Source organism: Lotus japonicus, chromosome 1 (genome assembly GCF_012489685.1).
Source record: "Lotus japonicus ecotype B-129 chromosome 1, LjGifu_v1.2".
Lineage (NCBI taxonomy): Eukaryota > Viridiplantae > Streptophyta > Magnoliopsida > Fabales > Fabaceae > Lotus > Lotus japonicus.
Genome location: NC_080041.1, coordinates 93,534,128 through 93,591,375, shown reverse-complemented (window position 1 = coordinate 93,591,375; position 57,248 = coordinate 93,534,128). Strand labels below are relative to the sequence as shown.

The window sequence follows — 57,248 nt, the reverse complement described above, 5'->3', positions numbered from 1 at the left end:
TATTGCCCTCTCTATTTATGATTGTCAAGTGTCAATTTCCTTAAAAGTTTGAAATGTTAGTAACTTAGTTCAATGCACATGTATTTCTTTTATTACATCTCCATAAATACCTTCATTCAGAAGTCTTTCAAGTTTGATTTCACATACCCTGAGTTGAAGTTCAGTTCTTGTTTATAAGAAAATGTAACAAGGCTTGAACTCTAGGATAAAAATTAAAAAATAACATACCAAGTACTGATTATAAAAAATTGAGGTTGTTAGGTGAAGTCACTTATGATTGTGTAGGAATTGTTTTAAACTTGTTTGAGATATAAGATGAAAGCAATTTGTTGTGTTGGTCTTTAAACAGTTTGAAATTGTAAAGATACTAAGATAGATGTGAAATGATTTCTGTTTCTGTTGTCCCTATTCTATTGTGAATTGATTACTTTTTGATCCATATATTTAAACTGCTGTTATATCTCAAGCGTAACAATCATTAATGCTTTTTTCTTCAACACTGCTTTGGTGTTATACTACACTGCAGGCTTGCAGCTGTGAGGAAGATGGTTTATTTGGGTTTGATACACATAGTGATGGTGATGGACAAAAGTATGCACTTCTCTCTATTTTTTATTTATTTATTTAGGAGCTATTTTCTTCATCTAAGTTATGTGCTAAGCATCTAGTTCCACTCATGTAGGCATCTGGTCACTCATATAGGTATCAACATCAAGCAGACATGAATGCTGCGCCGAAAGTGAATGCCATTCTTAGTTCTGCAGGCCTTCCTTTGCGCCCGGTAATGATTGTCTATGAACTTCAATTGTTTTGTTTGTAAAATAAATAACATGAGATATCTGTGGAGATAGGAAAGTTGTAATCAGGATAATTAGTTTCTGTGATGATTCAGTGTTTTTCTTCAGCAGAAATAAACTTTAGAATTATATGATATATTTTCTGGATGACCTATTGACCTTAACCTGCATAACATTGGAACGGTATATTGAAATGTTGGGTTCAGTTATCTTATTCTTTTTGTTACTTAATTGTCAAATATATTTGTCTTGAAGCTTTTACTAAATTTTGATATTATAATGACTGATTTACATGGCATGTAGATTACAGAGGAATGATTTTCACCAACATGTGTTGGTCATAGTGGAGAAAAGACTTGAAAATAACTTGTCAAGGTATGTTATATCCAAGACTCCTAGTCCCCAGGATTGTAAGTGAAATAAAACTTTGGCTTGAAGTATGGTTAATGTACGATCATTGTCGAAGTGAGACTTAAGCATATGTGCAAAGTGAAATCACCAGAGATCGCAAGAGGCCCCTATACAGGCCATTGAACCTTTCATAATAAGCCAAAGGGAGTTGATTTTGGTACTGCAATATGCTAAAAACTAGCTAAGTTATGCAGTTAGTTATAAGCTTGCACATGATATAAGCACACTTCAGCTTTCAGGGGCTTTTGTATTTGATATTTTTCAAGTTGATTAAGGTCTTTGTACCTCTAAGTGAACATTGTCCTTGACTGAGATGATTTTACTGGTTGAGTTCATATATTTCTTAAGTGTATATATTTAACTGCCAGGAGATGCCACTATATATTCTTTTGCTAGGTGATATTATCCTCTTTGAGCCTTTGTTAAAGTTTCTCAACTGTTTTGCTTCTGTCAGGGATTTGTACAATGAGTGGACTATTGAGTTGAAGGGAATGGCTGATCGTATTATCAGTATGCGCCAACAACTTTTTGATGCTTTACGTTCCAGAGGTCTGCCTCTACTGAATTTCCTTTGCAATTTATTCTGCTTGTATTTGTCTGTATGGTCCTGTTTCACTATTGTTTCACCAATATACCAGACTTTTTTGTTTACTCATTCTTTACTTCTGAAAAAATGAAGACTAGTTAGGATGTTTAGAAAACCTCTTTAAATGGTTAATAAGTAAATTCAACAATTAAATGAGGTTAAAAATGTCCCTAGAATAAACTCTAGTAGCCAAGGGAGGTTTAAAACGGTAAATAATCTCTTGCAATTAAGGGAGGTTGAAAACTCCCGTTAAAAAAAGCTTGCGGATAAGGGAGGTTTAAAACCCCCGCTAAAAACCGCCGCTAAATCTTGTGCAGGTACCAGGGTTTGCTAAAAAACGCCGCTAATAATTTGTGGGGAGTGTAACTTCGGGATTTTTCAAAACCCCCGCTAAGTAACTCGCGGGGGTTGAAAACCCCCGCTAAGTGCAGAAAAAACCCCCACTAAATAACGTTTTTTTTGTAGTGGAAATTGACGGGTCTAGATCAATGTGAGGTTCATGTGATAATGGTTTTAGACCATATATTTTCTTTTGGTGGAGGCAAGATTTTCCATTACTGAGAGGAATGGCAAATGGCGTGTGCTGCGGAAGAGGGTGAGGGGAGCGTCATGTCTTACATATACTTTGAAACCTGCGAATTTCGAATGTAGTGTTTTCTAGGGTGATTATATGTTTGGCTATCAATGTCCACAATATTGTGGGAAGATCTAACCATTCTACTCTCGATCTCTTTTCCATTACATCCGATATCGCTTAACGTCTCAACTTCCTCATCAGAACTCTTGTATTTCATGTCTTTCTTTCAATGAAATACGCTTGCTTCTCATAAGGGAATGAAATTGAGAGGAAATTGTTGTGCCGTGGCAAGCCACTGTCCTGAAGTAAAATTTCCGACAGACTCAGTGCAAATCCTAACTGTCAGTTTTGCTTCCAAGGGTTTACACAACTACGATCTAACCTGTGCACTCAAGGCATACCGTATGAAGCCTTCATAAAATATTGCCCAAAAGGAATAGAGTTGTTGATAGAGAAATAATATGAGAGGAGTAGTATTATGGATGCCACACGAATGGAGAAGCTCATACTGTTTCATTACCATTACCAGAAACTTCTTTATATTCAGCAAAAGGGAATGAACAGGAATAAATGCCATTAACCGTTATAGTCAAAGCCATAAAGAGATATCAATATTATTGATTCTTTCACATTTTTTTTGGCTTAATACTCAATTGATTATATTAAGCAATAATTCCATTGAAAAATGCAACATAAACAAACAACATTAATTCATGTTTTTATCAGAATTTACATTGAAACTAAGTTACTGTTTTTGGATGTTTTAATTGGCACATTCTGAAACTTCTGTAGCTCCCCATTGAATCACAAGGAGACACACATAAAGAGAATAATTGCATTACATGGTGAATGGATTGGCGCTCATCATAACTATGATGTGCTGAAAATTCCAGATGGACATTGTTGGGTTGAGGGAGACAATGCAGCTTCTAGCTTGGATTCAAAATCATTTGGACCTGTAAGTTGCAATTACCATTATGAGTTCTTTCATGATACTGTTGTGTGATATGCAAAATGAAGCAAGAAATAAGTATCATATGGGCTAACAATTGAAATGAGTGTTTGGTTGCCACTCAAAAATTGCACTGTGAAACACCTCAAGATTTCTATTACACATGAGCAAATGAAAGGAGACATGTGTACATAGAAAGGAGCCTTACAAACTTTGTAACTAACCAGTGTCGTCATTTCCAGGGCCAAAGTGTACCCTTTCATTTCACATTGTAATTTACAAACTCCAAATTTGAGAACTGGATTTCCCACTCCAAGAATTAGATTTGCCACCCCACTTAAAGTGGGGAATTACTAAAATGTCCCTCCGTGTTATTTTATGGGAGATAAATATTCAAAAGGTTTCGGAACATAAACTGCGAATTGCTTTGGAACATAAACTGCCGAATGTCTTTGGAACAAACTGCCGAAACTATATAATTAAACCAGTGGCAGTGGCATTTTGCAGGCAGATGACAGACCCATTCATTTTGGTTTCGGAAATTTATCTTACGAACATAACATATTTCGGAATATTATGTTTCGAAAGGTACTCCTGACATTTTTTTTAAAATGCTGGGTGGCAAATCTAATACGTGGGGTGGGAAATCCAAATCTCTCCAAATTTCTGAGAACTGTTCTGGGCATGAATCACACCCTTTTCAAATCTCTCTTGGTAAAACCCATTTTCTCATTCACCTTCACATTATTATTATTATTATTATTATTATTATTATTATTATTATTATTATTATTATTATTATTATTATTATTATTATTATATATTATATATTCTCCATTTTCACTAAATTTTTTCCTTTTTTGTTCTTTTTGCATGCTTTCATTTTCATTTTCTTATTTTCACAGATTGATTATCTAGTTTAAATGTTATCTGGGTTGTCTGTTTTCTCAATGACCTTTCTGGGTTGGTGTTTTTCATTTCTTTTTATCATTGTAGGGCAGTTTACTGAAGGGAAATTGGGTAACTGTTTTCTGAGTGGTCTCAAATTGATGAAAACAGAGACATGGGAAGACTTTTCTTGATCAATCTTGAAGGAAACTTCTATAGATGCAAGCACTGCGAAACGCATTTTGCTCTTGTTGATGATACACGTGAATTTGATTTCTCAATTGCTGAAAATAGTCAAAATACAATGACAATAATTTTGGTGTTTTTGCTATGGTATATAAGGCTCCTTAGTGGTTGATCACGATGAAAGTGATGTAGTGATTCGTCCCGAAGGTGGAAGGTTACAAAAGATAGGATCAACTCAAGTTTAAAAAAGAAACATGATCCTAGGATTAGATACATATGAGTACTAATTATAGATTATATCATGTTGGGTTTTTGGAGTAGTAGGCATTTATAGAGTGGAAATATGTCTCTGTGAAACATTATCAATACTAATTCCTAGAATGGCACCTCTAAATTGTGCTATTTTAATAATCAAGACCTTCTGTCACTTGTGGGGTAGGCTACATTGATCAAACATCCCATAAGATCCTATCATAAATTATGTCTTAAACAGAACATGTAGATCTAAATTCTTTTTAATAGTTTGATTTATTGTTTTTCTTGAATTCTTCTCTATGTGATCTATCTTCCTTACATGTGCTTTGGATATGCTCCATGACTGATGAATACATGTACCAGAGATGCCATAAAATCCTGTCATAAATTGTGTCTGAAACAGAACATTTAATTACATTTTTTCTATCTTATCTTATAGGGCAGTTATGTAGTAGTTATTTAATTGTATAATAGGGAAGTTGTGATTTGGGTAGTTATTCAGCGGTTATTAGCAGTATGTGGTGTAGTTATAAGGGGGGAAATGGGGACAGTTTCTGTTTGTATTCTGTTTTATTGAGTGCAAGGCTGAGAATTATCGTCTCAGAGGATTGAGGAGAGCCTTGGCTCTAAGGGTGATACATAAAATTCTCTACCATATTTGTGTAATACAGTAAATTTTGGTTGCAAACCCAATCAACCCGCGCTGTTCGTTTATGAGCTGAGAGACATGATGGAAATCTTTGATATCGATTTGTAATTAGAACCTTGGCATATATTAAATGGTGCACCCTAGGAATATGCATGATATGGAAACAACTATATGAATCAGAAACAAAGTGGACAAATTGGAGGATGAAGTGTTTGAAAGACTATTTCAAATAGACTATGTATCTTAGACGACATCTTAAATGTTGACCTTTTGGTCTATTCTCCTAATCTGACATTTCATCCATATTTGAATGGTTCTGTTCCCAGTTAACTTGATAAAATCTTAGACTGTATATGGCATTTTGCAAACTACATGCATAAGTAAAAATGGGACCTTTTGATGATCTAACCTTGCTGTTCTCTTAGTCTTTCCATTGCAGGCATGGGAAGGCTTATCTTTTTGATAAAGTGTAAGTGTCATTTGACTTTCTCAGTACCAAATTAACATAAGCATTACTGACTGCCAATGTATGACCAGCTTTAAAGCTGTTGTGTCAAATATTTAGCTTTGAACATCAGAATATAAAAATTGTGCCAAATATTTAACCATGTTACATGTTATGCATGATGATGCCCAGTTGTATCTCCCTGCTTTACCGCATATAAAATTAGTTTTTCTATAAAAATATAGAAGGTTAACATTATCTTTTGAGAAAATCTTGATACTTTTATGCTTAATAGTTCTTGAATGCACCACAGCTGGTGCAATTGTTATTGGGATGGAAACGCAAGATCGCTATAAGACTTGAATGTGTATGAAGTGTCACTGAAATAACATCTTGTTAGTCCATGTTATGACAGTGTGAATATCACCGTTGGCGAGAAAGAAGAACGGATGATGATCACAGGATTGCACACTGTGGTTGACATATTCTGTGTTGCATGCGGTTCCATTGTTGGATGGAAATATGTAAGGACCAGTTTTAAAACTCATGGGTTTTGAGTTACTTGATAACTTATCTAGGTGCTGTTGGCATTGGGGAACCTCTTGTTTTTAATATAGCTTATTTTAATTCATTTTAGGAGGCTGCTTATGAGACGACTGAGAAGTACAAAGAAGGAAAGTTTATCCTTGAAAGGTAAGTTGGTAACCAGTTAAATAATTATCTATTTTAGGCATGCTTTGTAGTTTTTGTTTCATTCTTGTCACTCTTGAGTTTTTAATAAGTCCACATTTTGATGCACTTGCTTTAGGTTTAAGGTGTTGGGACCTGATGGCAGCCTCTACTTGACAGCTCAAGAAGCTCATGTTGCTGAAAGTGATGCTGATGATGTTTGATGTTCTCATTTCAGGATCATCTATTTCTTAATTGTACATTCTTTACACTTCCTGTAGTGAAAATCTGCTTCTATTAGCTATTAGAATTGGTATATAACTATATATGCAATACCCCTCATCAAAGAACTTCTAGAAACAAGTCCTGATTTCAATTCGGATTCAACATTTGTTATTGCATCTGTCTCATCTTCATGTCTGTTAAACTAAGCGATAGATCTATGTTCCCAAGCTCCTTATATCATGTAATTCACTTTGGTTGGGTAAGAGAAGGTTAAGTAGTTAACAATGGGACAATGAAGAGCTAGAAAAACAAGTCAGCATTTTGGACTTGGAACTAGCGTACTGGTTATATATATATGATTTGACCACCCAAGTTCGTTCACCTGTGCAGGTACTGAGTAGATTGGATGAGAAATGTTGGAATCCATTAGAACTGAGAAGCAGTTGCATGTTTGTTTGGTTGGAATAGTTGAGAATATGAATCCATATCTATTATTAGAGTTCATTACAATCTATTTGAATTTCTTTTGTTATGAGGTTTAATCATAGGAATTGTGGGTGTTAGTCGTATATGTTAGTTTTATTTGTGTATTTTCATATTGATATAGGTAGATTTTTAATCAATTGCAAGTTATGTAATTCATGTACTTAAGGCATCGAAGTATGAAAATATTCCATACATGATTTTTATAAATTTAATTAAGATCTAAATAAATCAATACATTATTTTTTTTCCATAATAAGTTTCAAAAGATGACTGTCAAAAAAAAAAGTTTCAAAAGATACTCACTTATTTTTTGGTTACAAGATACTCACTTTTTTTGTTCTTATCAGTTTAAGATACTCACTTTTTTTATAACAACCAATTATATAATAATTCAAAAAAATTGTACGTACTGACAATTTATTTATATATCAAATTTGAATATTCATATTTTAGTTTCCCTTATTAATATTTCTAATTCGAACAGTTTTAAAATTAAATATTGATAACCTTTTAATTAAATTACATATCAATCTGTAACAAAAAAAAATTACATATCAATCAAATCAAATTGATTTGTTAAATATCTTAATTTAGTTTTCATATTATATAACAAGGGGAGATTGATTTGTCCATTAACGATGGTTTTTATATAAGAATATGCTCATATTTCACATTTTGGTATTGTTTTTCAACCCTGGGCGAAAATTCATTGAATGTGAGATATGAAATACAAGAGTTCCGATGATGAAGTTGAGACGTTAAGCGATTAATGATCGTGTTGTAATGGAAAAAGGACGGAGAGTAGAATGGTTAAATCTTCCTCCAGAGTTGTGGACAATGATAGCCAAACATCTAATCACCCTAGACAACACTACATTTGAAATTCGCAGATTTCGAAGTATATGTAATACATGGCGCTCCGCTCACCCTCTCCCGGAACACACGCCATTTGCCATTCCTCTCAGAAGATCTTGCCTTCTCCAAAAGAAAATATATGGTCTAAAACCATTATCACATGTACCTCACATTGATCAAGACCCGTCTATTTCTTCTTCAAAAGGGTGGATTATAATGTCGGAATCCGTGTCACTTCCTCTCTTAAATCCTTTCACCTGCTCTCCTATCTCTAACACCCCTCAGATTTTCTTAAGTGACACTTCGCCAAGGGTGTTGGATATCATGAACTTCAAGGCTGTGGAGTTGATTGAAGTATTTAATCTCTCTAGTAATTATAACGTTCAAAAAGCGGTATTGTTCCCTAGTTTTCATGTGGAGGGTCGCATGGTGTTTGCTTTATTTCATGATAGAAAGTTGTGTGTTCGCAAGACTGGAGATGAGAAGTGGACCAGGATGAAACTGGGTTGTTATTCCTGCCATGATATAATCATTCACAAGGGACAACTTTATGTTATAAATGACTTGGGAACAATTTCTTGGATGAATCCTTCATCCTTGAAGTTGGTATAGTTTACACAGCCATTGTGGGGGTGGCCTAATGGCAAGGAGAAGAAAATGGTGGAGTGTGGTGGAAGTCTCTATGTGGTTGATATGCCTATTAAAGCGTTCTCTTTGAACGAGGAAGTTGATATTAAAGTTTACAAGGTCAATGAAGAATCAGGTAGATGGGAAGTTGTGAAAAATTTGGGTGATGTTGTGATTGTTTTGGGTAATAAGTCGAATTTTTCTCTGTCAGCTCAAGATTACCATGGTGCTGAAGGGAATTGCATCTACTTTTCTTACACTAATTCTCGTGGAGTCAGGATATTCTGTTTCAGCTTAAAGGATTACATCTTAAAAACTCCTAATCCTTTCTGGTCTTGTCCCAGTTTGTTCAACCATTGAAGACTTGATATATTAGGTTTCTTTAAAAGTTTGAATATGCGTAATTCCTTGTTGATTGATCGCATCGCCCCATCTGAAGCATTGGAAGTAATTATGGAACTAAATTGCTAGTGTTGGGGATTGTATATTTGTCAAGGACAGTTGAAAATGATTCTCTCTTACTATACCTGTTCTAAACATTGTTCATCTAGTTGTCAGCACTGTTCGTTAACTTATAATTACAAGGCAAAATTGCTCATGCTAAGAGAAAGAAATTAAATATGTAAGCCAGCTTGATTCAGGCAAATAGGTACTTTTTTCTTTTCAATTTCCTCCTCTGACTTGGGGCTCTTTTGATAAGTTTATTTATCATTATTTTAGCATCACTTCACTTGTTCTTAACACATTTTTTAATCTATATTCACACTATCAATAATTTTTTAACACTAGTTCGGGTCTCATTTGATGTTTTTTTTATCATTGTTTAGCATCAGTTGATCCTTACTCTTATTTTTCTCTTGTTCCACTTTGAGATTAAATTTTAACCCTTAATTTGGACAATATGTGTTTCAAGGTTGTGACTGGACCAATTTTCTTCTGCTGAGCATTGGCAATGTCTTTTGGAATGTCTAACATATAGGTTCAACACCTTTAAGAACTTGTTTCAGATTCAGAAAAAGTAAGGCGTGTGCTATTATTTAATTGCTGGGAATTTGTACATCATCATATTAACAAACTGAAATTTAAAGCATGTCATAATTCCCTCAACTAAGTAAGCCACATGCAACTTAACAAGCTTATTTTTATGTATTAGTTACTAATGTTGGAATAATCACAACAGCAATTCTCTGAAGCAGATTTAGCAGCATACTTAGTTTTTGTGGAAGCCTTGAATCAAATTTAATTTATTGGTCAAGTTAAATTGTGTTCTTTTGGTTCCTCTTCAAGAGGTCACTCTATTGTTTGGAATTATCTCAGATTTTATGATGATATGGGCACTGCTTTTGAAACCCTTAATTTACTGCTTATGTTTGTGTTGTTTCTATTTTTCTAAGGGTAGTAGTATACACAGCTTAGAGAAATAGTAGAGTTTGATAGTATGTTCTAATGCAGAATTGGTTTCATGTTCAAATGCAAAAATTGTTTCGTGTTCAAATGGAGAACCAATGTTTATATGATGCAGTTGTTTTCTATATTCAAGCTAGCATCAAAACAGAATGTAAAAATAGTAGTAGTCTACCGATTCAAAGCTAATTCTACAATTAAAGTCATCTTGCACAGAAAGTTTCCACTGAGAACAATTGAAGACTCTTTCTTTGTTAATTAGCTTGCTAGATCTTCAATCCACATATCTAATACTTGACAACCGTCTATGGTAACCTAGCAACCTTTCTACTCCTCGTCAGTGCTGTTGTTTTTTGTTGGAATGATAACAATGGTTTCATGTTCAAATGCAAAAATGGTTTCATGTTCAAATGGAGAACAATGTTATATGATGCAGTTGTTTTCTTGATTCAAGCTAGCATCAAAATAAATTATCTTTCGTACTCTTGTCCCTACCCACTGAATAATTTAAGCTTTTCTCAATTCTTTCCTCTGTTTTTTTATTGCAGAAAAGTATTTCACAACTAACAGCTACTATGAGACTAATTTTTTCAAGGTTTCAAAATCACATTAAGTGAGTAGGTTTTTCCTGACAAATAATTCTTCACACACACCGTCTAGATCATACCTTCTAATAGAATAGATGTTTAAGAAGCTCAATTATTTATCAATTGTGCTAAGATGTTATTGGTTGTCTCTTTAAAGACATTATAATCTATTATTCATCATAATGTTATTTTCGCAACCTCAACAAAAAAAGATGATATTTTTACTAAGGGAGCATATGGGTCAGGTAGATTTAATGAACTCATTCGATCCAACTCAATTAGTAAAAAATGCGGGTTGAATTAGACAAACAGGTCAATTGAATAAATTTTAGTACAATCTGATCATCTTTGAATCAGATATCGATTTCAACTCATCCGAAATTCAAACACATATTTTTAATCAATTCGAATCCCGATTAACCTAAAAATACACCCGGCCCAACCCCTCTCATGTGCGGTCCTAATTTTTGCCATCCAAAACACAGGGAGAAACTTTAGTTCAAAATTTTCGAGCTGATGAAAGTAAAATATTTAAAGAAAATCCATTGAATGTGTCAGCAACACAAATAATAGTAATAAATACAACCGCATAAATTGAATTCAAATCGTCTTCTTGTCTTCCGTTTTCAAACATCAAAATACCAACCAGACAAAGTCTCACATCAACTGCTATTGTAACTGCAGCTTCCAACCTTGTCAATCATCAAACATATCGAACAAAACGAGGTTCTATTCTAGTACTTCTCTCTTTGATTCACCTCTCTATGCAACACTAGCTCAATTCTTAGCTCATTGGAGCCTATTTGTGCTCACCCTATTAGTTATTTCACTACATTTTTGCCCAATCAAGGTATTAGAATCTTGTTGAGTCGTTTTTCACCATACCCTTTTGCACCATGTGATTTTAGATTATTCCGATCTTCATGTTTTGGTTGAAAGACTGAAACTTCAGTGATTGGTGCTTCGATTTTGCTTGAAGGGGTAGTGAATGTTTGATTTATTTATTTTTTGTTTTGATTTTTTTCATCAGGGTTTGCAGAGAGAAGCTGAGGTGATGGTGATGAAGGAGAGAGATGAGGAACTCAGTCTGTTCCTTGAGATGAGGAGGAGGGAGAAAGAAAATGAGAAAAATAACCTTCTTCTTCAAAACTCTGAGGAACTTGATTTGTCCAATTTGGGTATTTTATTTTTCCCCTTCTCATGTTTTGAGTGGCTCTTGTTATGTTTGAATAAATGAAGCCATGTTGTGTTTATCTATGTTATTTAACTACAGAATCCAATCGTGGAAGCTCTATGATTTCCAAAACCATGATTTTAGTGCCACCAAGGAAGACTGGGGTTGAAGTGTTTTTGAATTCAGAGAATGGCAAGTCTGAATATGAATGGTAATTTTGGGCTGAAACTTTTGATTTTATTGCTGATGGGTGTTGTGATTTGAGATTTGATCTTGTAAATCAATGAAGCTTGGATTGGAGTTTCCCTTATTAGAGTCGAAGTTGTTCATGGTGTTTAATTCAATGTTTCCTCCTAAGGAGAAAAGATAACGTCGAGCTTTACTTTTCATGTATCCTCTTCTAAAATGGATATCTCACTTGGAAAGAAAATCTATGAACAACTTGATATTAATCTCTGCTGATTTCAAATACAAACCTTCACTGGAAGAATCAGAAATGACATCAACTTTTATGTGCACAGTATTTTTGTTGTCTCGCTAATTTGGACTTCTCAACTATGTTATTCTTCAGCAGTTGAAATCCCTGGATGCTGAAAATAAGCAAATTGCATATACATACATGAAGCTATAGTCATGCCTACCTATTTTACTTCATTCTTAGTTTCTGCATCTAAATTGCATTACGACTTTGGTCCATCAAAATTATATCATTAATACTGACAAGGAGTTTTCTGTTATCAGGCTTCTTACGCCACCGGATTCCCCTCGTTTTCCAACTTTAGAGAAGCAGTCACAGATATCAGCAAAGAACGATATGGAAACTCGCAATGCCCGTCCAACAGCTTTAAAACCTAGGGTAGGTACCATTTAATGTGATTTCTGAACGCTGTTAAACCATATCAATCAGTTGAGTGCACATAGTATATGCAGGATGGATCGAAATCCTGTGTCCCGGTGTCCCCTTCCATTTCCTACCAATAAATTCATGTCATATCATATCATTTAAAAAATTATGTAAGGTTATAACTGTCATATTTGTCTTTTTTTTAATTGATATGATACAATATTGTTGGCGGGATTGGGAATGGGACACCAAACGGGGACAGAGGTTCTTAATCCAGTAGCCTTTTGATTCCTGTACCTTTATCCAAACCTTGAATTCAACTAACATGGGTCTTCCCTTGTCTGTTCTTTTGAATTCCAACTAGTAATAATGGATCCTATTTTACTAATTGATTTAATCAACACAATACATGTGATCCTATTTTACTAATTGCAGGTCGCTAATATCCAAGCAGAACCAGCTGCAAGAAGCAATGCAGTTTCAAAGAATCATGCAGCAGTAACAGGACTCAGTTCTTGCACTAATGGTGGTAGGAGACCTTCATCATCGAGATCTTCAACCCCATCTGGAAGACCAACATTACCTTCAACAACCAGATCCTCTAGGCCCTCTACACCTACCTCCCGGGCCACCTTACCTTCTGCGAAATCAATAGCTCCACCAGTGAGATCATCCACTCCTACTAGATCCACATCTCGGGCCTCAACACCTACTTCAAGGACATCTCAAAGATCAGCAACTCCAACCCTCCGATCATCAACCCCAACAAGAACATTTAGAGTATCTGCTCCTCCTACGCGACCTTCATCCGCATCAAAGGCACGCCCCATTGTTGCTAAGAATCCGGCGCAATCACGCGGCATCTCTCCATCAGTAAAATCTAGACCCTGGGAACCATCACAAATGCCTGGTTATTCTCTTGAAGCTCCTCCAAATTTGAAGACATCATTGCCAGAAAGACCAGCTTCAGCCACTAGGAGTAGGCCTGGAGCACAAAACACTAGATCATCTTCTGTTGAGGCGAGTAGCAGTGGAAAATCTAGAAGGCAGTCCAGCACGCCTTCGAAAGGACGGGCTTCGACTGGGTTTGCCCTTCTTAATTATAGCTCCATGCAAGCTTTGAGTAGAGCTCGTTTCACTGATGGTGATCATGACAGCCCTGGTGAAGTTGGGACTAAAATGGTTGAAAGAGTAGTAAACATGAGAAAACTAGCACCCCCAAAACGTGAAGACCATCATTCTTCCCATAACAACTCCAATGGGAAATCTTCATCATCTGGTAGCTCTGGATTCGGATGTACACTTTCAAAGACATCTTTAGATATGGCTAAGAGGCATATGGTATGTTCATGTATTCCATTACTTTAATGATGTGGCTTTCATTAATGAGTATAATAAGGGAGATATATTAATGCTTACTTATGCTTAACCATGGTATTCTTCCTTGAGTTGGCTAATAATTTCAAGAGTTATTTCGGTTCTCTGTATGGCAACAACTCATGGTGTGTCTATATTGCTATTTATTTGGTAAGATACTAGAATGGTAGATGATATTCATAGAGTTAATGACGATTAATGAACCTAAATACTTAGTTATATATCCTCGTCCCTTTAATATTATTGTGGACAGTTTTCTGTAGCTTGTGGCAAAGTGCCTATTCATGGACTACATTAAGTGAAAAAAGAATAGAAAGGTTTATCTTTATTTTTCATTGATTCAATAGACAGACATAAATATGCAGAACATTAGAAATAGAGGAGTACTACCAACACTCTTTTTGGAACACACTCGTGTTTGGTCTGTTTTTTAAAAAAGTCGACACATTTGTCTCACTTTTTAAAAAATGTGCCGACTTTTCAAATATAAACCAATTACATATTGTGTATTGAAAATTGTGTTCAAAAAAGTGTTTGCTAACATTTCTCTTTGAGATATATTGGACGAGTGATAAAATTCTATAATTTACCACAGAATGGTATCAAATTTAGACTGATTGAGAGTGACCGAGCTAGATTTTGGTTTTAAACTGAAGTTAGAAGTGTACTTTAATTCAAATGTGTAATGCTGCAATTAATGATGTATAAAATGCTTTGAATAAGTGGATATTAGTTTATTTCTGATACACAATAGTCAAGTTACAAGTTGTATTTGGTTTCTCTTCCACAGGACATAAGGCGAAGCATCCAGGGTAATTTGCGCCCAGTCGTGACAAACATTCCAGCTTCCTCTACGTACAATGTGAGATCAGCTAGTGCCTCAAAGAGCAGGACTATCAGTGTTTCTGATTCCCCACTTGCCACAAGCAGCACTGCTAGCTCTGAACCCAGCGTGAATAATAATTCCCCATCTTATGATGGAAGTGAGATTGGAGAAAATGATTTTGGAAGTGAGAGGGGAAACTCTTCCCCTATGAGTCACCATAGCTAGTGGATGATAAATTGAATATCAGCCCTGATATGTTGGTCTAGGCATGATCATTCATCACTGATCTGGTCACTTTAACTGTATGTGGTGGAACAATAGCACATATATTCATGTGATACAGTGTTCCATGTAAATGTGCTAATGGTAAAGGTTGTAGCATAGCAGTACATTGTCTTCCTATGTTCTGTTACAATGAGAGACTAAATTGGTACATTTTATGAGGGCTTAAATAAGTTTTTGGTCCCTAACCTTTACCAAATGCTTGGTTTTCGTCCCTCGCCGGAGCAAAGATGGGTTTTAGTCCCTAACCTTTGTCAAAAGGTTTGGTTTTAGTCCCTCCGGAGCTCTGGGTCAACGCCGGAGCTCCGGTGGCCCATGTGGCCTTGCCACGTGGGATTAATGAGGCCAGGTGGATTTTTTTTTCATTTTTCATATAAATTATAAAATAGATATTAACTATATCTTAAATTATAAAACAGATATTAACTAATCATCCAAGGGTTTTTTTATTCGTTATCTTAATATTCTAAAGCTTCATCACCGTTCAGTATGAAACCACCAACATCTTCTTCTCCCCATGAAACTCTGAAACCACCAACCAAATTTTCTGAAGCTTCGTTTTCACTCAATCATTTCAATACCCTTGGATGATTAATCCCTCTACAATTAAGCCACCACCCATAAACCAACCCTCATCCCAACAAACCCAAAATTCCCCACCCAAATCCTTTGAAGTAACTCACCACAACATAAGAAAAAGAGAAGATAATAGAGTGGAAAACTGCAGATCGAAGGAGAAATAGGGGATTGCGATGGTGGCGAACTGTAGATTGAAGGGTGGCCTCAACCTCAACCTCCACCGCAGCAACCAAGCCCCAGATTTGTTCCTTCGCCGCACAATTTTGAGGGAGTTGAAATCCATGGTGAGACCACATGGTGGTGATGGTGCGACAATGTGGTAGGGCTCCTTAGGCTCGCAGATCTGCTGAGGTGATGAGAAAAGGAGACAAATCGAGGCATGGGGTTTGGGGAAGAGACAAATCACAGATCTACCTTTCTTACCCATTTCTCCCTAATCTGGTTTTTGGGGATGACAGATTTACACCAAGGTTATGCTTGCTTAGATTCTGGGTTTGATTCAGTGTTTCTTCTTCATTTCTTCTTCAATCTGGGTAGACATTCCTTGTTCGAATTTCTGGGTAGGCAAACACAACAAAAATTTGGAGATTTTCTGGGTAAATTCAAACAAGCTTCTTGTTGCTTGTTCAGTTCAATGTTTCTTCTTCAATCTGTGTTCAATTCAGATGTTAATAATTAGGTGAGTGGATTTGTGTAGGTATGTGAAAGGAAAGATGAAGAAAAGAAGGAAGAGATGGATGAAGAACAAAATCTTGGGTTTTGATGAAAGATTTGGAGATGAAGAGATTTATAATTAATAATTAGGTGAGGGATTAAATTAGTAAATTAGGTTTTAATTACATAGGTTAATTTTCTTTTTTTATAATTTATATGAAAAATGAAAAAAAAATCCACCTGGCCTCATAAATCCCACGTGGCAATGTCACATGGGCCATCGGAGCTCCGGCGTTGACCCAGAGCTCCGGAGGGACTAAAACCAAACCTTTTGACAAATGTTAGGGACTAAAACCCACCTTTACTCCGGTGAGGGACGAAAACCAAGCATTTAGTAAAGGTTAGGGACCAAAAACTTATTTAAGCCTTTTATGAGCTTTATTGTAGGAAAACCACATAAGCATGTTCCTGAACTTTATTGTAGGAAAACCACATAAGCATGTTTCCGGTATAGAGGACTATTGTCCTAATCATTGAACTACCAATTTATGAGCTCGTTCAACCCATCTTCATTTTGAAGAGCTTATTTGAACTTATTTTATAGCATAAGCACTTATACAAGTGTTTGAGAGAGCTTATATAAAATAGCTTATAGCCTATCTATAAGTTGTTTTGAGCTTATTTTTATAAGTTGCTCATATTAGCTTATGAATAAGAGCTCATGCTTATCCATAACTTATTTTTCAATTTATTTCATAAAGTTTTTCAAAATAGCTCATGAACAATGCTTATGCGACAAGGGCTTTAATTATATTGTTTACCCAAACACATTAAAGGTTCAAAGCTTATACTTGGTACCTGGAATCCAAAGTATGTAGTTTAGATTTAAGCATCCATGTGCAAGAGCAAGTTTTGAGAAGTTTTAATTTATTTCTTCATAGCAAAGAAGGTAGATTTGTTTGAAGTAGTTTATTGTCAATAATATGTTCTATTCATCGAAGCTGGAATCAACATATGTTATTAGATTGCTACATGCTACTAGAAGCTGTTAATCTTAGCTACGAAGCTCAGTGTTCTCAGTTTTAGTTGTAACAACTTTTACCTCCATTTCAATAGTTAGTTAGATTTGCTTATTAAAGTTAGTTCATTTTCGATAGTTAGGGTGAGACAAAACCATTTGTATAGCATAGTTGACTGTAAACATGTTGTATCACAACTGTTTTTATGTTTCCTCTATTTTCTTTTATCTTTCATCGTCTTCTCGCTTTTTTTTTATAAGCCAATGTTAGTTGTTAATTGTTAGTTTGCAAGCTTCTTTCCCGGCGAATCTCAATGAGAATCCACATTTCCAACTATACCTATATGATTTCTCAAATATAACTTCAGTTAAATAATAATAAGTTAATGGACATTTGTTTTAGTTGTGGTGCCGCCCCAATTGATTCTCATGCCATCCCTTTTTTCACAGTTTACTAAAATACCCTTAAAAATAATTTTTATCCTTTACCTATCGTCTTCCTATCTTTCACCAACCTCACCACCGTCATCCTTTTTCTATCCTTCACCATCCACCATCCTCTTCCTTTTCTTCATCAATCATAACACTCTTACCACCATCCTCTTCACAAATTAAACCCACCTCACTCACAATCATCTTCTTCATCTCACCCACCTAAATCACCCACAATCATCTTCTTCATCTTACCAATCATAATTGACTCTTTCAATCTTCGCCATCGAGGTTGGGCTTGCAATTACTCCTCTCTTCTTGGTGGTTTTCAACGCCTTTGGCCAGGTACATCGTCTATTTTCCGCACCCATAGTAGGTGCACAACACACATTTTTTTCCCTATTTGTTATATTTCTCACTTTTAAGTGCGAAAATCTCCATGATTTCTCACTTAAAAGTGCGAAATTATCTTGTATTCGCCCTTATAAGTGCGTGCTGTAAGAATCACGAGTGCAACATAAAATTATCACTTTTAAGTGCAAAAATCACCATGATTTTTCACTTATAAGTGCAAAAATTAACTTAAATTCACATTTATAAATGCGTGTCGCAAAGATAAGAATGCAACATAAAACTTTCACTTTTAAGTTTAAAAATCACCATAATATAAAGAAGTATTAAGGGTTTATGAAAATAAGGGGATGACATAGCTAGAAACTAAAGGCGATGGAACCAAAACTAACAAAGCTATATAGAACGCGAAAGAATTTGAACAAGTTAATTTGGGGTTTAACTCATTTTATTTAAAAAGTTTCTTATTTTAAACAACAATGCTTCCATCAAAAAAAAAAAAACAATGGTATATAGACGAAACCCACGAATGCATGCTAAGTTATTGTTTATTTATTGGTTGTTCGAAAAATAACACAATGTGATGATTGTAAATAAAGGATATCCCACCCAATCGGATGTGTCAGCTAGGGGGGTTTGTATTTATTCGATTTTAAGGAGAAAATTCATCCGATCTAATCACTTTGATTTGTCACTTCATTATCTAATCAATTTTTTGTTTTTTCAAATCCGATCCAATTTTTATTAGTTTGAATTAGATTGTAATTCAATTTTTCAAATACGTAATAACTATCAAGCATTGATATTGTGGGGCAATGAAAATTTAAATGTTTTTTTTTCTCATACGAACTTACTGTACAACGTGTAGGTTTGACTCAAAGTTGAATCATATTTAATTTGATGGTATGATCATGTAATTACTTGTCACTATGTTACAAGTTGTAATTTTCAAATTTCACTGACAATTTTCTACCTATATGTATAGTAGATGATGTAAATATCAAAATATAAACTTTTGAAACAATCCTTGCTTTGTATTTACTTGTAAGTAAATAGTTTATATACTACAAAATTACTTTTATTGTAAATGTATTAAAACATATAAACAAATAATCTTACCTTACATTTACCACAAACGATAGCTAACCCATAATGAAATAAAATTAGTGATGACAAAATTCCGTCACTATTTTCATCATAAATTAGTTAAACATATTTTTCAATGGATTCAGTGACAGAATTATTTAGTGAAAGATAATTTCGTATCAAAATCCGTTACCAAACAAAAAATTTAAAATTTTAGTTACCAAATTAGTGATGAAATATTTAGTGACCAAATTTCCGTCACTAATTTTGTCACTAAGTACTTGGACAATTAATCCGTAACAATTTTATCAAATCCGTCACTAAATTCCGTCACTAATTTACACTTTTTTTTAGTAGTGGGTGAACCAGAGAAGTGATGTCTTGAACAGATGTTGGAAGAAGCCTTTCAAGTTTCAACACACCAGCTATATCCTCTTCATCATCAAAATGTGTGCCATCATCATCATAGATGTGTGTGATTTCATTCCGTGAGGCCCTTTGTGACGTGGAAGAACTTATTATTTCGGTAGCCATATTTCAGCCATTATTCCGGTCCAGCTTTAATTCAAGTGCAGCAATATTGCTAATCACCTCCTCTGTTTTAGGACCAGCAGTTGCTCGCTTGAGGGCTAGCTTAATTAGTATCCACTATCTGCACAGATCTCACCATTTACTTTCTCATTTTACGTGAACAAAAAAAGTCATTTAACTCTAAAAAAGTTGCTAACAGTTAGACCTTAAGGTTTTTGTTGTTCTTGTGAAAACAAAAGTTGTTTGTGTGAAAGATCGTGTTCTTAATTTCTTAAAATAAAAATTGTTGATGTCACTTGTGTTTTGCATTTGTTTCTTTCTAGTCATAGTAATAAGAATTATAATTGGCAGACACCATTGGGTGTTTTGAATCCCAAATATTATTGAGAGAACAAAAGAAAATTGAAATAAATGTAATATATTACTAATAAAAAAGAGTAAAATTGGGTAGGTGAAGGTGTCTTTACTATTATTAGTAGTTCAAATATGAAAACTATAATAATAACTTGCCAACTTGTTGATGGCAGGATAGTAAAAAAATAATAAAAAATGTTTAGGGCTTTATTTGGTCAGAGAAAATATTCTTTTTCATTTTCATTTTGTTTTGACTTTTTGTTTTATTTTCATCGTTACTGCCAACATCACATGTGTTGCTGCCACCACTACTACCACCCTAATGCCGCAACTGACACTTTCGCCATCACCACCATTGCTATGCCGCCGTCGCCAATCTCTATCGCCATCACCACTACCGTAGCCATCGCATTGCAGTCGCCACCATCGCCACATTGCCACCACCACCACTACCATTGTTTTTCACCTTCGTACTTTCAATTACTTTCGTTTTCCTCAGAAACATTTTTTTTATTTTTCTATTTTGGTCATATTTTAAAAAATATTTAAAAGAACATTTTCGAAATATTAATTAAACCATATCTTCAACTTTATTATGTTTTAAATGAAAATAGGAACCAGGTTGTAAGACTTTGCTAAGTCGCTCAGCAAGTATAATTTTTCTTTTGGGTTCTTGTCTTTTTCCTAAATTTTGACTTAGTTTTCTTGTTTGCTTGACAACACTCCTCCTTCTATGGCTGCTTCCTATATAATACTTATTATATTCCATTATTGGTTTTGTCAAGCAAAGTAAACTGCAAAAGAAAATAAAAAAACAGAACATAAAGAAAACAATATGTCACTTTCAGATTTTTGCCCCACACACACGACACTGAATGTTTGGTGTCCTTCCTTTCTGGCGAATCTATATCTTTCCCATTTCTTTTTCTGAACCATATATGGATTCACACGTTCCTCTAAACCTTCCAATCTTGGTATCACTCATAAACTATAAAGGGTTTGGTGACCTTTCTCTTTCTCAGAGTACAACAAATCTTATCTTTTCAATGTTTCTCTACACTACAAGTTTCAAGCTTCAGGGTAGGAATTTGGGGTCTAACAGTGTCTCAACTCATTCTGTCGAAAACCCATGTTTTTTTTACCCGTTTAATGTGCATATAGTGCTGTTCTAGGGTCCAAGTTGCTTCGTTATTTTCCAAGTTAATCAATTTATGTTTCTTGTTTTGACCCACCTTGGTAGTTGATATGTGTGATCAAAATTGAGGAATAAATGCATTTAGAAGGTTTAGGTTAGCATAAGAGACTGGAGCTAACATAAGAGACTGGAGCTTGTCACAGCCATGATTGGCCGTTGCTTTGGTGTCTTGAATTGCTGTAAAGCGAGGGGTGAGCATGCTGACCAGCCCCATGAACACGGTACAGAAAATTGTATGATTTTAAATCTGCATAATTGGTAAAAAAAAAAATCATCAATGTGAGCACAGGTTGTTGACTTTGTGAATGTGATTTTCTGTATTTTTTTTTCCTTTTCAAATGCCAATAAGTATAACAATGGTTGAAATTGCAGTTCTATTGAGTAGTGATTGTATTTTCAGGAAATTTGTGTGTGTTCTTTTTATCAAATCAGACATGTCAGAACCTGGAGACAACACTGTAAAATTGTTTCAACTTTCAAGGTTTCTGTTGAAACTGGGGTTGGGATGGAGAGTTGAATGTTGTTGGCATTTAACTTTAGGTTTTCATAATTAACCTTGGTAGTTTGGTTAAATTCCTCAGGAAAGGAACATAGCAAAACTTAGCATTGGTTAATGAGTTTTTTAATTTATTTTAGGCTTTCTGCTTGCTGGTAGTGTTGAGTTAAAACTAAACGGATTGAGTAATGTTATATCCTCTTACAAATAGAACTTATTGCAAATTAAATAAGAAAAATACACATGTATCTTATTCCAGGCGAAACTTGTCTGGATACATAACTGCGTTCTTGATTTTTTGTTGTGTTTACTGTTTGGAAAATTTTGTATTCTGTAATTTGCTTGTGTAAGATTTATGTGTCTGTGATTGACAGTGACTGCAACTAGAAACTTTAGCTATAACTCACTGAGATCAGCAACTGGAGATTTTCATCCTTCATGTAAAATTGGTGGAGGAGGTTATGGAGTTGTGCACAAGGTGAGAGTCATGATCATCATTTTTATTGGTCGTATTGCTCACCATCCTTAAACAAAATTCAAGAGTCAAGACATTTCTTTGCTGCTTGTCATTAATATTTGCAGGGAGTTCTAAGGGATGGTACTCAAGTTGCTATCAAGTCTCTTTCTGTCGAGTCTAAGCAAGGAGCACGTGAATTCATGACAGAAATTGATATGATCTCAAGTATACAACATCCAAATCTTGTGAAGCTAATTGGCTGCTGTGTTGAGGGTAGACATCGGATATTGGTTTATGAATTTATGAAGAACAATAGCCTTGCGAGTTCTTTGCTTGGTAAATACCAGAACAATTTAAACATGTGTTTGAATATGAATCTTTTCCAATTTCAACGGTTGTTCAACCTTTCCATTTTTTATCATGGTTCATGATCATATAATCTGTTAAGGATTCTGTCGCTTCCTAAATTATAATCATCTCCCTGTTTGAATGAGACTCACGTGGCCAGTATCTCTGGTTAATGTTGGGGTACATTGTATATTAAAGATTTTGAAGGGGAAAGGGGAGAGTTTTGAAGCTTAGTATGACTTCTCTGTCTGGTTGGGGTTAAGTGACGTCACGGGTTGGATATGCATTGTGCTACTGTGTAAATGCTCAATTAATTGAAGTGTTATTTATGAATTGGCTTGTGCTAATGGAGAAAATTTTTACAGGTTCCAAAAGTAAACTTGTTGCTCTGGATTGGCCGAAGAGAGCTGCTATTTGCCGTGGTACTGCTTCTGGTCTTTGCTTTCTTCATGAAGAGGCTCAACCAAACATTGTTCACAGAGATATCAAGGCCAGCAACATATTGCTGGATGAGAACTTTACTCCAAAAATTGGGGATTTTGGCTTTGCAAAGCTTTTCCCTGACAATGTCACTCATGTTAGTACTCGTGTTGCAGGAACAGAGTAAGCAAAAATGCATAGTTTTATATTAATAATACCATATTGGGTGATTATTGCTTGTAAATTAGTTAAGTCTTTCTATACCTTTTTCATAAGGTTGTTTGAATTTCATAATTTATCTTAAGACATATTTTTAGAGAAAGAAAATATCAGTGGCTAAATTTTGTGGTTTCTTTTGAGTTCTTATAGACAACTTGAGTACCTTTTAGGTGGCTAGGTTAACCACTTATGTTTCTATTCATGTGACATAATGAAATCACTCTTACTTAATTGTGTCTAAAATAGACATAGTAATATGCTTCAAAACAACAGGTTAATCATCTTGATGTGCGCTGCTAGTATTTCTGTCTTTATTATTGGTTAATAAGTATTTAATTGTTACATAAATACATCTTAGAATTTGGACTAGGTAATTCAACTCCATATGCTAGCTTGTAAGGTAAGGATGGCCAAAGCCTTAATTAAATCTGAAATAATAGTGGAGAGGAATGTTTTATCAAGCTAGAAGTGAACTCTTCTTTCCAAAAGAAAAAACTGTAAAGTAATTGTTTGCAATCCCCTATATTTTTTGGGCTAGATTAGCATTTTTGCAATGTGGAGACCTAAGACATATCTGATCTTCACTCAATTTACTAGTATGGGTAAACCTGTGGATCTTTGGAGACTTGGCCATATCATATAAACCAATATTACTTCTTTTGTCTGTGCAGGGGATATCTTGCACCAGAATATGCACTTCTCCGACAGCTTACAAAGAAGGCAGATGTATACAGTTTTGGAATTCTCATGCTTGAAATAATAAGCGGTAGAAGTAGCAGCAAAGCTGCATTTGGAGATAATCTCTTGGTTTTGGTGGAATGGGTATATTTCTGGATTCTTAAGTATCGATATTGATTTGATGCATGCTAGGATCTTAGCTTAACGTCTCTAATTTCGTGAGACGTAGGGGCACATAAAGATGAATAAAGTCATAATTTAGCTAAAAGAGGGCTTGAGAAGGGTTTTCAGCCAACCACTTCAAAACCTCATGTGCAAAACAAACTATAACTGAAATTTGACCGAGAAAAGACTGCTGGAAAAAAAATTAGTAGACTGATAACTGATAAACAATTTCCCAGTTGGCAGCAGCTCATTTATGAATTGCTTCCTAAATTCATATGATTTACATCAGGCCTTTCCGTCTTCATAGGTTGAACTTATTCAGGAATTTTTAAAAAGTCTATAAGTCAACAAAAAAAATCACTTTATAATCTGAAAATGTATTATCTTGTTGACATTTCATATTAGATTTTCATTGGTCATAACCAAAAAAGTGGCAATTCATGGTGTATAAGTGTATTCATTCTTATAGTTTTTCTGGTTGCTATACCTGGTGAACCAGAGAACTTTCTTCTTCTTCAATAAAATTCTTCTTTCAGTTCTCTTCTCTTCTTAACCAGTTCTTATCAGCCATGTAGCTAAAAAGAAAATGGTATTTTTTTTGTTGAGCATAGAAGTTGCAAAATCTTTATTTCTCCTGACATGGCATTCATGTGTGCAGGCTTGGAAGCTGAAAGAAGAAAATAGGTTTCTGGAGCTTGTTGATCCAGAATTAACTGAATATGATGAGAACCAGGTGAATCGGTTCCTCATAGTTGCTTTATTTTGCACCCAATCAGCAGCTAAGCATAGACCCGCCATGAAGCAAGTGTTGGAAATGCTTTCCAAGGAAGTTCATCTTAACGAGAAGGCATTGACTGAGCCTGGAGTATACAGATGGCATAACTCTGGTGGTTCTTCAAATGAGACATCATCTTCTCAGGTAATCAAGTACAAAAAATCTGATAATCCACATGAAACCTCAACCAACCTTAGTGGTACAGATATTGTGTCAGAGATGATTCCTAGATGATCGTTACATATTCACAAGATGTTGGGTTCATGTTTCTTGGATGTGATGTGATCTTACTTAAAGTTGTTTTATTTGTTAGCTTGTTTTAGTTAGGAATTAGGATCCATGTGGTTCCAAAGGGGAACATGAGATCATTTAGTATTTCTTGTGTGCGTGCATGTGCGTGTTTGTGTATTTGTACTTTGCTGTATATCTTATTTTTTGTTTTGGTCAACTGCTGTATATCTTTCTAGTGATGAATCTATGATACTGAATCTTATTTCTTATATTTTTATGTACCAAATGAAAAAAAAATTATTTATTTATTTACTTTTTACAATGCTTATTGGTTCCTACGATGCACTACTCTGCATCTTCTTCTCTCCTGCTTGTATGAGACTTCTTCAAACCTTGTTCTACATTGATAATGTCCAACAATATCCAAGTCGTTCTATCGAATGGGGTCAAGTTATATTGAACACTAGACATCCTTGGACTTCATAAAAATATAATTCAGTGCCTTCACTGTAAACTTAAGTAGCTCCCCCTCCCCCCTTGAGGTTGTCGTATGTTTTTCTCTACTCCATTTAATTAGGTTATCTTTGGTTTGATTGATTCATTTTTCTCGTTGGATCCTTCATTTCTCCTTTTATCATATAGTTAACAATGTTTAGAGAACTTTTCTAACTTTTGCTCATTAGGTACTATTTTCACTTTCTTTCAAGTGAGTGTATTCAATCCTCTCTTGTGGGGCATTACCACTGATTTTAACTATCTAATCGAATTGTCTTTTGAGTTTCATAGACATTTTGTAATCTCAAATTTCGCATTGAACCTTAATGTCCTTCACCAAAAGTTGAATGCTGTTATCCTTGTTAATTTCCTCAGCACTTTTCTCCATTTCATGACATACTGAACTTGCTTTATGTTATATCCACGGCTTAAGGTTTAGAGTACCTTGTCAAGGGTGGGTTGTTGGAGGCTTAAAGTGCAGTAGCAGTGGGCAGTGACACTCGTGCTTCGTTTGATCTTTTCCTGGAAATGGGAGAAATGGAAGGCAGAGGAAGGATAATGTGAATATCAATGCATTTTGAAAAGGGAGTGGACTGAAAATAATTCATGGGTCTCGCACAAAGTGCTAATAGGAGATTTTTTCAGTACTCCTGAAGTGCATACTCGTCCATCTTAAAGCATGATACTCACATGGATGGTAAGTTATTTTCAAAATTAACTTTTTTTTTTTCTAAAATTAGAGAAAAACAAGAAGATAACTATCACATTGTGAGAGGGATGTATTCAGTACTACAGGAGTAGTGATAAATTTGCTTAGTGTTGATATCATAATACAAACATTTTACATTTGAGATATTTTTGTTAATTTATTTATACACATTTTCTTTCCTCTTACACTCTACACAGTCAAACAAGAGAAGAAACAAAAAATAGTTCTCATTTCTTCTATTTTATTTCTACTAAACAATCAAAAAATCATCAAGTTTGCTACCATTTGTTTCTCATTTTCCTTCTCTTTACTTTTACCTCACATTCTTTAACAAAATCAGAGTGTTAATGTTCCCTTGAAAAGTGATATGTACAGTTACATGCCCTTAAGGTTTAGGTTCGATTCTTGTGGGGATCTTTATCGCATTGAGAGACTTTAAGTTGATGTTGGTGGGGAGGATCTCAAATCTGACTTTGGTCCATATGCTCCATGTTTCTAGCCAAGGCTGTTACCATTGTTCAATAGGGAAGCATCTAAACCTTGTCTTTGTTGATGGATTTTTCAATCTCTGTCAACAACATCCGGGGCAAGTTGATGGGATCTTATTCAGAATATTGTACATAAGAAACATGTCAGAGTTAGAGACTTAATCCTTTACCCCTAGTCTAGGCATGATCATATTTTGCCTCTACCTCCTTCTTGAGACTCTCTTTCACTCCCTTCAGTAGGAGTTCCATCCAGCAATACTGAAGCAGAATCAAGTTTCTCATTTGTTGCTTTAGATGTCTAGATCATTGTATTGCTGACAAGTGTGGTTTCTTTGGCTTCCTCTTTCGGATTGAGCTTTGTTCTATATGGAAGTATGTCTTACATCGTTTATGGGTCTCAAGTGCCTTGAACCTCTCTTCAGTTTTGTCCATGTGTTGCATTATGAGGTTTCGCATGCTAGACTTCCTATAGCATTGGTCTTGTGCAGTGTCTTTTGATTCATATCTATCTTCTTCAACCCTCCTTCTTCACCTTTAAGCACCAGCACGCCTCAGAAAGAGAATTCCTCAAGCAAAAAATAACATGAAATACACTTGCACGGTAGCAGGAAGAAATTTCATCTAGGAATCCACTTTAGAAAGTGCGGTTTCAAGTTCTTCGATATGTAGTTCAATGGATTCCTTTTTAACATCTCCCTTGGGTTCCTCCAACAGATCAACAACATTGTGCATTAGTGTACTTTTTAGATATAGCTCCACCTGAGGGTATCTTTCACAAATGTCATGCAACACCACTTGCATTTCTTTGAGGTTACTGAATTGTATGCGTCAGTCTTCTTTTAATCAAATCATGATTGATTTCATTTTTAATTATTTACATATTTATAGGTATGAGTATGACCATTGAAAAAAGTCAGTCATATATACTTATTTATTGAATTATTATCTTACCTTGGCTTCAAGGTTACTAAAAAAAAACTTCGTTTATATATTAAGTAAATATATATTAAGATATGATAGCTTCTCCCTATAGTAGGCAATTAAGGAATTCTATTACTTTCATGCAACTTTTTTCTTAAACTGCTCATTAAATTAAGACTAAATCAAACACTCATCGGGCAACAAGTCACGAGTTACAAATTCCATAACGGCCGGTGGAACATTCTCCACCTAAACACATTGGTCAAAATCTAAAGCATTACGAGCTAAAAAGTCTGCTACATTATTACCAGTACGATGAACAAAACTTAAATCAAGAAAATTAAAGCTAGATGACATAGCACGAGCCTTACTTTCATGCAACTTACATAACTATAAAATATATTGTAAAATTGGGAGATGAACGAGGAGAAATGAACAATGAGGAATGAAAAAAAGGGACAAACAAGAAGGCGGATGGGACAACTAGGATAATCAAAGGATAAAATGAGTGAAAATAAGAGGTTGGGTTGCAACGTTGAAGATAAAAATGACTATTTTCTAGGGTTTTAGATTCTAATTGTATATGACTCACTCACTAATATGGTGTTTGGATGAAGGTGGGGAGAAGGTTTTCTTAAACTTATCTTATTTGGTTTAATTTTTAGAAACTAAAAGATTTCACACAGGTTTAAACCTCTCCAAACTCAATTTTGACATTCCTGCTGAGAACCCAACAACTCAAACCAAGTATAATTTCCCCATTAAGCTCATCACCATCACCATCACAATCACAATTTTCTTCAAAATATTGTTCATCATTATCATCTCATAATAATAATAATAATAATAATAATAATAATAATAATAATAATAATAGTAGTAGTAGTAGTAGTAATAAATATTATTATTATTATTATTCTTATTATTATTATTATTATTATTATTATTATTATAATTAGTGATAGTGATAGATCCAAAACTTGAGTAACCAAAAAAAAAGATCCAAAACTTGAGCCATGGGGGTAATTTTATTTTTGGTTTTAACGAAGGTATTCTCATAGCTGACAGTCAAAAATGACTAATCAAATACTCCATTATCAGTCCACTAAGCCGTAGGGACGTACCAATATGAGTTTTTTACACTCACAAGAGTTGATAATTGAACAAGCAACAATTTGGGGACAAAGTACAAAACTGAAATATCAATTCACTTAGTTTTATGAGATACATGAGATACATACACATACTATAAACAAGTAATAAAATATAGAGTAAATTACACTCCCCTCCCTTAAGGTTTGCCAATATGACACTCAGCCCCATTCTTAATTAAAATCTACACTCCACCCCACCTATTCTACCAAGTTAACTACATCTTAAAAGATGCTCACGGAATATTCTCTTTAATTCCAAACTAATAGATTTAAATTTTCAAATAATAAAAAAATCTTTTATTATTATTTTTATTTAAAAAAGTTTAAGAAATTTACGATTAATATTTTTATAATAATCTATTTTAAACTATTTACTGTATTATATGTTGACGAAAGCTACAAATATTCTCACAATATAATTTATGATATTATATGACTTTTTTCTTCATAAAATTCATCTTGGATTATATAATTTCAAGATATATGAATTATATTTTAATTTTATATTGATACATTGAAAAGATAAATTGCAACTGCCCATACCCAACTCATATATCCCCAAGCTCTTACCACTTGAGCTATCATTGGAGGACATACAACATCATGTGATTGAGATTACTAAGAATTTAAATCCATTTTTTTGAGATATAAAACTATACCTCATTCAGTTATTCTAGTAGACCAAGCACCTCACGTAATAATCATCTGTTATTTGTTGCATTTCGCATTTTATTTGCTAAGATAATATTGCATGTTGCAAGTGCAACCAATCTATGAAGCTAATAATATACTAATTGAGAAGGTGACTAGAACAATCATAAATTTGTTTTTGGGCTTTTCATTGGAATAAATATCATCTAATTAATCATGAAATTTTGTTAGTACAATTAATCATGAAAATAAGTTAAAAGAAAAATAGAAGTATTTGTTTAGTCTAAATTTATATTTGTAAACTTAAATGTTATTGATATTCCTATACAACATTGTGAAAATATTTAATTGTAAATATCTTAAACTTCTTGAAATAAAAGTAATAAACCGAATTTTTTAATTTTATTATTATTTAAATATTTAAATTTATTAGTTTGGAATTAAAGAGAATATCCTGTTAGCATTTTTTAACATGTAGTTAACTTGTTAGATTGAGTGGGGTGGAGTGTAGATTTTGGTTAAGAATGGGGTTGAGTGTCATTTTGGCAAACCTCAAGGGAGGGGAGTGTATTTTACTCTAAAATAATATATATGATAAAAGTTATTTTATTTAATATTCTTAGTCAAACATTAAATGTGATAGCGTATATATTTAATTAACATTATGGTTTTCTTCTATCTAACGTTCATCAAGTAAACACAGTGCGTATTAATTGTTGTTGTTCATTCTTGTCACGTTTGGTTCCATATGTTCTATCATGTCTAGTTCCTATTACAAAATACTAATATGTTTTACTTAAGAGCCTTTGTCATGTTCACATTAAAATTATAATAAACACCGAACAGAGCGCAAATGTCATGTCCCATTCACTTTTCTTTTTAAGATTGCCAATTACTCGAAGGTAAATGGAGAGCACATCCTTTTAGTCTTTTACACTAATATAATGATTATTAGATTTTATATGATAATTATTATAAAATAATATATATGGAAAGAAGTTATTTTATGTAATATTTTAGCCAAACATTAAATGTGATAGGGTAATTAGCATTATGGTTCGCGTGAATTCAATAATAGACGCCTGTTGGCATTCTATCCTTCCTTCTCCTTTCAAGGGTCTATCCGAAAAGAGAAAGAGAATTCAGTACTTCTTGGTCGTGAATATCTGGACAAACCGCCCCGTGGATCTCTTTGGTCGATATCGTCACTATCATTACTATCATCAATATCGTCAATATCGTGACTATCATCAATATCGTCAATATCGTCACTATCATCAATAAGAAAACCCTTAGGTTATCTTACTGGTGGTTTTAAAAAACCTCGCGAATTGACTTGGGTTACTGGTGTGGTTTTGGGTGTATTGACCGCATCTTTTGGTGTAACTGGTTATTCATTACCTTGGGACCAAATTGGTTATTGGGCAGTCAAAATTGTAAGGTAAGCGTCATGTAGTAAGAGGAGTGGTTATGAACCCTGTATAGACCACCCCCATGGGGGGGGGGGGGGGTGAAGGGAGGGCCCCTATTGGTAGAAAAAAAACCCGTAACTCCTTCTCGAGACATTTTACTTTTCTTCATCATGTGGAAATTGGAATTAATTCCCGTTTATCTACTTTTAGCCATGTGGGGGGGGGGGGGGGGAAGAAACGTTTGTATTCAGCTACAAAATCTTCTTGAGGAACAAGCGGGCTATTTCTTTGCAAAATTGTGCTCAATTTCATATGTGGCAATTCCGCCAAGATCTCTTCGTTAGTTGGGGGAAGAAGCAGCCGCACGAATCAGATTTTTTAAGGAACATATCGAGAGAGAATTGGATTTGGTTAGACAGATCATCATACTTACGTGCATCATTAACCAATGGGATTGTAAAGCGGGTACTAATATTACAGATTGATGCATTTCGGTTAAAAGACCCGAAGTAGCAAAGCCTTGGGTAAAAATAACACTAGGTGCAATTACTGTACTTAAATCGTTTTTTTGTTTTTTAAAATGCGGAACCATATAAAAAATCGAAAAACCCTTTTTTTATTTAAAGTGATTGGTGTATTTACTCCAATGATACTATTGTTCCGGACCATTATGGAAGAAGATTCGGATAAAATATGCACTTCTTGGGGAATGAAAAAAATCGATCTACTTTGATTTGGTATTTTGGTTTAAATTTCCTTATTCCTCGATACTCAATTAAATCTTCTTTTTGAAAAATGGAATTGAATTCAAAGGTATCAAATAGAGAATGATACTCTGAAACATAGAACTAGAATGAAATACACGATCAACCAACATTTCTCAAATTTGAAAAAAAAAGAGTCAGAAGAAATGGTTCGATTCTCTTATTTTGATTTCTCGAACCGAGAGATCTATGAATCGGGATCCTAATGCATATAGATACAAATTGTCCAATTAATCCGAATGATTTGTTATTAAACCATGGTATTTGATTTGCCAAATACATAATTATTGTAATTAATTATCTTGAGGCATAAGGATACTAGATTATCCAGTATAAAAGATTGAAAAATCATCGCAAACCTCTCTTTTCTTTTCTATTGCAATTTTTGGATTATTATTGCAATTTTTGGATTATTATATGATAATTTTTCAATTTTTTCTTTCTATTTCTATCAATATGAAGGAATTATTTCATTATTGTTCACAAATCTTTCTTTTATTATTTTCTTATTGAACACTTTCTTTTTCTTTTTTATTTCTTCCATCATTCCTTAAGTTTCCTGTAGAATCTAACCCATTTTCTCATTGAGCGAAAGGTAAAAAATAAATCAGATTGATTTTTCGATCAAAAGTACATAGAGTTTGAATCAATAGAGAGCCCTTTCACGAATCTTAAAATTTAGAATAAAACAAGTTTCGAGAGTCCCTTTCCTGTGCTCGCTTCCACTGTAAAAAGCAGTTTCCAGTTTTCTCCTATCAACAAAACCGAATATAGTATTTCAATTATCTTTCTTGCAGATCCAGGCGACACCCGAATTGGATCAGTTTCTCCTCAACAAATATGTGCTTGGGCAACAAAGATCCTACCTAATGGAGTATTAGGATCTCTATAAGCATTTGCAATTCTTGTAATAGCTATGTTGAGTTTTCTATTCACATAATTCATTTTTTTTTCACATTTATCTGTAATTCTTCGATTCTTCGAGGCTTACCGTCTATTAATAACTTTGGAAATCCCATATAGATTATGACTTGAATCAGATCGATTCTTTTTTGAATCTTTATCCGCTTTTTGAACAGGGTTCTATGGTCGGTCCGCGACCCCTGGATGCCGAAGGCGTCCTTGGGGTAATCTCGTAGTTCCTACGGGGTGGAGACGATGGGGTCGGTCCATGGATTTTCGTTCCTTTTGCCGCATTTCGCTCAAACAATAATAATCCATTTATTGACAAATTTCATTCGAAAATTATGCAACATAAATTTTTTTTATTGGATCAAGAATTCCAATTTTTTAAGTATAAGTAAAGGATCCATGGAATAAAGATATAGAAAGTTTATTTCTAATCGTAACTAAATCTTACATTTTTATATGAATAATACCATCGATAGGTATTTCAACCGAGATATCGGGCATTAGCTCGTTGTTTCGTTCTCGAATTGATCGGAATAGAAATGGAATAATGAATCTATTTCTTCGCTTTTTTGCTAATAAATTCGAAGTATCGGGGGAAATAGTAGGATGCATAAAATGACAATGATCCGGACATAGTCGTACTTGATTATTACTTACTACAAGTGAAGGAGATACACGATTTAAATAACGGAAAATCCAATATTTTAAAATTGTATCTAAAATCACTGGAAAAGTACAAACAAGACCAGATATAATTTGATCATTCTGAATAAATCCAAAATCTTTATAGACGGACCCAATCAGTAGTTCCCAACCATGAGTCGAATGGAACCCTATACATAAATCAGTTATTTAGCCACTATGTTCACAGAAGCAATAACCGTAAATGGACCGGAACAGTTAGGAAATATTCAAGTGCCTAAAAGAGCCAGCTATATTCGAGTAATTATAATTCCATATTAATTCAAACCAACCCATATGCTCCCATTTTTAGTAATATTCCGGCTAAAAGCATACAAGTGCTGTAATGGGCCTCTCCGTGTGTATCCGGTAACCATGTATGTAAGGGTATAATCGGTGATTTGACAGCAAACGCAATACGAAATTTCTTCTATCTAACGTGCACCGAGCAAACACAACGTACAGAATTGTCGTAGTTCATTTTTGTCAAGTTTCGTTCCATTTGATCTGTCATGTCCAATTTCATAACAAAATACTAGAATGTTTTACTTGAAAAGTTTTTGTCCAGTCGACACTAAAATTATAATAAACACTGAACAGAACACAAATATCTTGTCCCGTTCACCTTTTTTTAAGATTGCCAATTACTCACTAGTCAATGTAGAGCACCGACTTTTACACTATTATAATAATTTTTAACATTAATATGATAATTATTATAAAATAATATATATAAAAAAGTTATTTTATTCAATTCATCTCTTATGCTTAGTCAAACATTAAATGTGACACGGTTATATTTATTATTACCATTATGGTTCTATCTAACATGCACCGACTAAACACAGTGCACGTAACATTGTCGTCATGTTCATTCTTGTCATGTTCTGTTTCATTCCATTCTGTCATGTCCGATTCTGTTACAGACCATTGTGTCGATTCCGTCACAAACCACTAAAATTTAGTCAAAGAGCCCTTGTCTATAATAAACGCCGAACATAACACATATGTCTTGTCCCGTTCACGTATACCTATGTAGCTCGAATATGAGTTAGAAGAAATCATTATTCTTCAATGGGATATGAAACGGGTCGGGTTGACGGTTGTTGTACACCCCACCCCTTACTTGGATAAGACGATCGGGGCACATCAGTAATCTACAAATCTCACACATCATCCCCGTGTCTTGTTCAACCGAACCCCATTCTCCCCTATAAATAACGAAGCACTGCAGTGGTTTGAAAATTGCAGAGACTGCAATACAGGGAGAAAGACTGTGTCAGTGTCTGTGATGTCTGAAATGGCGTTCACCAACCGCCACGAACTTCTCTGAGTGCATTTTCATCGTTCTCCTTCTCGCCGTCTCCTCCTTCCTCCGCCGCGATTTTCCGATCACCAAACTCCGAAATCAGTGACGGCATGAGTCGCTTAGGGTTCAAAATCGATGTCTATGAAGGCGATGTGCGATTGGGTGAACTCGACGTGGTTCCGGTGACCGCGTTTCCGAGCTTCCGTTTCCCTAACAACGAGATTCGCATCCACCACAGAACCCTGAAGAGCGAGCGTTGTCCACCGCTTTCGATCCTACAAACGATTTCCTCCTTCGCCGTCCGCTGCAAACTCGACTCCTCCCTCGCCGTGGAGCAACCGCACCTAATCAACCTGCACGCCTCATGCTTCCACGAAATGAGGGTGAAGAAACAAACTGAAAATCTTTTGAAACTTTGATTTCTCTGTTAATTGTTTGGATTTTGAAATTTGATTGTTGTTGTTGTGCGTTCTAGACAGCGGTGGCGTTGGTTGGGGACGAGGAGGTTCACCTGGTGGCGATGCCGAGCAAGAGGAAGAAGTTCCCGTGCTTCTGGTGCTACGGTGCTCCGGTGGGGCTCTATGATTCGTGCATGGGGATGTTGAACCTGAGGTGCCTTTCGATTGTGTTTGATTTGGACGAGACTTTGATTGTGGCGAACACGATGAAGTCGTTTGAGGACAGGATTGAGGCTTTGCGCAGTTGGCTTTCGCGTGAGAGTGATCCCTTGAGGGTGCAGGGGATGTCCGGTGAGCTTAAGCGGTACCTCGAGGACCGGTTGCTGCTGAAACAGTTTGCGGAGAGTGATTCTGTTGTCGATAATAATGGGAAGGTGTACAAGGTTCAGATGGAGGAGTTGCCGCGTTATTCCGATAGCCACGAGAAAGTGCTTCGCCCTGTTGTGAGGATGCCAGAGAGGAATATAGTCCTCACTCGCATCAATCCTGAGGTTTATATCTATCTCTAATTGTGTTTGTGTTTTTGTTTTTGTTTAATTTTGGGATGTTTATGGTTAAGGTTAACGGTTTTTGATGGAGGGTGAGTGGTAGATGGAGATTGCTTGTTATGATTTAAGGGTTAAGTTTATGATTCTTTAAATTGACATTGCTACTATTACACATTGAACAAATGGGGCGTTCTCCCCCAAGAGAAAAAATTCCTTCATAGTATTGTTAGTATTCAAATGTTGGATTTGCCCGGCAATTTTTTTATCCTGTCTTCTCTAATTAACCATTGTTGATCTTAACCCCCTTAGATTTTTCTGTCTCTGGCTATGCTGTGATATGAATTTTGAGATGGGGGATTCGTATTGCCATGATTTGTCTGATTTATGGAAATTGTTTGATGGTTTGGAAATAATAAAGCATGATGACAAAGTATGGAAGTATGAGCTAGGTAGATAGATGTGTTGAATCATCTGTGATAATTCTTCACAATGAACCTTTTTTTTAGTTTAATTCATATTATTAGTTTGTTTTTTATTTTTAGACAAAACTGGATGTAAAACTCATCCCTTCTTCTATGAATTTATACATATTTGAAATAGTTGCATCTAATTGGTAAAGTTGTGTTTGGAAGCCTTCTGATTTTCCTAGGGATTGAGTCTCGACTCTTAATGCTTGTGTCTTCATCTAGATTCGTGATACTAGTGTACTAGTGAGGTTACGACCTGCTTGGGAGGACTTACGATACTATTTAACCGCAAAAGGACGTAAGCGGTTTGAAGTTTATGTTTGTACTATGGCTGAAAGAGATTATGCTTTGGAAATGTGGAGGCTTCTTGACCCAGAGTCACATCTTATAAGTTCAAAGCAAATCCTTGACCGTGTGACTTGTGTCAAATCAGGTATGGTTCATAGTATTTACTTAGTGTTTGAATCCTTGTTCATGCTCGTTGGCTTTAACATTATACGTTTTTCACACAATTTTGAAGTTAAACTTGAGTCCGGTCAACATTTTGAAAACAAAATCTTTCTTACGGTCTTGTTTGTTTTGTAATAAATACAAGTTAGGCAAGTTTGTTGTTCAAGCTACTATGCTTTCTTATGTTATGTTGCTGGTTCTTATGTTGGTTAATTTCTTCTTGCTTCAATTGTTTGTATCCTAATGGAGTAATTTGCAGGCTCCCGAAAGTCTTTACTAAATGTTTTTCATGATGGTATGTGCCATCCGAAAATGGCAATGGTGATTGATGACCGTTCAAAGGTTTGGGAAGACAAGGACCAGCCTAGGGTTCATGTGGTTCCTGCCTTTACTCCTTATTATGCTCCTCAAGCAGAGGTACTGATTTATGTATATTATTGGGAATATAAAAAACTATTTCTTTTCTGAGTTTTCCTGATAGAGACTTGAGTATTTTCTGTTTTTTTTTCATAGACAGCCAATGCTGTCCCAGTCCTATGCGTAGCAAGAAATGTTGCATGCAATGTCAGAGGTTGTTTTTTCAAGTAAGTTATCAGGTCAAGTGGTTTACTGGCTCAAGTATTATGCTCCCTATGACTTAAATTTATTATGCCTTGTACTCAGAGAGTTTGATGAGAATTTTTTACAAAGAATTGCTGTGATCTTCTTTGAAGATGAAGTTGGAAGTTTACCTCACCCTCCAGATGTGAGCAATTACTTGATGTTTGAGGTATTGGATTGGAATAGGTCTAATTCGTAATTCATAAATGATTCTAGATCTGTGATCATGTATTACCATTTTGCTATTGTAGATGGCTGTTTATCTTTTGCTTTAATACCATTACCAACTAATCTGCTGGATGACAGGAGGCACCAAATGGTACTGCTATTGCTAATGCCCCCATTGTTGAAGGAATGACTGGTGCCGAAGTTGAACGAAGGTTAAACCAACCTGTAAGTTTCCATGTTTCTTAAATGTGTCATTTCTGGTCTCTGCTATAGCAACTTGTGCATGATGTGTTAAGACTGATCATAATATTGCTAATATGCATGGAACATTTTTTATAATGCAATAATTGTCTTGGGTTTTTAATATGCTACTATTTTCAGGATGATAAACTTTCTGTTGATTTAGCCAGCCGTCCCATGGTGAACAGTGTTGAGTTTAGACATGAATCCTCTCAGCAAGCTGCTGGCGTAATTTCAAATGTAAATGGCCCTGGATCTTCAAGAACCCTGGTTCCTTCACAAAGTATGGGCCATTTTATGCTGTTAAACTTTCTTCTGTATTGTGGTTTTTGAAAATGTATGTTGTCTTGTCATTGTAACTTTCCCAACCTTGTCTCAGAACCTGGGTTGCTTGGACCTCCGGTTAAGCATGATTGCAGCTCCGTTGATCGTGATCGTGATTCTGACATGAAAAAAGGACTATTACCTATGAGACATGGTCCAGATATAAGAAGTCAAAGTTCAGTTGAACCACCTTTAATATCAAGGCCACCCATTCAAGCTTCACCATCTTTAACACAGCCTTATGGAGGCTGGTTGATAGAAGATGATACAAGCACCAGAAATCAGACAAATAATTGGACTTTTTCATCTGGCAAAGAATCTAGTTTAGTGAAGTCTGATACGCATCAGGCGCAACAGAAATCGTTTTCTCATAGTATGGCAGTTTCAGGCCCTAATGTTCCCCTCCCACAAGCATCACAATCTAAGGCTGAAGAGGTTTGTAGATGAGCGTTACTTCTGTTTCCCGTTTTTGGTCAATGTTTAAAGTGTTACTTGGAGTACTCTACAATCACCCGTCTTTTTCATTGCTTTATGCAGGCAACTTCTGTATCTGATTTTCAGAGGCAGAGTATTCCATCTAAGTCTCAGCTATCAGGTATAGGTTATTACTTATTTTCATAAGATACCTCAACGGTATTGCATGAAGCATTAGAATCTTATTTGATATTCTTGTTGAGTATGATGAACAATCTGTACGTAAATGGAATAATGAGCGATTTACTTCGGCTGCTATGAAGATATTACTCCCTCCATTCCTTTTTATAAAACCAAACCTCCATTTCACACCCCTTGAGAAATGTTGTTAAAGTAGTTTGTAGCATTAAATTTGTTCCAAATTTATATCACTTTCCAAAATTACCCTAACTCACTTTTCTTAAATTTCAATTCATCAATAGTGAGTTGCATAGTAGAAAGAGAGAAAATTCACTTAAATGAGGGCAATTTTGTCCAAAAATAATTAGTGCGCTACTAACTCCAAGTTGGTTCTTATTAAAAGGACCAAGGTGCACCTCCCATTTGGTTCTTATAAAAAGAACGGTGGGAGAACATGATTATTTCATGGGTTTTGTTGAAAGGATGTAGTTTTTATGTATCTTTTAAAATATTAAGTAACTATATCTGAAGCAGCATTGCACAGTTTAGCAACTACTGTGCACTTATCCTTTTTTCTTCTCAAATCTCCTCACCCAACATTGCATAACTAATGCTTATCTATTTATTGGAGATTTGTTTCTAACAAATAGCTTTATTGTTTAAGGCTCAATCCTTTGGTAGTCTCTTCCAAAGTGTATCTTCAATTTATTATAATATTATTTTATACACATTCACATGTGTGTGTTGATTGAATGAAGTAGATTGTAACTTACCAGAGTGACTTATTGTGCATATGATTTGTGGTATACTTGTATTGTAAATTCGGGCTGCTATTTTGCTCGACACACTACCAAAAATTAAAAAAGCTGGAATTAACATGGGCACTCAAATCCAACTGTGGTAAAATGCTGTTACACACTGCCACAGACTATGAAGCACAAACTCGAACACGGAGACCAGACACGACGATACGTCTAAAAGCCAAAAAGTAATACACAGGGACACGACTTATATATATTAAATTTTTTTATTTTTTTTTATTTTTTTCAAAAAGCAACAAGATAATATGTTCATAAATTAAGAGAACATGAGACAAGTTAAGGTTTATATATAACCTTCCCAAAGTTAAAACACAAGTTAATCTCTTCACAATGAAAAACTTAAAACTTCTATCTTATGTGAATGAGCTTCACCAAAAAAATTACTAAATTTGAATTTTGAGCCAAGCAATCTGGTGAGATATTTTTTGGGGTGTTATTAGGTAAGGTTTCATTACTTTTAAATATTTAAAATTTAAAGTATGATTTAACTTTTTTTATTCATAAAATATGATTTAATGTAGATAAAAAAAATTAAAATTAATAACATTACGAGTGTCCCTTACATGTGTCCAGCCACAAAGGTGTGTGTTGGCTCAATGTCCAAGCTGTGTCCGAGTCGTGTCTGAGCTAGAAAAAAATAATTTTTATTCGGACACTTCTCATGTGTCAGACACGCGTCATAGGCCACACGGCACTTCTAAATTTTATGCACTTGGGCACTTACTTATGTGTTTGTGTTGTTTTTTCCTGTCCTGTTCTTAAGTAGTTGAGTTAATACATTTTACTAAACTTTAAGTTTGTCATGGTGAGTTTTCCAATTATTTCTCCATCTAATTTGACCAGTTGAAGAAGCCCGGATACTTTGGAGTATCCAGAAGCTTGTTTCAAAAGTTCTCATTAACATTTTTGTTTCATTGTATCTATGAAAATTTCTATTTATGTGTTGTGTTATTGACCAAAGCTTTTGCAGAGGGTGGGATATCTCCAAATTATGCATCTTCTAATAGCAAAGATTTTCAAAATGAGGCTGGAAAATTCAACTTTTCGTCTTCTTTTTCTATTGGAGTGCTGCAAGAAATTGGGAAGCGGTGTTGCTCTAAGGTATGCATGGCTTACCTAAGTGAGAATATCTTTCTTCTGATTTTCCTTAAGTGCGTTTTTATGTTTTCCCTTTAATAGGTTGAATTTAAGTCCATTGTAAGCACCAGTAAAGACTTGCAGTTTTCAGTGGAGGTTAGTGAAAGTTCTGTTTTGTTCCTTGATCTCATATGCACCACTCCATTTAAGGTTTATGCAAAGACTTTCTGGTTTATGCATGTTTTTATCAACATTTTTGATATTTCAATGCTCTTGGCTTATGTAGTATTAGTTGCTTTGTTCTATATTACATGCATTAGCTTATTGATGGTTTTAAAATTTAGTTTTTGTTATATGGTATTTTGTAGATTAATGATAATCTTGATCAGATATATTTAATGGGAATGATAGTGGCCTTATTAGGTCTTTTTCTTTTTGGCTTTAGTCGGCATGAAGCACTGACTATGACACGGACACGACATAGACCTCACAACACGGCTAACATCCTGGGACACTGCTATATATATACATATATATATATATATATATAGGATGTATCTTATGAGAATGATACTTTTATATGAGAACATATATATATGAACCTTTAAAATCAGGACAAGTTATTCTATTTGTAAAGAAAAAATAAAACAACTTCTTACACCTTATTCCAATGAGCCTAAAAAAACTAAGACTCATTTTACGAATTAAGCACTATGTCTCGAAAAGACAGAGCTAATCTATCTAGCGGATTTTCCTCCTTCAAATTCTAAGATGGTATCAAATCCTATTCTAGGTTTAATATTGGGCCACTCAACACTGTCCCAAAATCAACATTGCCTCTTGATTTTTCCAAAGTAATGAAAAAATCAGTCCTATGATCTCCATGCTCTTTATGTCTAGCCTTGTTCATGACAGGATGTATTGAGATCCCACATCATCTAATGGTGCGTTTGAGTAAACAGCTTAATTAGGCACTTAAGGCAATGAACGTTTATTGCATAAGCACTTATTCATAAGCTATTTTGAGAAGCTATGGTGTGGGGCTGGGAATATTATTAGAAGCTAAAATAGAGCGTAAGGTCTTAACGCGGCAGTTCAAAGGTAAGGCTTCCCTGAGAAAAGCATTTGTCTCTCCAGAACAAACAAAAAATGCCAGAATAACACAATATTCTCCTTAAAAATGTTATTATGTCCTTATACTTAATTGCTTGCCTCTTTGGGCTGTTACTGTTCCTCATACTTTATTTGCATGTTACCATGTTAACCTTCATTACAAAGCTATTGTCACACTTAACTATCAGGTCTGACAGAAACAAGCTTAGGTTTAGATTTTGTAATCTGTATTTAGTTTATTCATAAACTGTGTTCTAAAATTGTCTAATGCGTTGGTTTAGGTACTATTCACTGGTGAGAAAATAGGTGTTGGTATGGGTAGGACAAGAAAGGATGCTCAACTACAAGCTGCTGAGAATGCCCTTCGCTGCTTAGCAGGTAAAAGAAGTTGATTCAAGCCAATACCTAAGTTGGGCTCTGATTTTGCACTTTTTTTGTTTTTTATCCCTATGTAGTAACGTTAAGAAAATTGAGATAATCTTAAGTAGTATAATTATAGGCTGACTTTCTGTCGTAAACTACTATGTAAACTATTAATTAGTGTATTTATGGTAGTTATTTTATATAATAGGCTTTGGTGTCTAAGTGTAATTCGAACACATGAGTTCAGTCATATATTTGTTTGTTTTCTCTCAACATGGTTTCAAAGCCTGAAGAGAAGCAACCTTAATATGTGATTACCTAGTGGACGTACTGCCTGTTAATACAAGTTTTTTTCACAGTCTGTGTCCTCATTCCGGTTTCTAGCCCTCTTGATTCTCGTGCCCTCATTTTGACGGGTTCAAACCCTGTTTCCAGCCACCACCACTGTTTTCCAGCCACCTCCTTTGCTGTTTGATGTCTCTTCTGACCTGCTACCCAATTGACGGCATCACCTTCTCTAGTTAGGCTTTTCCCCTTTAGATCCATTGTTATCAGCTTCCTCTGCAACACATGGATTCTTCGCTAGATAAGTTTTCTCCACGCACCACTGCTCTTCGTCACTTGTTTCTGTTTTATACCCTTTAGATCCATTGTAGGTAAGATATTGTTGCTGTATTTAGTGGGGCATTATTGGTTCTTATAGTTACATATATGGAGAATTTTCTATTTCTCTTTTTGGTGAGAGATGGAATTTCCTTGTTGCCTGACAACAAGTGTCTGAATATGCACTTGCAGCACTAAGCATACTTGTAGAACAGTTCCCAAGTATGTTTGAAGAGTTAACATTTTTTGTATTTTATTGTGTGGTTTGAGGAAATGTTTCTCTGCATAGTAATGATGAATGGTTGCCATCTGCATGTTGGTTGATTAATGAAGTTAGTTTCTCCAGGCTAATTTATTGTGCTAGATCTAACTTTCTTTTTGGCCTGTTCTTTATTGAACCTATATTAAAAACTTCTTTATTGAACCTGTTCTTCGCAGAGAAGTATGTGGCACATACAGAGCCTCATTGTAGAGCTGTTGATAGAGAATTTGACAAACTTTCCCTTGGACATGAAAATGGTTTCTTGTGGGATGTGGTCAATCCAGAATCCAGTGAACTGCAAAGAGAAGAGGAAGGGCCAAGAGATAGTGCTTCTGAGGTGGGGATTTTTGATGTTTTTGGTAGTTGATTCGACTTGTTTAAGGAAATAGGTGATGCTTGGATAAAGGGTATCTGGACTGGCAATTCCAGATGAAGCCGAGTGGTTGTATTGAGAAATTAATCGATTATGAAATTATGTAGCATCAATGTGAAGGCTAAATCACTGAATGGGGAGTGAACTGGTTTCACGTCTGCTACTGCTATTTTAGACAGGCTTCTTAAATTCCTCCTTAAAAGGTAAGGCCTTGGTGGTCAGTCCTAGTATCTACCCATTATCCAAGTACTCCCTTGTAGTAATTACGGCCATGTTGCACTTGCATGCTTCTAAATTGTAGCATGGCTGCTTTACAGTTCATTTGGGAATACAAGATCCATTACTTTCTCTTTTAGTTTATACTGTGGGTTGATTTATTTGCATAACAGTGGTCCGAGGGTCTATTATGAAATAATTGGTACAGTGAGGTTTTAATTAAACTAGGTTGTTTTTTGGATTTTTTTTATTATGTGGTTTGCTGTATACTCTTATGAAGGTGTAAAAGTTGATTTACTAGTTGATCTGTGAATTACCTAACCTGTCATATGGGTTTTCACAATGATTTTCAGGCTTCAGATGCTGAGACTAGGCCATCTACACCGAATGTCATCAATCAGCCAATGGAAAAGCGTCACAGCCTCCCGAGGTAACTGAAGATAGGATTTAATGTTTATTGTCTTCTGTGTTCTAGAAAATGGAGAGGATCTTTCTCTTAGGTAATGATTGATTTTATCTCAGGGTGTGAAAGCATTATCTGTCTTCAACTCTTCTATTTTAGTTTCACACTTTCCCCCTCAATGTTTCTGGTTATTTTCTTCTTCCCCTCCTCGGTAGCCCGCGGATTCTAAATTTTACATTACCTATATTTTATCCTCCAATGGTTTGTAATTGTTATAATCTGTTAGACACAATGCTACTATTGTACTTGTGCATCTTGAGTCCCTGCCTCTATCCAAAAATGAAAGCATGTCTGCGGTTCATCCCCCTTTGTTAAATTTAAAGATTTTTGAAACCTTTTGGTTGTAGGAGTAAGTACTCCATGTAATAAGTTGTCTAAGCTTGGTTTTCTTTATTGCCATTTCAGAATGCAGCAGTCTGTTTCTAGCAAAAGGTTGAAGGAATGAAGTTACTTCAAGATGAACAAATATTCCCATCATTGCAGCATCTGGAGAATAGGCCATTTCATGAGTCGGCATAAGGTTTTGATCTTTATGCTCGGCTCCTGTATTATCTCTGGGGCAGCAGTTTTAGGTATGCTGTGGGGATTTCCCTGCTAATTTATGTTAACATAGAGAATGGCATTTTTTGTTTTGCCCTATCAGTTTCTAGGTTTTTATGCCTAGCCTCGTTTTTTTTATAAACACCCGGTGTCCAGTCATCCTTTGGATACTGACTATTCCAGATTCCAGATTTATTCCTAGTCAAGGCTCTTTATCCCTCTCCCGAGGTGTATTGTGTGGGAATGTAAACCAAGAGCTTTTCCCGCACATCCTGTGTCTGTTGCTATCTGAGTTACCCCTCGTGGGTATGCCTAGCCTCGTTTATATCTAGTGTTGTATTAGTACAAATTTTACAAGAGTTCCTGACAAAAAAAAAAGTTATAAGAAAGTTTTTTTTTATAGTTAATCCGCATTTGTTACCGACGCGTTGGAGTTTGAATTTGCTGGTTTAGATTGTCCCCTCTCACTGGTTGATTCGAGAGCTCAATGTTGTAGAACGACTATAAAATTTCCCGCTTTCAGACAAATTTTCTCATGGAAAATGCTTCTTCTTCCGAAAAACTTCATCCGAATAAGTGTCCGAACCACATTTGAGTTCCATGTAGCCACAATTTCCTTTTTTTTTAAATGCTAATTAATGTTAACCTGGGTCACATGAAGCTTCGGAGGATAATTCACATCATTTGGCGGAGGATATAGCAAGACTCTTTTCACATTTACTAGTTTAACATGCCATAATGTTTAGTGAAAAGAACTTCCTAAGTTGATAGCGAATTAAAGATTTCATACTGCGGTGGCATTAGAGGGTGCATTTTGGAGAAGTATACGAACAATTGTAAAATGGACACCCAGTTAGGTTAGTTATACGAGCAAAGGTTTATGGGATTTAGAATCTGGAACATAAACCTTTGCTCCCTAGTTTTTTAATTTTTGCTTTGAGATTTAGAATATGGAATCCTTTTGTTCATAGTTGTTTTATTTTAGTTCAGGGATTTAGAATATGGAACCCAACCTTTTGTTTCAGGATTTAGACTCGGAACACACACTTATGTTCCATTTTGATTCATACGTAAAATCCGGGATTTCGTCCGTTTTTATCAAACCATTTTCCCATATGTTCCAACTTTTTTTTAATCATCAGGGATTTCGCTGGATTCTCGCATCTTTCCAATCCTTCACTTTTCCCCCTCGTTCATGGACTTTCTCCCCCTTTCCATACGACACCACCAACTTCACTCCCATCATTAAAGCAGAAGAAAATTGTGCATCACATAGGTTAAGCATACATGTTATTGCAATTCATATAAGAACTGATCTCAACTTTGAAGATGAAATGGTTTTGTCGGTATATTAAGAGTTTAATTGCTACATCATGTTTCTAACTAAGAGAGAATAAATTCTCAAAATTGACTTCTGAGTCAATAATGTACAAAATAAAATAACGTTCTAGAATATTGATGCCTTCCATTTGAATTGATGCTTTGTGCTCTAACTTTCTCTGTTCTTCCAGCTTTGAGACATTGCAGGACACAATGATGTTGAATAAGTACAAATGGAAAATGTAAATAGATGGTTAGTCAAGCTATGAAAAAGAGATTACTTTCTTGTTTTGGATATTCACTAATGGGCTGAGAGGGCCAGCATTTTCTATTGGGTGTTAACTTTGTCACCCCAAGTAACCAATTCAACACCCCCACTTTGGTTGTTCAAAATACCCTTGAAATTTATCCCGAAACCCTTGTCTAGCTGCATTTCGGGAATTTAAATCCCGGAAACCATCCATTGAAGCTTCTGAGTTATAAATCCCGAAAACTCCCAAGAATTTAAAATCCGAAACAATAAATATGAATTTCGGGATTTAAAACCCGAAAATCAAATATAGTGTTCCACCCAAACTGGTGGACCACCCTCACCGAGAGATAAGGTCGACTGGTTCGGAGCACAGATGTACCCTAAATACAATGACACCTGCTGGAATGGGCAGTACTCTTTATAATCACCGTAGGGCGTCCATATGATTGAGTGCACATCCATGTCATCCAAATGCGCTCTCCTGACCTGAACAAGGCACATCCCCTTCTTGCCACAAATCCATCCCGCTGATCTAGGCTGCTCCTGTAAGTATCCCTCTCTATGTTGTCATTTGAAGATGCTTGAGGGATAGTGCTCGTATATCCAGGCCTGGAAGAGAGAAGTTTATCCACTAATGTTTTTCGTCTATCCACACCCGGAATCTTAAAGGGGCGCATCGAGTTCTAAAACCCGAAACAATCCTAATCCAACGTGGCAATGTTTCACAATATAATTCCTGGACCTTGGGGGGGGGGGGGGTTTCGGGGTTCTAAAACCAAAAACAATCCTAATCCAACGTGACAATGTTCCGGGGATATAATTTCCGGACCTTAAACAGGGGGGGCGGGGTGGTTCCAGGTTCTACCCGGAACAATGCTAATCCAATGTTGCCAATGTTCCGGGATCTAATTCCCGGAACGTTAGGGGGGGGGGGGGTTCTAGGTTCTAAAACCCGGAACAATCCTAATCCAACATTGCCAATGTTCCGGGATCTAATTCCCGAAACCTACATTTTGTCTTTCGGGAACCCGGAATAACCTAAATCTTGGAAGAAAAGAAATGCAAAGTACACGAAAATAATACACCAGGGAGATACGACCAAAATTGATTTCATTGATGAACATAAATGACGATACATAAGTAGAAATATACTTATTCATTGCCTAATTGGTAGGTATACCCACAACCGAATGGCAATGCTATATACTCAAAATTTGTTGTGCTTGTAAGAAAATATAATCAAGCAAATTCACTAGGATGGAAAAAAAAAAAGAATTTCACTCTCTCTGGCATGTTCTGACCCCTTAATTTGAAAACATCCAAATCAAATGTTCATGGACTATTGGCAAATTTTCCCTTGTGAGTGAGATCAGAGACATTTGCAGCATTCAAGGGGATCATGTTCTTTTTAGTCTTGGTGCTGGTTGTAGTCTTGATGTGCTCATTAGAGGAAGCTACATTCTCAGCTACAATGGTTGTCACAGGCTCCATCATTTGAGATGGAATGTTACTAGCAAGCGGCGTCGCCGCCATCTCCATTGCATTATTGTTTTTAGCAAGATTAATTGAGCTTGGGGAAGCTGTAGGTTGACCTTCCTCAATTATCTTCTGAAGCTGAGCATTCTCCCAATCCTCACAAATAGTGATTCTGTTCATGTTTTCCCAAGTGTGCAGAGTTCTATCTGACCCTGGCTGCCAATAAACTTCACCTCCTTTTCTTTTCAGGATGAATTTGAATTGGATTGACTTCCCAGCAGGAATGTTCTGATCATTGCATTAAGGGAAAGTATATATAATTAACATCATTTAAGATGTTGAGAAAAAGGCACATGCACAACGGTTATAACCAAGAGTTTAATTTTGATGCACCGACGGTGTAAAGTTTTTTTACACCGTCAACCAATCAGATTTCAAGGATGTGACATGTCAGTTAAAGAAATTAAATGAAAAGAGAGATTTTCTCACATCCTTGAAATCTGATTGGTTGACGGTGTAAAAAAACTTTACACCGTCGGTGCATCAAACTTTTTCTCTATAACCAAAACCATGTTTCTATCCCAACAAAATAGAGAATTATTGGTTTTGGTACCTCTAAATTTTTTTCTTTTGAGAAATAAATCCTCAATTATTTGAAATACATATGTTTGAGTCTTTGAGTGGGACTAAAACTAAATTTCAAGTATTTAAAATACAATTTTAAGAACGGAAAATTACTAAAGCCTCTCTGTTTTATGCTTTTTTTTACCGCATTTAGGTTTTTGTGTTTTGGTCTTTCTCTATGTGGTAGACTCTTTTAGGTTTTTTCCGGGTTTGAACTTTTTTTGAGAGGCTTTGTATCTCAATGCTTTAATATCAATAAAATTTTGCTTTAGAAAAAAAATTACGAAAGAAATTGTCATTTGAAATGAATTTTCTTTAGGTATTGGTCTTTTAGTGACTCAAACCTGTGTATTTATAAAAATTAAGGATATATTTAAAAAAAATTTAAGGGATCAAAAGTAATAATTGATTATTTTTTAGGGACAAAAATATATTTAACCCTAAATTAATTAAAAAATTAAATTGTCCACATATTTGAAATCTGATGGTGCTTACAATAAACAAAAATTTCATATTTTGACAAGATAGTATTGATACTACTCACCTGCTCTACAGTCCAAACATGCCCATCTGACCAGGTCATTGGTAATGCCTTTGAAGGGTCCCATGAACCAAACACAGGATCATCTCCAACCATCAGAAATTGTTCCCCAAAATTACAGTTGCGTTGGAGCTGAAATTTGACATGAATAAACTTGGGTGCCACTGCACAACAAATTGGTGTTTTAGAATTTTGTAGTTATAGAATAATTTGTAGGAAGATCCTATGAGGTTTCTAGAACCCACTTGCTTGTTGAGCTTGAACATCCCCGGTGTCCATGTCCATGTCCATCTCTATGTCCAAGTCCAAGTCCACCTACAATTTATCATGCACACTAAAATATTTTAGATTAATGTAAAATCTTAGAGTTATTATTGTAAGGCCGCCTTATTGTAAACATCTCAAAAAGTAAAAGTTATATGAATGATTTTATATTATATTTTTAACACGTCTCTTTCCACAAGAGTTCACTTGGACTTGAAGTATGGATAATGCACAAGTTCATCTATCATGTGTTGAAATTTAACTTTTTTTCTTATAAGAATTATAGACAATAATGATCGAACTCTAAATCACTTTATCATAAAGAGGCTCTTATACCATGTCACAAACCAATTATATAAAAAACTGAAGTTATTGGTTAAAAGTTTCATATTATATTACTAACAGGTATCATCTTAGCACATAGAAATCTAAATTTTCTGTCCATCCCACCAATAGATTCCAATAGATTGTGGCATGTAAATTAAAAATTACTCATGTAATGTTATAAGTCTCATATTTATTTTCTATTTTAATTTTCATAACATAATTTTATTGATGAGATAGAGAAAGAGACACCAAACAAGTACATAAGATATTAGTTTCATCTTAGCATATCATGATCATGATGAATCCAACAATGGATTTTGGTATAAAACTATCTTGTAAAAGGTTATTGAAGGGTCTAATATTAGGCAATTGAAGCATGTCATAATCAAAGCAATGGGAAATTGAAGGTGGAAAAAGGAAAAAAAGAGACCTGGGTTTTGGCTGGCAGAGCATGAACAGGGTAAATGCGCTTGTTTTGTGCCAATTTGAGGAACTGAAAGTTGGAGCCTTTCTGGTGATTTGGGGATAGCAACATTTCTGATCTGTTGGAAACATAAGCAGAAGTTCTAGGAGAGTGAGATCCTAGCATGTCAACAATGGCCATTGAATAGCAAGAGCTAGTGAGTGCTTCCATCACTCTTGGTCACAGTCACAATTATAAGAAATATAATGAATGATCTATGTTGTTCCTTAATTAGTTAACTTAGTTACGATTTGTGTTAGCAATGCATTTTATAGGTGTGGGGGTCAAAGTAGTTTATGGTAGTGATGAAATTGAAAAACGGATCCAATTGCACGTGGCTAGTGGACAAGAGTCACCATGACTCCATATAACATTGCTTTTTACCCGACGTGAAAATCTCAACAAATTTGAAAACACTTGGTTTGGTTTGTGAGTGGTAATGCATGTGGTTCCCATCTTTTCCTCTTCTAATTGACCTTTTTACATCGGTTCAAGTTCAATGGTACGGAATATTTATTCATTTTTCACTTCTTGATTCATTTAATTTTCTCTTGCTACAAGTATTATTTTTTTACAAGTTTATGTAAACTGACTAAAAATTTCCCAAGATATGAAAGCCTTGGTTGGCTTGAGGTCAATTTTAAATGACGTGGTTTATGTTATGCTTTATTGATAACATGCCTGTTTCTCCTCCTACCTTCGGAACTCATCTTCAAATTTTTATTTTTCAAACGAAAACTACAACAACACAACACCATGTCAACATTAGTTGCTATTGGGGGAAGTCATCGTGGCTTTGTTACTCCCCTGCCAAAAAATACTGACTCTGACTCATGAAATTTCCCTGTCAAACGACTACTAAATTTCTTGCAAGAAATATTAAGCACTTGCAAAACAATTGAAATTTGAAATAAATGGTTATTACATGGTCTATAATTTTTGAGATTATCATGAACTGAGGCACCTGTTTATTTTGACAGGTCTAAATCTAGTTATGCACAAAATCATGTGGTACACATTTATTATCTTATTTGTCTTCTTAATATTGTTCATATAGCTAGCATTATACTTTATCCTTCTTCTTTATAAGTGAGTTCTTGATAGCATGCAGTTTTTTAACCACTGCAGTGATTGGCATCCGTTCACTTGGAGCAGTTGCTGAGCAAGACACTCCAATTTCCATCACTGATACAATGCAAGCCTCCAACAAACCTTTACCATGGACTTCAATCTCATAGTTTCCCCTAATAGCTCTTTCTTCTTCTTCATTTTCTTCAAATTCTTCACTTTCATCATCAAATTCATCTTCACAGATAAATGAAGGATCAATTACATCCATGACATTGTTAGGTAGAGCCATTGCTATAAACTGGCGAATTCCCATGCCACCTTCAAATGCTTCATCAGTTGGTCTTTTTCTTGTGAAGATCTCAAGTAATAGTATTCCGTAACTGTAGATATCTCCAAGCGTAGAAGGCTTTCCACCCATGCCATACTCTGCAATCATTTATAAGTGGTCAATTATAGTGTTAAACTTAACTCTATCTCAAAAGCTAACTCTAAGGTGAGGATAGCTTCCCATTTAATTTGGGTTAGGTGCAACTCTATCCTGTAAGCTAGCTTAGATGTAAAGATTGTCCCTCTATTTATATAGGTTTTCATTAGGCATATATCCGGTCAATGTGAGACTTAACATGTCAATTCCAATTTTTGCTATATACGAATATATAATCTACAACTTAGCATTACTTGATTAAGAAACATACCTGGAGGGACATATCCAATAGAACCCCTTAGGCTAGCTGACATGATTGATTGTTTGGAAAAATTGCTTGGTTCTTCAAACAGAAATGTAGCTAAACCAAAGTCACCAACATGGGCTACCAAATCATTGTCAAGAAGAACATTGCTTGGCTTTATATCACAATGAACAATTCGTGTTTCACCCGAGTGGTGGAGATATTCCAGGGCACAAGCAACATCAATTGCAATGTTCAGTCTCTGGATAAATTTCAATGTCTTGGTTTGAGATTGAAGGTTACTAATTGGATGCAACCAATCTTCTAGACTTCCATTAGACATGAACTCAAAGACTAGAGCCTTGAACTCATTACCTTGTTGATCAACACTTGAGATGGCAGTTATGATCTTGAGAAGGTTGCGGTGCCTTGTATTCCTCAGAACATGGCATTCATCAATGAAGCTTCTCGAAGCCCCTCTTTGTTGAAGATTCAACACTTTCACTGCAACAATTGGTCCATCACCTGAAAGAGTTCCTTTATATACAGAACCAAAACTTCCTGAGCCAACCAAGTTATCCTGGGAGAACCCACCAGTGCAATTTGCAATTTCTGAGTAAGAAAATCCCAATTCCAAGGAGGTAGTTGATAATGAAGTTCTCTTTTTTTCTCTTTTCACAATGAGGAAGATTGTAAGAAAACATGACATCAAGAGGACAAGAACAAGTGCAATACCTATAGGGATAGCCACCTTAGGGGAAAGAAGTTTTCTTAAGGAAGAGGTTTTCCTCACAGTGCATGAAGGAAAATTCAATTGTGGGACACCACCACAGAGCTTGCTGTTTCCATATAATGAAATGGAAGTTACATTCTTGAAGATTCCATTCATTGGTATTTCACCTTCAAAACTGTTGTTAGCAAGATTAAGGCGCTTGAGTTGTGTGAACTCACCAAGAAACTCAGGAATCTTACCAGACAGGTTATTGCGCGAAAGATCTATATCAAGTAAACCTCTCAAATCCTTCAAACTTTGAGGAATGTTTCCCTGGAAAGAGTTACCCTGCAAACGCAGCTTTTCCAAGCTAATGCAGCTGCCAAGAGAAGATGGAATGACTCCTGAGAAGTTGTTACCAGACAGCACCAACTCTCCAAGGTTTTGCAGCTTACCCACTTCAACAGGCAGTGTCCCTGACAAAGCATTGTAAGACACATCCAAATATATTGATAGTGAAGAAAGGCTAAAAACTTCTTTTGGTATTGTGCCTCTAAGCTTGTTACGATAAAGGCTAAACACCAATAACTCCTTGCACTTTCCAAGACTTGAAGGTATGCTTCCTTCAAAGTTGTTCTCCTCCAGAAAGAGTTTATTTATTGAAGACAAATTTCCTAAAGAGGATGGGATTCTTCCTGAAAAGTTGTTGACATTGAGATACAACTCTTGCAGATTTTGCAGCTTGCCTATTGCATCAGGAACACTACCAATTAAGTGGTTTCCTTCCAATGATAAAAGGGTCAAGTTAACAAGATTGCTAATCCCAGCAGGTATATTTCCTCGTATTTCATTGGAACCAAAGGCAAATGTGTACAATTGGGTTGAGAAATTAGCAATTGAATCAGGCAACACTCCACCAAAGCGATTCGTTCCGAGGCGTAGAACCTGTAGAGATGTGCAATTGACCAAAGAATCAAGAAAATTAAGATCTCCTGCTTTACCAGTTCCAAGCCTATTATGCTCAAAACTAAGTCTAGTTAACCGGTTCAAGGCCCCTATGTTCTTAGGCAGTGATCCAGTGAGGGCATTAACAGAAAAGTCAAGAACTACTAGTTTTGAAGCATTTAACAATGATGCAGGAACATTCCCTGTGAAATTGTTGACTCCACCAGCAAACACTTCAAGGTTAGGAAGAGTAAATCCCACATCAGATGGTAAACTTCCATGGAGATTGTTTTGAGTGAGAGTGAAATAAAACAAGGAAGAAAGATTATAGATTGAAGAAGGAACTGTGCCAGACAAAAAATTCCCATATAGTAGAAGTTGTGTTAAACTTGATAAAAGACCAACCTCATGTGGTATGCTTCCATGAAAATTGTTCAAGGCAAAACTAAGACGAGTCAGAGAAGAAATGTTTCCTATCCAATTTGGGATTGTTCCTGTGAGATTGTTAGCACCAAAACCAAGTGATAACAGTTGTGTACAGTGGCTGAGATTATTTGGAATGTTTCCACCAAAGTCATTGAAGGCGAATTCCAGAGTTTGCACGTAGTGTAAACGCCCCAACTCTTGAGGAATTTCACCATGGAAGCTATTGTTCAACAGGTTCAGTGTGGTGAGAAATGTGAGGTTTCCTATGGATGGTGAAAGAGTACCTTTTAATCTCAGTTTTGCAAGGTTCATGTTCATGACCCTTCCATTGGAAATGTTGCAGGTGATTCCTGTCCAATTGCAGTGGTGGAAGGAGTTATTCCAAGAACTCATAATGTTGAATGGATCTCCAACTATTTTACTCTTGAAGTCAAGTAAAGCACTGAGATCAGTTTCATTTTCTTCTGATGTTGCTGTTGTTACCAAGTGCAAGCTTGAGATCATGCATAACAGAAGAAAACCATTAAGAGTTTGCAACAATAAGCTCTTGGAATTTGCACAAAAATGGTTCATGTTTAAAGTTCAAGATTTTGAGGCCAAGTCTGAAATTATATCTAAGGTTTGTGATTTTGTACATTTTGATGGAATAATATCACAAATTTAAGGGCTCTTTTTTTCCTTAGACAAAGACATACATGGCTAAAATGTCCACTCCTATTTAAGACGAAAATAATTGATTACATCTAGTCATTTATTTTCTGATATCATCTACACCAATCTCCAGAAACTCATTTATGATTCCCAACTATAAGATTGGTATGAGCAACTTCATGTATTCATGGTAGAGGACCATACACGCAATCTAGCTTAGGAGTCCAAATGTGGAAAACATAAACGAATGAGTTAGCCCCGAAGAGAAAAAAGAGAACTAAACACCACATCTTTACTTTAAGACATTTAGTTAATTAGTCGCATCTCTTATATTGTTTTCATCTCATTCATTTTTAACCAATGTGATACTCTAATTTAAAAAGGTCTCACCTATTTACTACCTATAAAGGAAGAGATAGTCATTAAACTGAAGAGAAATAGATCACATGAGAGTTTCATGATTCGGCTACTCAAAGACCCCATTGTTATAACTTAAATGAGAAGAAAATTATTTCACATGAGAGTATCATAATCCCGGCTCAAAGTTAGGATAAGTTAGGATAAGTCAATTTGGTCCCTTGAAGAAAGGAATTATATCATGTTCATGTAGTGCCTAAATGTTCTGGTCGTAAGTCAATTTTTTCATCCAGTAACCTTTAGTTATAGAATAATGTTTCATTCACACCTCTCTTTGAGGTAGAGTGAGGTGGAATGAGGAGAGAGATAGGAAGAAAAGAAAAAGTATGAGAGAGAAAATATGAGATGTGATAAATGATAAGAAAAGAGAGATAAAAATAAAAAGAGGTGGAAATGAAGTGTTTAAAAAATGAGGTACGTATATATCATTATTGTTAGCTCAAGTGGTAAGAGTTATGAGACATAAGGGTTGGGGAGGGGAAGGTCTAGGATTCAAATCCAGGAAGGGAAATTTGAAGGGATTTTCTTTTTTTTTGATACATCGGAAAATTAACACAACACCACAGAAAACCTAAGGAACTGCTTAACGATCCTTCATGATGAGGATCTCAAGCTCCCCTGGGGGATTACTCAACACACAAAGCGGCGTCTCAGGAGCGGAGGCTCCCTTCTTAGCTAACCAATCTGCTGGACAATTGCAGTCTCTGCTGACACGGGCCAGGGATATGCTCCAGTCACGCTTCAACAGACAAGATATTTCCTCCAGAATAGGGAGCAGTTTCCTACTCTCCTCATCCCTCAAGGACTTTATCAATTCTGCGCAATCAACATTACAGACCACTTGTCGAAACCCACGATCCCAAACCAGCATCAGACCCAGCTTCAACGCATATGCTTCGGAAAGCAGCGTGTTTCCACTCTCCAGGAACGCATGTAACCCAAAGACCCACGAACCCTGGTCATCGCGCACGATTCCTCCAGCCTCTATACTCCCAGCAGAGGACATGAAGCTTCCATCCACGCACAGGTTCACCGAGCCCGCCGGCGGCTTCAACCAGCGATTCATCATCCACACATCATCCTCGACATCCTTCGCAGGGGTCTTGAAGAGAACTATCTCATCATGGTCGAAGCATATTCTTCTCCAAGCTTCAGGCACCTCCCAGTGTTGAGTTTCAAAAATCATGTTATTTCTCCACTTCCATATCCCCCACAAGCAAGCAATGAATTTCAACCCATTTACTCCCTGAGCTTGCCTCTGAACCCAAACACTACTATCCGCAACCAAGAAACCTTGCCACCCCAAAGCTCCAGCCCGCAACCATATTTCTCTTGAGTGGGGACAGTCCCTAAGGCAGTGTAAAATATCCTCTACCATTCCAGAGCAGCGGGTGCAATTAGGGGAATCCGCCATGTTACACCGAAAACGGTACTGGTTAACTTGTATCGATTTTTGCATCACGAGCCACACAAACATTCTCATCTTCTCTGGGATTTTTAATCGCCACAGCCAGGACCAGTTCCCCGTCACAGCCGGTGCATGATTCTTGGTAAGTAACCAATCATAGGCGTTCTTCACTGTGTAACAACCCTTGTCATCATGGTCCCAAATCCATCTATCAATTCTGTCAGGAAGTACCGTTGGCTTCACCGCTTGGAGCCTTTGAATCCATGCCGCAGGGATTGCAGTATAGGCTTTTCGGAGGTCCCAACTCCCCGCTGTGATCATGTTTGACAGGGTGAGGTTCACGTCATGGATATCAACAAACGGAATCGCTTCTGCTAGTTTGCCCTCACCACTCCAATCTGTATACCAAAGGGAAGCACCACCATTCCCAAGCCGGTATTTGAATCCACCCTTGAGGTCATCACGGGCTTTAAGTAGCCCTTTCCAAACAGCAGAATCAGATTGTTTCGCCTCCACCTGCAAAATAGAATGATTAGCTAAATATTTGTGCATCATAGCCTGCACCCACAGCTTGTTTGGGTTATGGAGTATACTCCACACAACTTTGCCAAGCATTGCAGTATTGGCCAGCCTCATATCACGCACTGCCAGGCTTCCTATCTCTTTGGGTTTGATAACTTGCTCCCATCCCACCAAGTGCCATGCTCGCGACCCATTGCCATTGCCCCATATAAACGATCTCGTGATCCTGTTGATGCGAGTTGTAACACTAGCTGAAAATTTGAAAACCTGCATGGAATAAATAGGAATTGAAGAAATAACTGCTTTGGCAAGGCACACACGACCCGCCAAGTTCAACATACTTCTCCTCCAGGTTCCCAATTTCTTCTGAATATTTTCCAAGAGAAAATCAAAGTCTATACTCCTTGGACTCCCTCCCTTGAGAGGAAAACCTAAGTACTTGCCCAAGTTCCCCACAAACGGAATAGGAGCAATTGTTGCGATATCTTCCTTCACCTCTGACGGAACCCCTTTAGATGTGATCGCTTTTGACTTATTCAGGTTAATATTGAGTCCTGAATTTTCACATAAGGACTTCATGACTGATGCCAGTAATTCCACTTGGTTAGTTGAAGCCTGACAAAAGAGGAGAACGTCATCAGCAAAGAAAAGATGGGAGATAGGGGGTCCATCTCTAGAAAGTTTGATAGGTTTCCACGAGCCGTCGTCCACCAAACTTTGGATCATCATCGAAAGGCGTTCCATGCATAAAACAAATAGGTAGGGTGAGAGAGGGTCCCCTTGCAGTAGGCCTCTCCCTGGTTTAAACTTTGGAAGACGGGAGCCATTCCAAAGAATAGAAATGTGGGAAGAAGTGACACAGTGCATGATGAGGGAGATTGCGTCCTCTGGGAAACCATAGAGTTGTAAAGTCTCCTTCAGAAACGGCCAGGATATACTATCATATGCCTTCT

At 35.8% G+C, this 57,248-nt stretch overlaps 6 protein-coding genes across 13 annotated transcripts; 4 read left to right on the top strand and 2 right to left on the bottom strand.

Moving 5' to 3' along the window:
- The first annotated feature begins 3,993 nt into the window (after positions 1-3,993).
- LOC130712532 (protein yippee-like) lies at positions 3,994-7,085 on the top strand. Its single transcript, XM_057562365.1, has 6 exons — positions 3,994-4,037; positions 4,325-4,530; positions 5,727-5,770; positions 6,162-6,270; positions 6,384-6,439; positions 6,555-7,085. The coding sequence occupies exons 2-6, from the start codon at positions 4,387-4,389 to the stop codon at positions 6,637-6,639; spliced, it is 438 nt and encodes a 145-aa protein (XP_057418348.1). The 5' UTR covers positions 3,994-4,037; positions 4,325-4,386; the 3' UTR covers positions 6,640-7,085.
- Positions 7,086-11,193: 4,108 nt separating this feature from the next.
- LOC130727929 (uncharacterized) lies at positions 11,194-16,310 on the top strand. Of its 2 annotated transcripts, none has more exons than XM_057579234.1 (6): positions 11,194-11,325; positions 11,630-11,777; positions 11,873-11,984; positions 12,515-12,629; positions 13,053-13,958; positions 14,785-16,310. In XM_057579234.1, the coding sequence occupies exons 2-6, from the start codon at positions 11,654-11,656 to the stop codon at positions 15,043-15,045; spliced, it is 1,518 nt and encodes a 505-aa protein (XP_057435217.1). In that variant the 5' UTR covers positions 11,194-11,325; positions 11,630-11,653; the 3' UTR covers positions 15,046-16,310. The 2 variants fall into 2 exon arrangements, with proteins under 2 accessions (XP_057435217.1, XP_057435218.1); XM_057579235.1 differs by having other exon boundaries at positions 11,222-11,449.
- Positions 16,311-20,974: 4,664 nt separating this feature from the next.
- Positions 20,975-26,439, top strand: LOC130727928 (putative serine/threonine-protein kinase). 4 transcript variants are annotated; one of them, XM_057579230.1, is made up of 7 exons: positions 20,975-21,187; positions 22,173-22,276; positions 22,381-22,591; positions 22,969-23,206; positions 23,914-24,064; positions 24,744-25,004; positions 26,020-26,439. In XM_057579230.1, exons 1-7 carry the CDS (start codon positions 20,983-20,985, stop codon positions 26,023-26,025), a joined length of 1,176 nt encoding a protein of 391 aa, XP_057435213.1. In that variant the 5' UTR covers positions 20,975-20,982; the 3' UTR covers positions 26,026-26,439. The 4 variants fall into 4 exon arrangements, with proteins under 4 accessions (XP_057435213.1, XP_057435212.1, XP_057435214.1 ...); XM_057579229.1 differs by lacking the exon at positions 26,020-26,439 and having other exon boundaries at positions 24,744-25,395; XM_057579231.1 differs by lacking the exon at positions 26,020-26,439 and having other exon boundaries at positions 20,977-21,535; positions 24,744-25,395.
- An 8,002-nt stretch (positions 26,440-34,441) lies between these two features.
- Positions 34,442-44,614, top strand: LOC130727926 (RNA polymerase II C-terminal domain phosphatase-like 2). 3 transcript variants are annotated; one of them, XR_009015480.1, is made up of 17 exons: positions 34,442-34,970; positions 35,063-35,536; positions 36,223-36,433; positions 36,710-36,867; positions 36,964-37,034; positions 37,114-37,219; positions 37,357-37,443; positions 37,600-37,741; positions 37,838-38,217; positions 38,320-38,377; positions 40,159-40,298; positions 40,377-40,430; positions 41,669-41,765; positions 42,792-42,952; positions 43,096-43,191; positions 43,558-43,634; positions 44,073-44,134. XR_009015480.1 is itself a non-coding variant. In XM_057579227.1 (16 exons), exons 1-16 carry the CDS (start codon positions 34,698-34,700, stop codon positions 44,110-44,112), a joined length of 2,529 nt encoding a protein of 842 aa, XP_057435210.1. In that variant the 5' UTR covers positions 34,444-34,697; the 3' UTR covers positions 44,113-44,614. The 3 variants fall into 3 exon arrangements, 2 of the variants coding, with proteins under 2 accessions (XP_057435210.1, XP_057435211.1); XM_057579227.1 differs by lacking the exon at positions 43,096-43,191 and having other exon boundaries at positions 34,444-34,970; positions 44,073-44,614; XM_057579228.1 differs by lacking the exon at positions 43,096-43,191 and having other exon boundaries at positions 34,445-34,970; positions 40,168-40,298; positions 44,073-44,614.
- A 2,178-nt stretch (positions 44,615-46,792) lies between these two features.
- LOC130732242 (uncharacterized) lies at positions 46,793-49,695 on the bottom strand. The gene is made up of 4 exons (XM_057584335.1): positions 49,443-49,695; positions 48,667-48,736; positions 48,425-48,585; positions 46,793-47,544 (listed from the first exon to the last, which is right to left on the bottom strand). The coding sequence occupies exons 1-4, from the start codon at positions 49,644-49,646 to the stop codon at positions 47,113-47,115; spliced, it is 867 nt and encodes a 288-aa protein (XP_057440318.1). The 5' UTR covers positions 49,647-49,695; the 3' UTR covers positions 46,793-47,112.
- Positions 49,696-50,298: 603 nt separating this feature from the next.
- On the bottom strand, positions 50,299-54,090 carry LOC130727925 (probable LRR receptor-like serine/threonine-protein kinase At3g47570). Of its 2 annotated transcripts, XM_057579226.1 has the most exons (3): positions 53,277-54,089; positions 51,242-52,871; positions 50,299-50,972 (listed from the first exon to the last, which is right to left on the bottom strand). In XM_057579226.1, exons 1-3 carry the CDS (start codon positions 53,868-53,870, stop codon positions 50,539-50,541), a joined length of 2,658 nt encoding a protein of 885 aa, XP_057435209.1. In that variant the 5' UTR covers positions 53,871-54,089; the 3' UTR covers positions 50,299-50,538. The 2 variants fall into 2 exon arrangements, with proteins under 2 accessions (XP_057435209.1, XP_057435208.1); XM_057579225.1 differs by having other exon boundaries at positions 51,242-54,090.
- Positions 54,091-57,248: the final 3,158 nt, after the last annotated feature.

What these genes read in the sequence shown, in the direction of transcription:
- LOC130727925 (XM_057579225.1), bottom strand. Translation starts at nt 53,870, where the DNA reads ATGAACCATTTTTGTGCAAATTCCAAGAGCTTATTGTTGCAAACTCTT. An exon ending in TATTGGATATGTCCCTCCAG is followed by an intron (nt 50,973 to 51,241) that starts GTATGTTTCTTA and finishes AAATGATTGCAG; the next exon opens with AGTATGGCATGGGTGGAAAG.
- LOC130727928 (XM_057579229.1), top strand. Translation starts at nt 20,983, where the DNA reads ATGTTTGGTGTCCTTCCTTTCTGGCGAATCTATATCTTTCCCATTTCT. An exon ending in TACAAGTTTCAAGCTTCAGG is followed by an intron (nt 21,188 to 22,172) that starts GTAGGAATTTGG and finishes TGTGATTGACAG; the next exon opens with TGACTGCAACTAGAAACTTT. An exon ending in ACTCGTGTTGCAGGAACAGA is followed by an intron (nt 23,207 to 23,913) that starts GTAAGCAAAAAT and finishes TTGTCTGTGCAG; the next exon opens with GGGATATCTTGCACCAGAAT.
- LOC130727926 (XM_057579227.1), top strand. Translation starts at nt 34,698, where the DNA reads ATGAGTCGCTTAGGGTTCAAAATCGATGTCTATGAAGGCGATGTGCGA. An exon ending in AACCCTGGTTCCTTCACAAA is followed by an intron (nt 37,742 to 37,837) that starts GTATGGGCCATT and finishes ACCTTGTCTCAG; the next exon opens with AACCTGGGTTGCTTGGACCT. An exon ending in ATCTAAGTCTCAGCTATCAG is followed by an intron (nt 38,378 to 40,158) that starts GTATAGGTTATT and finishes TATTGACCAAAG; the next exon opens with CTTTTGCAGAGGGTGGGATA.
- LOC130727929 (XM_057579234.1), top strand. Translation starts at nt 11,654, where the DNA reads ATGGTGATGAAGGAGAGAGATGAGGAACTCAGTCTGTTCCTTGAGATG. An exon ending in ACTTGATTTGTCCAATTTGG is followed by an intron (nt 11,778 to 11,872) that starts GTATTTTATTTT and finishes ATTTAACTACAG; the next exon opens with AATCCAATCGTGGAAGCTCT. An exon ending in ATATGGCTAAGAGGCATATG is followed by an intron (nt 13,959 to 14,784) that starts GTATGTTCATGT and finishes TCTCTTCCACAG; the next exon opens with GACATAAGGCGAAGCATCCA.
- LOC130712532 (XM_057562365.1), top strand. Translation starts at nt 4,387, where the DNA reads ATGGGAAGACTTTTCTTGATCAATCTTGAAGGAAACTTCTATAGATGC. An exon ending in GCTTATCTTTTTGATAAAGT is followed by an intron (nt 5,771 to 6,161) that starts GTAAGTGTCATT and finishes ATGTTATGACAG; the next exon opens with TGTGAATATCACCGTTGGCG. An exon ending in CCATTGTTGGATGGAAATAT is followed by an intron (nt 6,271 to 6,383) that starts GTAAGGACCAGT and finishes AATTCATTTTAG; the next exon opens with GAGGCTGCTTATGAGACGAC.
- LOC130732242 (XM_057584335.1), bottom strand. Translation starts at nt 49,646, where the DNA reads ATGGAAGCACTCACTAGCTCTTGCTATTCAATGGCCATTGTTGACATG. An exon ending in CTCTGCCAGCCAAAACCCAG is followed by an intron (nt 48,737 to 49,442) that starts GTCTCTTTTTTT and finishes GATAAATTGTAG; the next exon opens with GTGGACTTGGACTTGGACAT. An exon ending in ATGTTTGGACTGTAGAGCAG is followed by an intron (nt 47,545 to 48,424) that starts GTGAGTAGTATC and finishes TGCAATGATCAG; the next exon opens with AACATTCCTGCTGGGAAGTC.